Raw genomic sequence first — 70,672 nt, 5'->3', positions numbered from 1 at the left:
AATGTAATTGTTTTAGTCACATTAAATAGCCATATTAAACTCCTTTTCTTCCCTTCTCAGGCCCATGGGACCCCCTGTGTTGTATCTACAGCTGCATAATAGTCTAGCTTGCAGTACTTGGTTGTCCATTAGATGTCCCTCCTAGGACAGGTCTATAGATGTCCCTCCCAGGACAGGTCTGTAGTAGGTCGGCAAACTTTTTGACTCGCGGGCCACACTGGGTTGTAAAATGTGACGGAGGAGCCGGGCCAAGAACAAATGGTTGAAGTGTTTGTGTGAGCTGATATAAATGACGTGAAAAATCATTACATGAAAGGATTTGGATTTTAACAAATATCAAAGCATTTATTTGCAAGGCAATTTAACAAATTGGCAAAGGTGTAACAACTTCATGAGGACCAGGGATCTAGACGCAACACTTTGTTGTCTTTGTCTGTGTACTTGCAATGCTTTTGACAGGGCCACCTGTCACGTGTGTGGCGCCTCTATGTTGCTTAGTAACGAACGTACGGTGGCCGAGACGGTTTAACACCATCTTCTCATGATGTCCATCCATCCATCTTCAACCGCTTATCCGGGGTCGGGTCTCATGATGTCGCGAGACAGCTGAGCTAAACTAACGAAGCCACATTCAAACTCACCGAAGCGTAAAATAGTCGTGCTGGATCCTTCTCATCAACCGAATCGGGGGGATTGGAGATCCTGACACTCACCACTCAAGTCTAAAACCTTTTATTTCCCTTTTCCCTAGGTGGTGCTATAATTTTTTGAAAATCACTGTATAGAAATACTTTAAGGCCTACAATAAGATTATGAATAACAAATTTCGGAATTTCCAGAAATAAAAATGTACCTTGGAGTTATAACATTTTACTTTTTAAGCAGATAAACCAAAATGGATGCCAGGCAATGCCCAGGTAGTTTCACAAAAACTCTTCATTTTGATACATTTTGACCATACAGGTGTCAGGATCAATTTGCCCGAATATGAAATTGATTGGGTTAAAACTCTTATTAACTCATATTCTAGAGATTTGGTAAAGGCAGGCACAATATTTTTTAAGTTATAGGTATTTTACTTAGTTAGCAAAAAGGTGTTTTCACAAAATTCAAAATGGCGGAAAATCTATTTAGGCGCATTTGCATACCATGATTGACTTTTTTGTAGAGCATATGCATTGGCACCTATATGTACATTTTCAGGTCCATCGGTGATCAGGTGAAAAAAGTAGGTGATTTCCAAATTTCAAGGGGGCGCTAGAGAGCGATTTTTTCAAACCTAAAAATATCAATTTTTAATACTGCGTGGAGAAACACAATAGAGTTGATTCCAGGCAGACTCATCCCCACCGGAGATCAGTCCAATGAGAGCTGTGTCATCCGCAAACTTCAGGAGCTTGACGGACTGGTGCAGCTGTTTGTGTACAGGGTGCTGATGGTCCGGGAGGCTGAGACATGTTTTCCCAGCTTCACGTGCTGCTTCCTATCGGACAGGAAGTCTGTGATCCACTTGCAGGTGGAGTCGGGCACGTGCAGCTGGGAGAGTTTGTCCTGCAGCAGAGACCGGATGATCGTGTTGAAAGCAGAGCTGAAGTCCACAAACTGGATCCTGGCATAGGTTCCTGGGGAGTCCAGATGCTGGAGGATGTTGTGGAGGGCCGTGTTGACAGCATCATCTACAGACCTGTTGGCTCTGTAGGTGAACTGCAGGGGGTCCAGGAGGGGGTCAGTGAGGGTCTGCAGATGGGACTGGACTAGCCGTTCAAAAGACTTCATGACTACTCAGGTCAGGGCGACGGGCCTGTAGTCATTAAGTCCTGTGATCCTGGGCATCTTGGGAACACGGATGATGGTGGGGGCCTTGAAGCAAGCTGGTATGTGGCATGTCTTCAAGGAGGTGTTGAAGAGGACAGTGAACACCGTAGACAGCTGGTCAGCCCAATGCTTCAGGGTGCGGGGAGAGACGGAGTCCGGGCCGCCTTCTTTAGAATAAAAAGGGTCGTTGATGGTGAGGGCAAGGGGAAGGTGATACAGAGGCGTGAGCCCCTGATGGGGGGGATAGGGGATGGGGGACTGGGGCAGGTTGGTGGAGCTGTGGGGGATGGAGTCAGGACATTGTCTATCAAATCTGCAGTAGAACTTATTCAGCCCGTCTGCCAGGCGGAGGTCATTCATGGAGTGTGGGGGGGGGTAGCTTGTAGTTTGTGAGGTGTTTAAGGCTTCTCCAAACCGAAGCAGAGTCACTTGCTAAGAACTGTTGTGAGTACAGTCGTTTAGCATCTCTCACCGCCTTGCTAAACTTGTATTTTGACTCTGTGTACAAGTCTTTGTCCCCACTCCTAAATGCCTGATCTTTCTGCAGACGTAGATTTCTGAGTTCCGATGTACAGCCGAAGATGAACTCATCCAGACTGGATGCATCCAGACTGGAGCAGTCCTGAAAGCATCCCAGTCTGTGCAGTCCAAGCACGCCCGAAGATCCTCCAGCGTCTCACTGGTCCACTTCTTGAATTCCCTCACCACAGGTTAAGTGGACCATGACGTGGTCGGAGTGTCCCAGCGCAGCACGATGGACGGCGTGATAAGCCCTGCTTACTGTCGTGTACCAGTGATCCAGCATGTGCTCCCTTCTGGTGGGGCATTTAATAAACATTGTGCGAGAACCACACAATTCCGTTCTCTTCCCCAGCAGACGGTGGAAACAGACTGCCAGCACTTAAGTAAGACTGCCAAAGCTGATGTCTTTCAGCAAGATCGACAAAGATTTTTACAGTTATGTAGCTTTCTTGCACACTGCTTGAAGTAAGTATACTATACTTATACTTGGATGGATATCCATCCATCTTCGAAACCACTTATTCTGCACACAGGGGGGCTGGAGTCTATCCCAGCCAACTTTGGGCGATAGTCAGGGTACACCCTGGACCGGTCGCCAGCCAATCACACCCACATCCACACAACCATTCACACCCACATCCACACACCTACAGAAAATATAGAGTCAACCATTGATCAAATCCCCAACACATGTCTTTGGACTGTGGGAGGAAGCCAGAATACCCAAGCAGAGAACCCATGCAGACACGGGGAGAAGATGCAGACTCCACACAGAAAGGCCACTGGGCGGAATCAAACCCAGGACCTTTATGCTTTGAGGCAACAGTGATAACCACGGTGCCACCCTAAGTATGCTTACTTTCAAATCTTAATGTCCAATCCCAGCTGTAAGATAAGGCCGTCCTGGCCTAGCCTCCCTTTTATTGACCACAAACTCTTCGCCTGCCCCTTTTTTGGATTTGTTCACCTGTTGGATTGCCATCCTGGTTCAGGGATTCCCTGCCTGCCCCTCTGGATTTGTTTGCCCATTGGACTACTATTCCGGTTTTGACCCTGCCTGTATGAGTAAACAACTTTGATTGTATTTCTGTCTCAGAGTTGTGCTTTTGGGTTCCAATACCTGTAACCTTGCATCCTAAATAATGTTTTATATGAAACAACATTTGCCCCTCTGTAACAGAGTACAACCCTTTCACATAAGCCTACTTAGATTTCACAACATGAATAAAGGATCATATCTTAAGCGGGACCTTTTGAATTAACAAAATTATTCTAGCATAACGTTAACAAGCGCTGTAGAGCGAAGCTAATTTAGCATCAATGGTATCTGAATACTTATCGCTTCAATTGCTGGGAAATTAAATCTGGTGCCAGTAAAAAGAAAATAACTCGCTGGTAATGAGGTTCAACAGAAAGATAACGTTACAGATATTAAATGTTGTCACTGAAGAGTAACCTTAGCTTAAGTTAGCGGGACGCGTCATGCACGGTGGACACATCTGGTTAACGACAAGTCACGTTATTGCTAAAAATCAATACTAAGTTCTTTACTTACGTAGGTCATATAGAGTCATCAGAAAATTCAAAATATATTTGCCGTTAGAAGTTAAAAATCCAAAGTTCCTGAGCAAAATGTACACGTGTTTCCGTGTGTCAGTGTGAACATGATCATATATGTGGGTGTTGGCAATTTAAGAGAGCTAATAAAGTATTTTCTCTTTCATTAGGGTGTATCAAAAGGCCCAGGCCAAATTAGCTTGTGTGTTTAAGTGTAGCTGAGTTTAACGGTGTCTGTGTTTACTGTGTAATATTTTATGTTGAGACAGTTGAGTGCCTGCATATGTTTGTGCGAGTGTGTGTTCATTAAGCATGTGTTATGTTGTTAATAGCACACCTCGTTGGCCGGGCAAATGAGGTCGTAAAAATGGTGTACAGCTATGTTTGTGTACTATGACTTCACAAAGACTGGTCTATATTTGTGATCCAAAGAGCAGTGTGTGTGTGTGTGTTTTGCTTCAACTTAGCTGTGTTGGAACATGTGAGATGCTGCATGATTCATTGAAAACATTACTCTCTGTTCCTTTTGCCCTCCTCTACGATTCCAGTGCATTGATGATAGTCAGAGGTGAAAGAAGACGTTCGATCTAAATGTTTTTCTCTCATGTCAAAATATGCCGTAGTCCAGAGATCGACTTTCCCTTCATGTTACAAGGTGAAGGAACGATGGTAGGGAGATTTCATAAGGAGTTAAGAAAAGACACGGAATGGTTCATGGAACCTTACTGCACTTTTACTAATCTACGTAGTTTTGGTGTGATGGGAGACGCTTGTTTGTGATGTCACCCTGCAGCTGCTAAATTGAAATATTGTAAACACAAGGAATTGTGGGACGGAATTATCTCCTTTACTTTCATACACGAAGGTCCAGTGGTTCCTTTTCTAAATAAAGAAGCATTGAAGCTCATTTAATTAGCCTTTAAAGAATTTGAACAGCTCATATCATGGCGGCCACTTACAATACTTACGGGTCATTTCATATCCACACAATTTTACGAAGTTGGACTACAAAGAAGCGCATCCTAGATGAGTTGTTACAGTGCTGAGTCATGCAGACGACATAAACCACCAGGTTCAAAGTATTATTTTATTAACAAGGTTGCTATATAAACGAAAGAATTAGTATAAAAGTGAAACCAAAGAAAGTCACAGAGTGCAAAGGTACTAAACTGTCATGCCGGCACCACAGTGTCCCATGCAACAAGGTCGCACTCCTCTCTCCAGAGAGGAGCGCCAACCAGTCTTTATTGATCCAGGAGCAGATGAGAGCTCCATCACTTGACATTTGGTGGAGCAACTCGAACTACCGTTGAGGTCCCTCGAAGCTCCCGTTTTGCTAACGCTTTCAACGGCGGCCTGCTCTTGCGTGACTCATTGCACTCCACCCATAGGCTTCCTCATGTCGGGTGACCACTCCAAACATCACATATTCCATGTTATTGACTCACCTTAGGAACCTCATGTAACCCAGCATTCATCAAGCAGGTCTCTCTAGTAGGGCAATATGGTATTATAAGCTCCTGAAGATCAAACGGTGCCTGACCAGCTGGCTCATTGTAGGTGAGGAGAAGTACATTCAATTTTATCCTTGATTTGCCAGGGAGCCAGTGTCTCTGTGCTATGATGCACTCTAAACAGAAAATCCTCAAATTAACTAGTATTCTGTAGAAAATAGCACAAATAATTAGTCACTGCGTTCTCAAGGATGCTAGAGAGGAAGTGAAGCTTTAGAGATTTATAGTTGGTTGGTTTATAGTTTGCCAACTCCTCTGGATGCAGAGTGGGTTTCACATAATTAGGATTAATGACCCGCTTCCTTCCTCCTGCCCTGGCCCTGATGACAACTGCTGCTGCTATCATCATTGTTATATAAATTAATTTACTATTACTGTCATCACAAACCAACATTAGCGGCTTTGCTTCTTTCATGAAGTCTTTGTGCTTTCCCTCCCCACAGGCTTCTGTGGATGGTGGTTCTATCCGTACACCTGGCTTACTACTTTGTAAGTATTTTAAATCATTTCTGTCATAGGAATTCAATGTATTGTACATCTTTTACGATGTTCATTCTGTCCACATGACATCCATTTTAGTCTGTCCATCCCGGGAGAGGAATCCCTCCTCTGACGTTCTCCCAAGATCTGGATTAGTGAGTGAAAGGACCGAACCAAACATTGCTTCCCATCCTGGACTCTGGATTTTTTTTCCTCAAATATATATATATTTTTTTTTTCCGGCCTGCAAGGGGAGGCAAAGGCCCGTTCATCGCTGCTCATGGCTTTAATTAGCATTATAAGGTTTTTTACCTTTTTAGGGTGCTTTGTCATATAACAAACGTTTGCCATGCATATCAGTAGTGGTGAAAAATGTTACATCTGTGGGGTCAAGCTTTTTGGTATAAAGTAATGTCTCTATAGCGTCCCCCAGAGGTGAACTCTCTGCTCTTCCACCCTGATTACAGACTGACTTAAATTTGGCACAGATGTGCTCTTGCAGCAAGTGGTTGTATGTTATCTCTTTAAAAGAAATACCGTTTATGGCTTATGCTTTTACAACTTGAAAACTAACTATCATTATTGCCTTATAGCACTCAAAAATCAAATATCAGTGAACTGACTTTGGCAGAACCTGCACCCTGTAATATTGCCTCCTACGGTTCTTTCTCAAAAAGCTTTGTTTAACTGGGGAAGGATTGAGAGAACAGGATCTGATGGCATTTCTAATCTAATTCTAATGACAGTTATAATCCGTGAATCATGCGAAAATGGGAACCGAAGGGTTGGAAATATTAAGACATCAGACATATGGTGCTGAATATTTTCTTTGTTATTCTAGGCGCCATAGCTTGCTCCTGGAGGAAGTGGTGGGTATTGTGGTGAGAAGCTGAGTAGAGTATGGAATAGTCCGTGTGTGTGTGTGTGTGTGTGTGTGTGTCCTGAGTTTTGGCCATATGACTTTTCAGGCTATTTTCTCTCTACTGTCTTGCTCCTGTTCTCATTCCTTCTCTTTCTGCAGCACTGCAGTTTGAAAATCTCCAAATGAAGTAATGAACCACACGTCTCATCCAGCATCCAAACACACACCCTCTCTTTTACACACACACACACATTTCCCCAGACAACACAATCATTTAACACACACACGTGTGTGCTCACAGGTTAGCACCCATACACAAAAACCTCACACACCCGGGTCAGTTCCACCCCCCCCTGTCTTCCTGCCTTTGCTGGTTAAATCTCCTGGTTATTAAACAGAAATGTGCTGCAGCTTTCTGAGGCTCTGTGTGCGACACATCTGGCCTGGGCCTTCAGGAAACGACTGGTTCACTTCACTCTTGTCAACACCTTCCAACACATTTCTTTCACATTTCAATTTGGGAGCGGCGCAGCGGGGCGGCTCCAGCACACACAAACAAACTCCCATCTGCACGCACACACGCATAGACTCACGCGCACGTGCACAAGCACACACGGACACACAGCTGAGGCACTTGCACACACGGTCCACATTAATGCAGGGGGAGTGCACTTTTTGGTGTCACAAAGCTGTTTTTAACCTCTCAGCTTGAAGGACTGGGCTCTTATTTTGTATTTCTCTCTCTCTCTCTCTCTCTCTCTCTCTCTCTCTCTCTCTCTCTCTCTCTCTCTCTCTCTCTTTCTCTCTCATATCAGTGTTTTGTTGACAGTAGAAAACCTCTAAACCAGCCGTGACACAAACTCTCATTTCAGATTTGGCCGGGATTGTGTGGGATTAGCGGAGTGTGATGGACTGAAGCTCTGGGAAAGACATTTTCATCGTTATGTGTGTGTGTGTGTCTGTGTGTGTGAGTCTGTGTGTGTATTTAATCCACTATATTCTGCACACTCTCTGAAAGCACCAAATGACTTTACAGTTTATGAAATTTAAAACCAAACTTTTAGACACAAACCATGTTAGACAAAACTGATTTAGTAGTCATTTGAGATGGACTTTATGAGCTGCTTTTATTAAAAGAAACATTTAAATGAAATGAAGGATTCAGTATTCTACTCCAAAGATCTCTGACGCCCTGCAGGGGACGAAGCAAACTACGTGGTACATAAACTATAGCGGGGAAAAATATACTGTTTGAAATACAGTGTTTTGCTGTATAGTCAAAGACATGTTTTAACTAAGTTGCATGACCGGCGTTGAGTGTGTTATGTGGATCTAGTCTTTTATAGCCGTGTTTTGCAAAACATGTTTTGCATTTGAAAAGTAATGCTGAGTTCAACTGATCAGTCAACACATATTTATCTGCACACTAAATGTGAGCGAGGAATTCACAATAGTTGCGAATCAAAGCATACTACTAGTGTTTTTGTGTTTCATTTGACCCTTTATTTTTTTCACTTGTCCTCGGCACATGATGCTTCCCCTAACAGTTATAAGACGGGATTAAGCACAATTTCTTGAATTTGAATGAATTCTGTGCTGAAGCAACTTGATCTCATTGAAGTGTTTTTGCGGGCAGCAACGGTTTGGTGCAGCTCAAAGTGTTTGAGTGTCGTGAGTTGTTTGTCTGTTTAGAAACCGGAGAGAATAATTTCCAATCAGCATCTGTGAGGCAGAAACCACAGAGCATGAGAGGTTTAAGCCACGGCCGACTGATGACGCGTTAAGCCTCCTGCGCCTGGCTGACTAATGATGACACGGTGATGGCGGGTGTCACTGATATATACAACATGTCAAGGTTGCGGCCACAGATGAAGTCATCGGGGACTGACAACCAGCTACCCTCCTTCCTCATGTCCAAACTGGGTTGAATCCTAGAAAGGAAATGTCAGTTAATTAAAAACATGAACTAAGCTCTGGCACTTTTCCTTCTGTGACGTTTGTCAGCATGCGTTCTCATATCAGCTTATTTATCAGATTTGTAATTCTCTCGTAGTCCATCACGCAGCTCGTTTGTTACACAACATCAATCTATGCTGTTTACGAGTCATTTCCTGATGAAGTGACTCACGTTCCTTCAAGCTGCATCGGTGACTTCAGTTAATTATTTCCTATATTTAACACTTAACACATGACGCTTAAGACCCTTTTCAAGCACTGTGTTCATGCTCTGTTGTGTGATTGCTGTTGATGAGTCTGGACGGAAGCCTCTATGATTGCGGACTGACCCAAAACCTTTTTGATGAAGTTCAGGAGAAACAGAAAAAGAGAGAAAATGAAGAGAAGTAGACAGAGAAATACCCACGCATACTCATCTACTGATACAACATTCCTTTTAGTTGAGAGGTTGGGTTCGGGAGTGGAGCCCTTGCACGAGTCTCATATGTGACAATTCAACAGGGAAGAAACCTTCAGGAGGACGTCAGAGGACGATCCCTCTCCCGGGATGGACAGACTACAATGGACGCCATGTGTACAGAATGAACAATGTAAAAGATGCACAATTCAATACCTATACCAGAAATGATTCAAATATTGCGGGTAGTAAGCAGGTGTACGGCAGGACCACTGCAGGGACCACCACCATCAAAGACACAGACACCAGTGGGTTGGTGGAGCGTGCGGCCGTCCTCCAATCAGACGGTTGGCGGTTGGATTCCGGCGCCTTGTTAACCTGTATTTCCATGTGTCCATCAAGACACGTATAACCCTAATTCCTCCCCGAGCATAGTGGAAAAACCGTGGGTTAAAATAAAATGTGAGTCGCTTTGGATAAAAGCGTCAGCTAAAATGACTTGTAATGTAAGAAGTTGTCCTTGGGCAAGACACTTACCCCCAACATTGCCCTTTGTAGCTGTGACTACAGTATGTGGCTGTTAGTTACAGGTGGACAGGTGTCACTGTGTATGGGATCTCCCGTCATCACTGAGTGGATTTGAGTGGAAGGAAGACAAGATACGAGAAAGTCCATTTCAAATGTACCATTTGTCTCCACTGGAGGGCAGAAAGGGACAGGAGCTCTGATCAGCTGGACACAGGAGAGAGAAACACACACTGACAGGCTGTATAATATCATGTTGCAACGGGTATAATGGAAATACAATTGTGTCATGAGCCTTCAAATAGGTTTCCATGTTGGACATTGATTCATCAAGAAGTGTAACAAACGTTATGTTGCTCCATTATAAATCATGTTTTGCAACACATGCTTTGCCCAGGTACAAATTTTAATTGGATAGATTCTCCAAAATGCTTGTTTGTATTCTCGGCTTTTCATTGAATGGACTGTACTTGTTTTATCTTCTTTCTAGTGTTCCTTTTACTCAAAGCTCTTCAACTCTACATGATTCACCCGTTCACATTCGTTCCCACTCTGATAACAGGAGCCACCGTACACATGGACACACGGCCCACCAGTATCTAACATTCACACACCTTATTCACAGCTATAGGGAGCAACAAGTGTCTTCCCAAGGACACACCGGTGGAGCCGGGGATCAAACTTCCATTCAAAGGGGACACCGAGACACAGTCAATGGCCCGCAAAGAAAAGAGTCACTGCAGCTCATTCACCGAGACTGTGAAAAGATGAACTCTCACGAAACACTACGAAGTCATGACATCATACTGTGGCTTTGGAAATACCAAACTTTAACACATAGCAAAGGGCAATATAGAGAAATGAAAAAAGCAGAGCAGAGCGTGAGAGAAATGGCAAAGGGATGGAGCCGGCTGTGTCTGCTGTGGTTTTGGGGAGTTATTTGGTGTCAAAATATGCCTTAATGGTTGCTGGGGATCCATTCATTACAGGCAGGAAGCAGAGGGGGGTTTTCTTCTCATTTAATGTGACCGCTGAGCAGGCGGCCAAGCCAGCATCCTCCGCCCCGACGCGACACATATACTTGACTATGTATACGTGCATAATTACACTGCCGCGTATGTAAATGACGTGAACAACAGCAGCTTACAAATATGTGTGTTCAGAAACACCAAACGCACACAAAATGTGGTGATTGGTAGTAAGAAGGATATTTTTCTGGACGCAAACGCACACCAAAGTATTTAGGCTCGATAAAGCAGAGTTTTAAAGGTTTGGTTTGTCACTTTTTAAGTCACTCGCTTCCTTTTCCTCCATCGGTCCCTTTTTCTGGCACAAAGCCGAGCGCCCCCTTCCCTCCGTCACACTTCATACTTTAACTCCTTCCTTCCTCCTTTTCTTTCTTTCCGTCTGATACAGAGCCAGAAATACAGCTTGACAGCCGTACCTTTAGGGAGGGCGTGTTAACACCTCCTCCCACACACACGCCAGGGCCTTCGGACCTGTTTATGAAGTGTGCGCCTCGTGGCATTTAGGCACCGATAAATACGCGACGCGAAGGAGGAAGACATTTTGAATTGAATATTAAAGATTTTCCCTTTGAAGAAGGATTCTACTGACGCTCTTTTGTTTTGCGGCTCAATGCAGAAGGTTCTGGAATCGCTGTTGAGTTGTGTTTTATATTCATGTGTCTTTTTCACACGCCTCGGACCCGACAATGGTGACATTCCCTTGTACGTAATTGGTTTAAAGCCACCCAAGTGCACATAAAAGAGAAGAAAACGTTCATGGCTTATGAATGGCGACGTATTTAAAACAAAATAAGGTAACTAGGAGCTTCACACGGCGAGCAAAGTGTGCATGCTCGCCCGTGTGTGAGCATATGGGGTTACATGTTGGATATAAAGGCTCCGTCCTCCCTCGCGCTGCAACCTGAGTCCATGCGTGTGCACTCACACACGCATGCGAATCAGCAGACATACTTTAACGCCGCCAATCACTCGTCACCACAAACCCTCGTGACAGCTTTCTATCTATTAGCACTCTCCTACCACGTGGCCCTGAGGCTCGGATCCCTCTCAGTGCTGCGTCATATCGCATTGATATCACCTGAAACCTCACTTCAGGTATTTTATATGTATATATGTTATATCACATGACGTAAGGAGCAGACAGATATTTTGACATTGGCATGAAAAGGGGGGAACAAAGGGAAATGTAACTAAACCTTCCAGCCAGCGCCTCGTACATTTATTAATTAGCAATAAAATATTGTTGTTTGACAGAATGGCAGGTTGTGTTTGCAAAAAGCTTTTGTTATGTTCGGAAGGCTTTTGGCTGTAGTATCTAGTGGCTGCTATTTAAATAAGATTTACATCAACAGTAATCATTTACTCCCCAGGAAGTAAAGTAAGAGAATTTGAAGAGTTACTGTTTAACTGCAAACAGTGAGGTACTGTGTGCAAAGCATGGGGGGGGGTGAGGAGTGGGAGGGAGGGAATTACGGTGTAGAATGTCCTCCTCGGCGTTGGAGTTGACCTGAGAGCAAAGTTAATCCTCCACTAACTTAGCGAGGGAGAGAGAGAACGGGAGAGAAGCCAGAGTTGCATTCTGCACAGTTTGACTCAAACAAAGACACTTGCATTTGATAAAAAGTCCGAATAACAGACAAAGAAAAGAGAGGTTCTCCAACACTGGACTAACGGATAAAGATCCACTTAACTGAGAATGGGAGGTTAACAAATCTATATCCGAGGGCATGCACTTGCTCCTGAAGAAGGATTTTTAAGCTATCATCAGTGTGTGTGTGTGTGTACGGTCTATGTGGACTGTCCAGTTCTGGGGTCTGATTGTATGTCGGTGTGAGAGGCAGACACATGCCAGGTGCTGGTCCCGTCCGGGATGCCAGCTGCAGCACTGAAGCCTGCTCCGAAGGACGTCGGGACAGAGGGAGGGGCCGGACGAGAGGACCGCGGGTCCTCGGGACGGGAGCGACCGGCCCTGCCTTCCCTGAAGGTCCCCAGGGAGCTTCTGCGGAGCTTCCCCCACTCCAAACGGGTGGGATCCTATCTAGTAGGGAAAATGATCAACAAGGGATCTTTCGCCAAAGTGATGGAGGGGCTGCACATCGGCACGGGGGAAAAGGTCAGTGCTTTCTGCAGGGGGGGAGAAGAGACAGGACGAGGCGTGAAGAGACTCCGACTGTCTCACATTCATGCAAGATTACGATGACATGGTTGTGACTTTAACTGATTGTTATCTGGCTATTATCATTGTCATGTGTACAAAAAAACACCCTCAGACCCATATCTATCACAAGGATGAATATTTGAGGGTTCTTACAGGAACAGAGCTTTGTACCAAAGATCTTAAGAGGTCTGCAGTGGGTCTGTTCCTGATGAATATAATCAATTCAATTCAATTTATTTGCTGTAGCCCAAAATTACAAATTTGCCTCAGTGCCTCACAGTCCACTACTGTCTATGATTCTGCTCGAGAACCCTGAATCCATCAGGTTATGTATATATTTCCATCATACGAGTGTAGTCGCCTCTTATTGGGTAAAACACGCTGGTGTCGGATTTATTCTAAGTACATTAAACAGGGACGAATCTGGGTTGGTTAAAAGTTGTTGCAGAGGCGTATTCCACGGCAACAGCACTTAACGCCATTTCTATGTTCTCTTAACGTAAAACAGCAGTTTCAAGTTACAAAAAAATCTCGTCGTATCTCGAGGCCTCCATTTTGATTTACTGGAGGGGCCTCTTCCTGAAACTCGCTTCATTCCATGTGAGTGAACGTGACTTTTATAATGTTACGGAAACACAAAGTCACTAGACATTCTTTTTATGAACACACAGAATCCAAAACACAGCAACACACTTCACCACTTCTGTTCAGTGGAGGAAGGTGCATATCTTTCTTTTCCTGGTCGCCGGGTCCCTGAAGGCAGCTCCGATACACCTGACCTCGTTGCCGTGGTGATGACCAAACCACGCTCGTGGTGTTTGCTCCTGTTGACCCTGGTTACCTGTGCAGGGACGGGATCTGCGGAGGTGAAGAATGCAAGTGTGCAATCATAGCACAGCTTTTCATTTCAAATCAAATACTAACTTTACACACAAGATGGAAATAAACTGTTAGTTAGTTATACAAACTACTCTTATCTGGACAAACTAATTATGAATAAACTCTATATCAACTTAAGGAATTGCATTATCAGGCCTTGTCCGTTTTTTATCATCGTTGACACAAAATTAGTTAAGAATTCAAATAGCTGCCAAGTTACGGACTTCAAACTCACATTACTGAGAGAATAGTACAAGTGGACATCTTTGTTACATTTATTATGTAAAGAAAATATTTATATACCTGAGTTTCCCAATGCTATTCAATTCATAAAATAGTCTAGAACTAACAAATGAATTAACTCATTTTCTTTGCATTACTTTGAGACCGGTGTGCCTGATTTTCAATATTCCTTACGAAGATAAAAGTTAGTCCTTTGTGTTTAGTAATATTGTTTTGTATTGATTTTCAAAAAGTAGTAAGGATGGGTCATAGTGACTCAAATAAACGCAATATACCACATCATTTACTGTTTCAAGATGTTACATTATTTACAATAGTACTGTATGTTGCAGCCTGTCCTCCCTTCCAAAGCATCAGTACCACCGTTTGGTCTCTGCTCCTCGTTGTCTCATGGCCTCATGCTTGCATCTTACTCCTGTGTAAACTCACCTGAATCTCTGCAGAGTGGAGGAGGGCAAGAACAGATGTAAACCTTTTGTCCAGAAGACGCAGTTCTTTTCTTGTCCGGAACTAAAATCAAAATTCAAAAATGTATTTTCCTCCAGCTGGGTTCGCTCTGGCTCTACTCAAACTGTGCGCTTGCCTTGCAGATATATTGTTGCTCGCTCCAGCTTTATTGCCCCTGACCACTCTCAGGCTGTGTGTGTGCTCTCGAATCACCAAAACATTCTACTCCCCAAACAATTATTCTTTGAGTTCCATTGAGATCCACAACTTCTACCAGATAGTGAGTGATTTAACGCAGAATCATTTTTTCACTTTGGATAAAAATAAGAAAAACCTTTAAAACACAACTTTATCCCTTGTGAACGTGTGTGTGTGTGTGTGTGTGTGTGTGTGTATTAGTTGGCCATTAAGGTGATTGACAAGAAGAAAGCGCGGCAAGACCCATATGTGCTGAAGAACATGAAAAGAGAACCTCGAATTCATCAGATGGTCCGACATCCACACATCGTTGTTCTGCTGGAGGTAGAAATTAAAAACACACATTAACATTATTATGTGATATGTCAATGGCATACACAGTCCAAATAATAATATGATGAGGTCTTACAACGCTGCACCTGTAAATACCATTGTATTACATACTGCATATACTGTTCTGTCCATGCACCTGATGACCGTGTCTCAGACGTTGGAGACAGAGAACAGCTACTACATGGCCATGGAGCTCTGTGCTGGGGGAGACCTGATGGACAGGATCTGTGACAGAAAGAGGCTGGAGGAGAAGGAGGTGCGGCGCTACACCCGTCAGATTCTCTCTGCAGTGGAACACCTGCATCAACATGGCATCGTGCACAGGTGACATGACACACACACAATGTGCAATTCTTTTACATTTATTAAAGACTGTTAGCACTCTAAATTGTTGGATAGGAGTCTCAGGAGTTGTCTAAGCTGATCTAAACTAATCTAACTAATGAAATATTAATAGAAAAGTACTGCACCGCACCCTTTATGAAGAGACGTATTGGCCTTTGGATGACGTGCTGTGGCGTGTGTATAATGTTTGTTTGTTCATAATCATCCAGGCCATGGAGTAGCACTTCTGAATTAATTAATACGTTGATTGATCAGTTGACAAGAAATGGATGGTAATTGTAATTATTAATCAATAATCCAAACCATTCATCATTTACAAGTCGTCATTTAACATTTGCATATGTGTTTCTTTTGAACATCATTATTAGATCTTTTTTGTATTTTTCACTATTAATTGGAAGTGTGCTGTTGAAACAAATTGGTACAAATCCTCAAAGTTTTAAACTAAGATCTGGAAGATTTGGCCTGCAAGGGCCAAAGTCAGTGTTTCTAGAGACTACCAGGAGCATGCGATGTAGAAAGTGAAACGAGTCTTGAGCTACTTGGCCCTATTCAAGATTTAATCAAATAAAGCAAAATTAAGAAAGTGACTCAAATGTGTTTTTGCTCCCAACACATACGGCATACAAGCTTATGAGCACATATGTGCAAACACAAACAGAGTCGTTTGCAGGGGATTAACAATCAACAGACGAGAAAATGCAGTGCATGCATTGCATCGTGGGAGCTGTGAGTGTTACTTTACTGGCATTTTATTATGTGTAGGTGTAAGAGACCCAATACTCACTGCTAGGCTGCAATCACACACAATACGCGCTGGGCTTTGGTTTAAGACTTTGGCTCCTCCGAAGGTGGGAATGTGATTACCAGGCAATGACCTCATCATTCTGTGCCGGCGCCATGATTCACACATCATCACAACATCATGGACTTCCTCTCTAATGAACTCCCTCAACGATGGCGCTCTCAACCCTTCAACAGCACCTCCCTCCGGTCACACGCACACACACACACACACACACACACATACTCATTCAATGGCACACACTGCATTGCACTCGCTCTCTACCGCAGTCTCACACAGAGATGATTAAATTGGAAATAAATGGAAAATTTGCACTTAAACGCGCCTCCTACCACCCACATCCAGTAGGTTTACCACGTACAATTTCTCCTTAACGACAACGTCTGCTCTCGCTCTTTCTCTGTATGTCTTTTAACTTTATTCAGGTTGGGTGAGCTGTGTTTTCTGGAGTTTCTGTTGGTTAGATGAAGGCAGATGAAAGGAAGACGGCTGATTCCCAGGATATAGTTTATGGGGTGGGGGTGGGGGGGGTCGCTCTCTCTTCAGACCCCAGATATTAATTTAGCTCGGTAGTTTCAGAGCAGGGCAGGGTGGTGGTTGTAGAGAACTGGGTAGGTTACAGTTTTTCTCGAATGCTTAAGCACGATTTTGATGGTTTCGTTTTTCAAAACAGTTCACACACGATTGGCACACCCACAAACTCAATTCGCTAAACACCTCAGATTCTTTGCAAAATAAAACAAAATTATACACCATATACAAAAAAACATATTTTTTTACCATATGACACACACACACACACACGTTGCATTAGATTGTATTCTGTTTGTACCAGTTACACACTGCTGTTGAAAACCTTGAACACTTTTAGCCATTGTACTTCTCAGCGATTAGAGTAGTGTAAGTGAAGTACACAGAGAGTGCAAAACATCGCCCACATTTTCACCGCTATAAGCACAACGGCCTCCTCCTCCTCTGGAAATTCCCCTCTCACCCTCACTATTCTCATTCCTTCCGTTTTGGTTGCAACAGGTGAACTCACCTGCTGCATTTTATAGTGCTAAAACCTGATTGGTGTGTTTACAATGAACCAATCTTGTGTCAGAGCAGCTGTGTTTAACCAATTGGCACATGGGTGTCTTAATTTGACATCTTGATATACTAAAAGTGTGTTTAGTAAGCAAATCTCTGTGTGTATTATTTTGCATTAACAGTGTGAGGCTGACATCGTGCTCATAGTGGTGCAAATCTGGGCCGTGGTTTTGCTCCTTCATTGTATGTTTTGGATAATTGTATGATACATATGTATGTATATATATATATATATATATACATATATACATATACATATATATATATATATATATATATATATATATATACATATATATATATATATAATTTTAGGGTATATTCAAGATTTAAAAAATGTAAAAAGTAGAGTGAGAAAAGAGCAGGGCAGTAGGTACGTGACCTATTACCGTAGTTACCGGTGCCCCCAAAAAATACCAAGATGTAGAAGGTACCAGTAACAGCCCGTGACTGCCGTTTCACAATACACAGAGTTATATGACATGAATCCCAAAAGATGATAAAACATAAAAGGGTTCATCTGGGAACAGATCAAAATATCTTTCATACACCCATCAGCCAAGGGGCTGTTCCCGAACACCCTCCTCCTAAATAATTGCATTTTATTCGCCATAGTAGCTAGCTAACAATAAGTAATTGATAACCAACAGATAATAATGTATTTCTTAAATGTCTAATAACCATTACCGTTAAGGGGCGTTACAACATTCTCGCCGTGAAGCGCTCAGAAAAGCGCTGAAGGTAGTAATTTTTTCTAAAAGAAGAAGTGTGAACACGCCCTGTCATGAATAGCTTCACTTCGGCCTGGTTTGTTTTTAACCTGAGCCTGAACCCTATGATGACTCGAGTCTAAAATAATGTATCCTCCAAATGACCACATGCTGTTCACGCTGAGCTCTGCCCTACAAATATTTAGCTCAGGTTTTCATATGGTTCTGATTCTGTGGGTCTAGTGTGGTCTCATATACGGTAAATATAAACACACTCAATTTAACTACCAGCATAATGTAGTAAGGAAGGAAGGAAAAATCTCTTAGAAATTCCCATAGTTTGAGAACAAAGCTCATGAAAATACTAGTAACCAAACAGCTCTCTCCCTTTCTCTCTCCCTTCCTTTCTTCTGCAGAGACTTAAAGATTGAAAACTTTCTGCTGGACGAGCATAACAACATAAAGATCGTGGGTATGTTTATTTTCTTTATTTCTTCTTGTTGATGGACAGCTCCCCCTAGCCATGTAGTACATCTGTGCATGGGCTCCTGTGGTAAAATGCTGATGTTTCAAACAGACTTTGGCCTGAGTAACACTCTGAAGGCCGAATCTTTGTCTCTGGAGCTACTGAACACCCAGTGTGGAAGTCCTGCCTATGCGGCCCCTGAGTTGCTAGCTCACCGGAAGTATGGACCCAAAGTGGACGTCTGGTCCATGTAAGTGAAAACAAATGTATGTTAGTTGAGGAAGCTTGCTCCTTCATAGTGTATAAGAGTGTGCATCTCTGTAACACGGTTTGGAACAGCAGACACACGATTCATTTCATGCATCTTGAGAAAGTGTTTGTTTCTTCACGTTTCGCTTGTGTGAGCAGAGGCGTGAGCATGTTTGCCATGCTGACAGGAACTTTGCCCTTCATTGTTGAGCCATTCAACATCAAGCAGCTGCACCAGAAGATGGTCAACAGAGAGATGAACAGCATTCCCAGTGACATCAGCAAAGGTAATGTGAGATTTCACCTGAACATTTTTTTTATATATAAATATTAACTTATTTCTGTTATGATTGAATCCTCGGTCAACAACTTAACTGAGACTTGCATGAGATTAAAATGAAACGAAATACAGAAAAGAAACAAGTCGTACTGCCAAATTGTTATAGGATAAATTAGCAAAAGCATGTTCAGCAGATATAAAAGTCCAAGTTTGGTCTTGCATTTAAAAGGTGTCACTTAGTTACACAGTCAGCATTTGGGTATTACTGTCTCCTAAATGTGGCTCAACGTTAACTGTGGGTAATGTTTGTCAAGCTTTTTGGAAATGAGTCTCTGCAAACAAAAACTGTGAGTCTTCACAGCTACTTTGATCCGGCCTCTGAATGGGATTGTTGTCCTTCAAACTCTGCTGTTATAAACTCTTAAGTTATCTTCCGCCAGGATTTCATTAGCTCACTTTTTGTGTCAACTGTTTTTGTCGTATCTTGTTTGTTCCACCATAAGGAGATGTCATTTTTAAACTATCATTTAAAATCAATGAACACACTCAGTTGACCGTGACTGAATTGAATGGAGCAATCTTGGCTTATCTCGCAATTATTACGTCACTCATTGGGTTGTGGAGATGCGCACCCAGCAAAAATAAAAAATAAAAGAGCCGAGTCGACGAAGAAGAAAGAGCAGCCAGCAGTTGTTGTGAGTCACTTGGCGCAGGCAGCGAAGTCTGTTCGAGCACAAGGTGTGCAAGCATTTCACACTAAATAAATATATTATATATATATATATATATATATATGCACAGTCAACGTAACATAGCCCTTCTGTTGCTGCTGTTTACTTGTCATCCAGCGGATCAAGCTAGCGTTAGCTCGCTAATAACAGCAGTAAAGCTGCTAAAGACACGTTTTTACGCTCCTTTTTTGGACCATTCATTTCCAATCTGTTGTCTTGTATACAGTGATTTTCTTTTTATTATTATTATGTTCAAGGAGCAACCTGTACTTTCTGAAGTATTTTTGCAATGTGAATTTGCCGTTCTGTTTTAGAATAAAGATTTTTAATGCTGTTTTTTGTCCGATTCATCGATTAATCGAAAGAATAATCGACCGATTAATTAATCAAAAATAATTACTTCTATCCATAGTGTCCTCTCTGATGTAATTTCAGTGATGTACTAATGAACCGCACATCAGTCTGTCAGTCTTGAGGAGTCCTGCACCATTCACGGTCTTAATTCGGTCTTAATTGGCAACAGAGAAAACTACATGAATGAATCCCAATAGTGCCTGTTAATCTCAGACTAACAAGTCTGACCAAAAACTGCTCCCAATGATCATTTTAAATTCTGAAAATGAAGGAAACAAATGTTGCACTGATTTACTTATGCTCTTCTATGCTTCAGGTGCGGTTGCGTTTGTGTTGTCTCTGCTGGAGCCCGACCCAGCTAAGAGACCTAGTGTCAAAGCTGCAATAGAAGAGAGATGGATCAACGAGGGACATGCCAAGAAACCACCACAAACACCCTCTCTTAAAAACAGGTCAAATGATTTACCCTCTATACTACGAAGATAACAATCTGACATACTTTTAATGCTGCATTTAGTAGAATTTACTAATGTATTTAAATAAGTGATGCATGCTGGTTATATCTTGATCTTGATCTTGATCTTTGATCACAAAGCTCTTTGTGCTCCCAGTTGATAATCATGAAAGTAAAATTGTTCAGTTACTGGTACTGCTATTCAACAAATCTTTAATGACATTACGTTCTTTGCTTCACTATTCAAACGTCATATTTGTAACTATCTCCACCTCCCACACCCTTGTTATTTCCCAGGCTGTGTCCAGAGGATCTCAACTCTTCTGTGCTGACATATATGACCGAGACACTGGGCTTCCCCCTGTCTGAAATCATACACACACTTACCATCAACCGACCCTCTGCAATCATGGCTTCCTATCACCTGCTGCTCAACAAGCTCAGTAGGAGCCAGAAGGGGGCCAAGCCCAGCAAGGTTCCTTTTTTTTAAGCACATACAGACACAAGTGAGTCCAAAATATTCTACGATGGAATTCTAACATCTGATCGATCTGGCAGAAACTAGATGGCAACTACCTCAGTCTTCCAAGCAAGAATACGTGGAGAGAGAAGCATAATTCTGACTCAAAGACTCCGAAACTGGTAATTTTTTTCAATTCCATAATCAAAAATATTGGGATGATTTAAATATATGAAAATGCCATGATCCCATTTAGGGGATATGCCTTTTTATCGTCAGGAAATCCCAAAGTAGACTAAAAAACCCCAATACTTCAGTCCATCACTCCACACTTTCTGACATCCCGTCTATCCGTGTCAATACACTAGTAGCCATTTGATCCTATGGATCAGGGGTGCAGTCAACGCCTGCATTGAAAAGTAAATCACGTCGTGTCACCACGCATGCAATCATGTAGCGTACTAAACATCCAAGTGAAATAATATCAAAACTAGCAACAAATCAAACTGTGTAAAAGGAGTGTTGGGCTGTATTAAAGAGTTGATATGACATGACATGTCTCTGTTACACTAGCCCGAATGACTAATCACTGCCTGTTTTTAGAATGAACCAACCAATGAAAAAAGATCAAAGCAGTCCAGCAAGCCTTTGAGATCCCAACAGACAACTGCATGTCCGATCAACAGGAAGAGGAGTGAGGACCGCCTGTGCAGACAGGACCAACGAGATATGGAGAATCGCACCCCCTCCCCATCTCTACCCCAGCTTCTTCATTCTACCTCCCCAGTAATACCGCCTCGTTTTACCTCTCCCTTCCCCATCCCTCAGTCTACGGAGGATGGAGCCACCGATGAAGAGATCGACATCAAGTTGGAAACCAAAGAGGCGCTCTTTCCCAGAGGTAAGGATTTACAACCAAAGCTGCATATTTTCACAGTGAAGTGTGTGACATACCTGAGTGTCTTTGTGTTTATGTTTTCCAGTGTCTGTTTTCGGAGAAAGAGAATTCGTCCATCTCTCTCCTCCTAAAAACTCTGCATCTCAACTATGTGACTCTACCCCTTGCCAAGTCCCCTTACTTGCTCAGCCAATCCGAGACAGCAGCGCGTTGACGCCAATTCGACAGACGCATCTGCTAAGGACAACCCAATCCGACGGGGCAGCAGACCCTGGGTCACAGTGCTTCCATGGAAACTGCCGCAAAGACGACCACTCTCATCACTTGAGCATCAACGAGCGTCTGGAGAAGCTGCAGACGTTCTATTCCTCCGAGAAGAACGGCATTTCTCCGAGGATGTTCCTGGAGGCTACACACATCACACACTCCTCAGACAGAGACCACCTTGGTGTCACGGAGACGGCCAAGACACGCTCCACCCCGCTTCCCCGCCTGCGCAACCTGGGGCTAAAAGATGGACGAGGCAGAAAGATGACATTGGTAGGTTTAAGCCAACCCAGGCCCCCAGGACTGCTGGTAAATGGGTCTAAACCTCCCGCCTTTCCCTCACACAGACAACATACTATGGTCATTAAAAGTCTAAGGCAGCAGAAGGAGAAGAGGAGAGATCTGTCTGCATCAGGAGGAGGAGAGAGAAGCACAGCAGGAGGAGGGCTAAATGGAGCTACAAGCAACTCAATTCAGTTACGTTCATCTCACCAGCGTCAGGTGGCAGACCTGAATCTGCCACTGCTTCCTACAACTCTGCAGAGGATGACAAATAGCAAGAACCAGCTACAAAACATGGATTATTGTGTCCTTCCATAGATGGGAGGACAAAATAGAAAGACGTTGATAATGGCCATAAAAAGGTTCGACAAAGAAGATGAAGTACCTGAATTTAGTGTCACATTTAGAAAGCAGGAATTTTGAAATACTGCCTTGTTTTGAATTAGGGGCGACATCAAGGGGGATAAAAGAGGAGAAAGATTAGGGGTGGATGCTATGAAATACTGAGTAAGCTAAAAGCGGTGTTGAGAAGTTTTGTGGAACAGGTGTAATGGCAGCTACAAAAAGATGCTAACGCTACTAGTATTGCCTGGTTAGTATGATTGTATTAGGCCATGCTCAGCAATTCGTCTCAAAAAACAGATGCAACCTTCATATGCTGCAGTGCCAAAATGGCCAACTCAAAGCTCATCGATTTTAATTCAGCCTTTAGTTGCAACACTTGATTCGTCTGGAATTCCGTTTTCATCTCCAGCAGAATGCTCATGGATAGTAGCTGTTGTCCATGAATACATTTTTGTACCAACACAAAGTCAAAGTAAAAAAATTTTGTATACATACATGAAATGTGTCTTCTGTATTTTATCCCTCCAACGCAATTTATGGGTAGTGGGATGCAGTGAGGGGCCCCGGGGAGCAACTTTGGGTTTGGCATTTTGAGGTAGGACAACTACCCCAAGCATCAATGCTACTTACCGCGTCGATATATGGCGGCCCGGCATTGTTTTTAGCTCAATGACATATTTTTTAAGTGCAAAAGTTGAGTTTGGTTGTCTTTCAACATCATGCTCAGCTATGACATCTCCACTCCAGCCAAATGGGCTTTCCTTTTTCTTACTTTATTTAACCAGACCAGGTCAATTAACAAACTGGTTCTTAATCGGAGTAATGAGCCGGATCAAAAAGGAATCAACAGGATACAAGTATGTTACAATGGAACACAAAATTAGAAACATCTCAATCATTTCAAGTGGACTTTAAGACCCATTAAAGGCCAAGTTTTACTACGTTATACGTTCCAGTCCATACATCATACATCACAACATTTGGTGGAATGTAAGTTTGTTTTATTTTATTTCATTCTCTTTTTTTCGTATGGACGGGGACCAAATATTGATACAATGAGGTCTGCTAACATTTGGAAACACTTTTGGATAACATTTAAACATATTATATATATGATAAATATTGATTGAATATTGATAAAGCAACTTACCTTTACATTTTCACCACACAACAAATATTTAATACTCTAAGTATATCAGTCGTGCTTACTCAATAATTTGTCATGGTATTGCAAAGCTGATTCAAACCACAAAATTGAAACTTAAAAAAAATGCAAATCACTGACACGCATTTCCTCCACTATTCGCCCATTTTGCTTATTTCATTGTGTCACTGTCTCCAGATCATTAATATGTAAGGATGTAGTGAAATCTCATTGCTGCTTTGTGCCGCTCTGCTAAATAATTGAGGCGCTGTTACCTGATGCTCAAACCTCTTTGTGTGCGTGTGTTGGGGTATTGTGCATGTTGCGTAAGCCCAATGACGATAGTTTAAACCCACTGAGATAAAGACAACCGAAACTCCAGTTACCTCTCCGGTTACTCAACAATACAAACCACGATGCAAACACAATTATATTGCACAAAGGCAATGCTAATCGTGGAACCAGTTACGGACATCTTAATGACATCGCTTCTTTTTTCAATCAGGAGAGTGAATGATTGTGTGAAGTGAACGATTAGTAGTTAAAACCTGTGTCACTTAAGAATCCCCGTCAAAGGTACAAATCGAGAACCAACACGGCGGTGCTAATGCACATTTCCTCAGCGAAGCAAGAAGATAATAAAGAAAAGCTAAACTACTCATGCAATCGTAAGTGCAAACTAGTCTAGGTATAGTTGGTAGAGGTGTGTTTTAGCTGTAGAGGCTTTATGCTGTCCTGATGTCATTTGGGAGCTCATTACACCGTCTGGGAGCAAAGACAGCAGTCAGAGGTTTTTGAGTTTAAGTCTCTTTGAAGGAGCAAAAAGCAGATTGGCAGATGCAGAGAGGAGTAGAGGCAGTGAATTTAGGAGACCAGAAGACCAGATGAACAGCTGCATGCTGGATGAGCTGCAGAGGTCAAAAGGTGCTGATAAGACTGGCAATCACTAAAACAACAACAGCTAAGACCATCTTCTTTGAAAACAACAATGGGAGCGACAGAGTCACAGCACAGTGAGAAGTGGGGTTTTTGTGACGAGGGCAGTGGAATCTGGGGACGTGTGTGAGCGTTAGTAGATAGAAAAAAGTATGATTTCTCTTCTCTTGAAGTTACTTAATTGAAAAGCCTTTACACCAGGGGTCTCAAACTCAAGTCAGGTACGGGCCAGATGCAGCCCACCTCGACCGAACGCGGGCCAGTCCATTATGGCCGACGGGGGGGACGACACTGACGGTCCGACCGGCGAACGGAACGGTCGGCGCTGGGGTGGAGGTTGTAAGTGGCTGCTAACAGCGAGGTTGCTACAATACAGAACTCGCGGGCCGCACTAACATTACACTTTCATATGAAGGCGGGGGCCACAAAATATCGTCCCGAGGGCCGCAATTGGCCCGCGGGCCGCGAGTTTGAGACCCCTGCTTTACACTATTAGCGGATTGTAGAAACTGTGAGATACTGAGAGGTGACCTTAAGGTAATTAGTAACACCTAAGACTCTAAAGGGAGATGCGACTATTTTGAGACATACAGTACGTTAAATTAACACATCCCTGAACGGGAGCGATGCAGATGCATTGACAGCGCATTGCTAAATAAATTACTGATACAATTTTTTTTCAACAGTGGCAAAAGGTCCAAATAAAAGAAATTACACCAACATTTTACAAACCAGAGGAAGTGTATTGTGATAACGGTATACCTTTATTATACATAGTCAGCAGGACTGATGGCACGAACAAATGGTACAATTGGATCAAAATCAAGAAGATTATAGCTATAATGAAAAAATATTTGGGGAACTATTATATGGTAGATCTTATTATTTTGTTCAATTTTAATCATTTACTAAACAAGATGAAAACAGAATAAATGAACATTTAAAAAAATATTTATATTGTTGCTGTTTGACGTTCTTCCCGTCTGAAGGTGCCAAGGAAACTGGATCGTCATTGGGCATAGAATCTCACGCACTGTAAATGTCACTGGGTGGACGATTGGGGACCCTTGATTGCATGCACAATTGATTGCATATTTTATTGATTGCATGTTTTATTGATTTGTTGTTGCATGTTTTTACAGTTTGTTATTTTATGATTGCATGTTTCTATGACTTGTTGTTTTGTGATGTGCATGCTGGACAATTTATAATCTGCTTTGAGTTTTGTTTGAGTTGTGTCCTCAATTGACAATCGTCCCCAACTCATTAGCAATTAGTGTCATATGGCAAATGGACCAATGGGGAAAGGCCAGGGGCAGAACTTTCTCTTTTTAAGCAGGAAGACAGAACACTGGCGGAAGGAGAAACGGGAGAGAAACAGGGCGAAACTGGAAAGGGGAGCTGGGGAGCAACAAGGAGAGCTGGGGAGCAACAAGGAGAGCTGGGGAGCAACAAGGAGAACCGGGAAGAAACGAGACACGAGAGAAGGGAGAAGGAGCAAGGAAAGAAAGGCAGAAGCAGAGGTACCAGCAGCAGCAGCAGCAGCAGACGCACCACCAGAAGCAGCAGCAGCAGCGCAGGGCAGGAGCAGACTCACCACCACCACCAGCAGCAGAAGCAGCAGCAGCAGAGGACGACTGGCAGTCAGACGTCCACACCAGTGGACTAGGGACGCGCAGGACTTCGCTCCTGCTGTGGTGATGACCCTGGACGGACTGTTTTAGCTCCCTTTTATATATTTTAACCTTTTGTATTAAAATAAATATTTTTAGTCGTATTTCCGCCGCTGTCTCCTCTTGGGTCATCGTTTTACTGCTCCCCTTCAAACAAACGAACCTTTGTCTTTTTAATTATTTAGAGTTCCTAGGGCTTTTACCTAGGTGGCGTTGTTGGCAACACTTTTAGTTTTTAAGAAGAAACCTCGGCCGCTGACATAAAAGTGGACCAATTGTCTGCAGAGGCTTGTGCCACTGATGATTCTCAGTATGTAGATGCCAGACTCCTCTGTGCTACGTAACAAGGTGTCTTTAAAACAGAGCTTGGTGGTTTGTCTGCACCACAGAAATGGGTAAGCAATCCGTTTTAGCCAGGCAGAATTACGCAGCATCAGAGAGACCAAAAGGATTTGTTATTGTACTTAGTGGTAACAGGTCCTATGTTGACAGAAGCTGAATTCCTAGGTACAAAAAATAAAAGCATTGACTCATTTGGAGAGTCAGCAGAGCAGGTTTAAAGAGACTATGATAGGCAGACTATCTTTGGTCAGCACAAACTCAAGGAGTCACAGCTGGCGAGGTAACTGGTCCTGATGAGAGCAGCAGAGCAACAGGGCAGAAAAAGTAAAAGAAGAAACCTTGTACAGCATTTGAAAGACTCATATATTCTGAACACTTTCTCTGCGATCACTATGAAAACGAGGTCATCGGAGCTGAGGTGGGAGGAGAGAGGGGAGGAGAAGCTGGGGGGATTGACTTTAGATTATCATTTACAAAATTGTGCAAATGGTATGCACACATATTCAATTCATTTTATTTTATATCGCCCAAAATCACAAATTACTAATTTGCCTCACAGGGCTTTACAGTCTGCACACATGCAACATCCTTTGTCCCTTAACCCTCACATCAGCACAGAAAAAACTCCCCAACAAATGGGGAAAAAAAGGAAAGAAACCTTAGGGAGAACGTCCGAGGAGGATCCCTCTACGGGGATGGACAGACTACAATGGATGTCATGTTGTCGTGCCACATTGTATAAGTAGAATGCTGGAATCATGGTTCAGCAGTTTTTGTGTCAGTATTCCTTTTCGCTGTTTGTGGGTGTTGCCTTATATCAGGTATGAGAGGACTACTGCAGCAATGGGTAGATGCTACCATGACTAAACAACTTCTAGTGTACCTACGGAATTCTCAACAGGACGATGGGAATCCGGGTATGCTGGGGGAATCCTCTTGATTCCACACGTGATTATATCGAGGCCTAATTGGCCTTCTCAGTAAAATGTTGACACTGAGGTAGTAGTGATGACTAACACGGGAAAAATCACGATAAATGATGAATAAAGAATTATCTGTATTGGGGAAAACAGTATATTTAAAAAAACATTTAATTTGGCTTTATCTACTTTAGATGAAGGGTGTAAAACTTAATCACGGACAAAGAACATTTTAAACTCTACGTCGGGGGCCAAATAGGCCCTACTATTACCTTTTTTGTGTGTTGGGTCGTTGGTTTTAAGATAGTTGACAGGGTGGATAGAAATGATTTGGGGCGGGGCTTATTTGAGTGAGGGGGTAGATAAGGTGGGGTCGGGGGATTAGATAGCATGGTTAGAAAGGGGGGCAGGGCGGAAGGAATCAAGGGAGGGGAGGACATCTGTGTGGGGGAACGTCGTGGCGCAGGGGTAGAGAGGGAGCGCTGGGAACTGTTGGTGGTTTGAGCCCCGGCTGCCCCATGTCCCATTGTTGAAGTGTCCCTGAGCAAGACACCTAACGCCTAATTGCTCGCTTTGGAGCAGCTAAATGACCTGTAATTGAACAAGATAGTGTTAGAAAGGGGGTTTAAAGGGGGGGGGGGGCAAAAAGGGGGGCTCATGTAAGGGAGGGGGTGCAAAGGGGGTTCTGAAATGTCCTCTGTAAGACCTGAAGGTAGACTGCACTAATAACAGCTGTGAGGCTCAGACAGAGAGAGACTGCAGCGCGTGTTTGAGTAACCTTGGTAACGGTGCACAAAGGGCAGAGACAGACAGCAGCTGTGTCTCAGTCGCCACGCTGCATCCATAAGGACGTGTTCATCGACCGCATACGTCACTTCCGCTGCGATTCGGCTGCCCCAATCCGTCGGCTCCTCTCTGCCAGATTGGATTTGATGGATTTGAAGAAGTTTAGGAGGATTTGAGAATAAGCTCCATTGGAAAACCATGTTAAAAAAAGTTTAGGAATTTGTTGAAGCAGCATTCCAACAATAAAGATTCGAAGAAAAAGGCTGCGTTCCATCAATTAAACAACAGCATCTAAAATACACGCTTTCTAAAGCAATTAATCATTATTTTTAAGATTTTGTCTTTGTAAGAAAAAGAAAAACAAACATTTATTAAAAACAACATTGCAACAACAACATTCATTGATCACCATTAATCAAGTTTAATCAATTTCATAGTGTGCAATTAATTAATTATTTAATTATTGTACATATCTATTGAGAGCTCTACAACTTACTCAAACTGAATTAGTGGAATTCTTCAAATAGACGGACGACTGATCAAAGACCAGCTGTGCAAGTTACTCTGTGCTTTCTCTGCATAGATCACATTCCTATTCTTACATGTAAGTTCCTTTCTGACATTTTTATTTGTAAATCAAATAAAGTTTCTTAAGTTTCTCTTAAGTACTAACCTATATTCCCCCACATTCAGCAGCAGGTTCTCTCAAACAAGGAAACAATATATGCAGCTAGGATGGATGTGGATTTACTTTCTTCTGATTGAACAATTAATTGGATTAATAAAAGCTTTTTGTGACGTACAAGAGTGATTTGTTTTTGTTCATGTTACGTAAGTTCCACTTGATATATATTTCTTTGATTTTTATTTCCACCATCTGATATAGTGCCCTATCTTTACCACTTGTACGCTTAATCGCTGTGCTTTTAATAACTGAGATGTGTTTTCTTTTTCATGGACAAGATGCAGGACAACAAGCAGAGAAAAAAGAACAGATATGCTCTCCAACCTTATTCCAGATACAATGGATATGAATGTCAGATTGTTATTGTATAGACCATGACTTGATTTCCATGATCTAATTAGTTTGGGGTTAGTTTGACACTGTATGGAATATTCATACTAGGGGTCATGGAGGCTGCAGGGGTTACAAGTTCAGAGGTTACGGAATGAAATGGATGGTGTTACTCGATTGGCACTTCAATGGTCTTGTGTGTCTTTTAGAATAACTGCCATGCCAATAACATTGTGTGGGTGTGTGTGTTCCGGCGTGTCTGATTCCTAATGATGGTCATCCATAATTGAGTGTCAGGTATCGGGGGGGAGCGGTCCAGGGTGCCGTGGTGTTAAGTAGGCTCCGTGTGGCTGAGTCACAGGGGTCAGCAGCACACAAAACGTCCAGCAGCAACCCGAGCTGAACGCTGTTTAATTAATGCCCCCTCCGATGAACTGTCAGTCCAGGATCAACACCAGCTAATTCACTGAAAGACAGCGGGACCAGAGGGACACCGGGTCACGTAAAAAAAAAAGCGTCCCTAAACGCCCCCTCCATGTTTATCTCAGGAGTTAACGCTACTTTTCTCATTAACCTTGCTACTGGATGACGTTTATTTTAATGGAATTCTAATGGGGCAAATTAAAATCTTGGGAATTAACTCAACCGTACAGAGTGGAAGAATTGTTATTAGCAATGGTATGCATTGTTTTATCATCGGGGGCACCAGATTCCAATTCTAATGATTTGGCTGGAATTCCAATTCTTCCAAAACACGAAAATAAACAAATACATTTTATTGATACATTATCAAGAAACGTCATTTCTGAAAATATCATGTCAATTACTATGTTTACTAATCCAAACTTGAAAATGACCCAGAAGAAAAATACTCATTAGTTTCTCTCTTATGGTTTATAATTATAAAAAAAGTCATTTTTTTAAGAATACACCAACTCCAAACGTATCAAACACCCCACACCAAAAATATGCCTTTAAAGTCTCAAACCTTAATTCAGCAGTTTCTCATTTTATAAGCTAAAGTTATCGACCCCTCTGCAATTATCATTTGATAATACGCCATCGATACGTTTTAGCCTTTGGAAAAATCCGCTAGAGAAGATCTGCTGAGCTGAGTCGGTGTCCTCTTTTAAATTGTGTCTTATATCCCACTTTCTTTGTATAGATTACCCTGATTTGAGTTCATTTGTCTCCCTCTTATTTTATCTTCTAACAATCAACAATAACAATATTAACCATCATATTGTTTGTAGCCTCTCCAGTTCGATTTTGTTTTTCATACTATTATGGTTTTTAATATTTATCTTAAGATACTTTGCATTTTGTTTTTTGCTTTTATGTTCCAAAGCACTAAATGTTTTAGTTTTGTGATGATGTGAAGTCAAACACACATTGTCGGATCAACTGATGCACAAGTGAACCTCCTGGCCTCCATTGTTTGGAGGAATCATTGCTGCACTGGAGCCGTATTTGTGGCTGTGACAGATTCTGTCAAGATCCAGTGGATATAAAAAGTCTACACAGCCCCATTAAAATCCCAGGTTTCTGTGATGTAAAAAAATATGAGACAAAGCCAAATCGTGTCCAAACTTTTTCCACTTTTAATGTGACCTATAATGTAAACAATTCAATTGAAAAAGGAAATATTTTAGGGGTTAAAATAAAAAAAATGTGCAATGACCTATTTGCATAATCTGCAAAACCTTAAACTAATACTTGAAGCACCTTTTGGTTTTATTACAGGACTCACGTTCTTTTGCCAAAGAACCCCCCACCTTAACTAAGGCCCCCCGGTTCCAGCTGCAGAAAAACATCCCCAAAGCAAGATGCTGCCCCCCGCTTCACTGTGGGTATGATGCTGCCAAGGTGGGTTTAAGAGTTGCTGTGAGCAGAAAATCCAATCCAATACGAGATGAGTTGGTGTCCGACTCCCCCTGCTGACGGCTTCGTGCAGCGCAGGTCCACTTGCTATGATTCTCGAACGCTTACGTCGTAACATTCATGAAATGTTGTGGACCTACATTTACAGTTTGTCAATCATTTTGAATTCTTGATTGCCGTGTTCAGAGCCTCCTAAACTCAGCGAAAAAAGAAACCCTTTTTCAGGACTGTGTATTTCAACAATAATGTTGTAATAATCCAAATAACTTTACAGATCTTTGTAAAGGGTTTAAACAATGTTTTCCATGCATGTTCAATTAACCATAATCAATCAATTAACATGCACCCGTGGAATGGTCGTTAAGACCTTAACAGCTTACAGAGAGTAGGCATTTAAGGTCACAGTTCTAAAAACGCAGGACTCTAAAGAGACTTGTCTACCGACAAAACCGGGTGTGAAAAACACCCAAGGAAAGATGCCCAGGGTCCCTGCTCATCTGCGTGAACGTGCATTAGGCATGCTGCAGGGAGGCATGAGGACTGCTGATGTGGCCAGGGCAATAAATTGCCATGTCCGCACTGTGAGACGCCTAAGACAGCGCTACAGGGAGACAGGAAAGACAGCTGATCATCCTCACAGTGGAAGACCACGTGTAACAACACCTGCACAGGATCGGTACATCCGAATATCACACCTGCGTGACAGGTACAGGATGGCCACAACAACTGCCCGAGTCACACCAGGAACACACAATCCCTCCATCAGTGCTCAGACTGTCCGCAATAGGCTGAGAGAGGCTGGACTGAGGGCTTGTAGGCCTGTTGTAAGGCAGGTCCTTACCAGACATCACCAGCAACAACGCCGCCTATGGGCACAAACCCACCTTCGCTGGACCAGACAGGAGTGGCAAAAAGTGCTCTTCACTGATGAGTCACGGTTTTGTCTCACCAGGGGTGATGGACGGATTCGTGTTTATCGTCGAAGGAATGAGCGTTACACCGAGGCCTGTCCCCTGGAGCGGGACCGATTTGGAGGTGTGGGGGTCCGTCATGGTCTGGGGCAGTATATCACATCACCTTCAGACTGAGCTTGTTGTCATTGCAGGCAATCTCAATGCTTTGCGGCACAGGGAAGACATCCTCCTCCCTCATGTGGTACCCTTTATGCATGCTCATCCGGACATGATCCTCCAGCAGGACAATGCCATCGACCATGCTGCTCGTTCTGTGCGCGAGGCCAGCGAAGAGCCCGGATCTCAATCCCATTGAGCACGTCTGGGACCTGTTGGATCGCAGCATGAGGGCTAGGGCCATTCCCCCCAGAAATGTCCTGGAACTTGCCAGTGCCTTGGTGGAAGAGTGGGGTAACATCTCACTGCAAGAACTGACAAATCTGGTCCAGTCCATGAGGAGGAGATGCACTGCAGTACTTCAAGCAGCTGGTGGCCATACTGGTACTTTTGATTTTGAGCCCCCCTTCATTCAGGGACACATTATTCAATTTCTGTTAGTCACATGTCTGTGAAACATTTTTAGTTCATGGTGTCTTATGGTGTTGACTCTTGTAGTGTTCATACAAATATTTACACACAGTCACAGGACGTTTCTTTTTTTGCTGAGTTTATATGTGCTTCAAATTGGAGTGGAAGGTGTGTTAGGTTGTAGCGTGCGGGAAAGGTTTGTTGCTTTTGAAGTTGATAGATACGTGTTTTGATTGAGTTCTTCAGTTGAAAATATTAATATTTGGCGAAGCAACAACTCATCTGTAAACTTAGTGTAATACATGTGAGAAACGTGAAATGACGGAACAGTCTTTGGCAACAGAAGGACTCAGAATGACGCAGGGAATGTTTATATGGAGGAATAGAAGAATTGAGTCGTAAATGCTCTCCTTGTCAAAGCAAGGCTTCTCTCTGCTGCTCCCTAGTGGATTTAAAGTCCTTAAAATGAAATATTTGGCTACGACAGAAACCTTTGCGTCGCCTCAAATGCGCCGTGGATTTTCCGGGGTTCGTTTCTGGTCAACTTGCATGAATGGCCTCCTTAGTGGTCGACGTGGCTTATCACCCTGAAAAACGTTCAACTTTGTTCGCGCCATTTTTTTCCCCTCCACATTAACCATGTAAGACATAACGACTTCGTAGCCGTTGTGGAAGTCCTTCTAACGTCGTAGTGTTACGGTACAAAGTAGCATTTGTCAGCTCGGTGAATTTCATGCGCCTGGATGACTGTCGCTTGCGGCGACACATGATGCTAACCGTTAGCCCGTTTGATAGCTTGTTGGGGCCTGTCCCGTGGCAAGACAGCGTGTGCTCAGGCACATCCTATTAGGAGCAAACTTCCTGCAATATTACTGACTATAGAGTATGTCACAAACAATGCAATTACCCTGCACCATAATGTACTTTATCAAGTGCAGTGATGGAATGTTGTAAAACAGGCAGATACGGTTGTATCGTGCAAAGTCTTTCCTGGACTGGTCGCAAGGTAACGTTTGCATCGTGTTTGGTGTCAATGCAATACTAAAGTGGTTAAAGGAAATTTCACGTTTGACTTGTTTCTGGACCGGCCTTCACATGTTAAATACAACATCACAAGTAGCCACACCAATGGCAACAACAACTTAGTCTAAATTAGAACACCTTGTTTGCAGCGGGACGCACAGCAGAAAAGGGAACAGGAAATTGACTGACCTTTTCCATTTCATCCAAAATAATCCAGCTGTCAGCCAGCTAGGAATGTTCGTGGTTATGGTTCCGTCTTTTTCATTGCTTTGTTCATTTTCCTATCTAGCTGACATTTGTCTATTAGAGGTGTTTGCAGCCTGGGAGGAAGGTCCTCCCAACCAGAGCTTATCCACCCGACAAAGTATTCCTGAGAAAAGACCAGATCCAAATGACAACTACAAGAGAATCTAGTAATCGCCATTGACGTTTCTTTTCTTTTTTTAGCTTTGGAGGGTGAGGACCTGACACTGCCCCATGTTTTAAAAAAATCCATTCACCATATAATAATTGGAAAGAAAAAAATTAAAGAAGTAAATTATAACTGTATATCCACAGATATCTTGAGAGACGGTGCATGCATCTTCTTCTTGCTGGAGAATTCTCAGTCAATTTCTTATGTCACTAAGTCACAGTGATTGGGCACATATACAATTGTCCATATAACTGCACTGTTCCTGGCATTATGGCAGTGGAGTTGGATCTCCCGATGACGACTCTTTGAAAACAAAAGGAAAGAACAAGAACTAGAAAAGACGTAAGTGAAATCAAGCTCCAAGTGCACGTGTACATTTTTCATTCCCAGTGTATTCTCATGTTTCCATGTACCTTTTAATCAGAGTATGGTCACACTCACTGTATACGGGAGAATCACATTCAGACAGACGTGGACTTGGCCGTACAAAGGCTTTCCCAACAGTATGCATCGTTGTTGGTTGGAACTGGAACCACGTCTTCGACAGTGAACAACGGAAACCAGTTAAAAAAAATCTTGCAAACACTATTGAGCGTTGCTGGGTCTGTACTATCCAATGTCAACAGATACTGGAGGTCTGGGAAAGTCCTTGTAGATAGACAAGACGGGTCACTTTTCAAACAAAGAGTCAGGTTACACACAAAAAAAAGTTATATTTCCTCTGAACTATAGACAAACACTCGTATGTTGTTATGTGAAAAATGACAGCTGACACGGATGATCCGTAAGCCCCTCGACTCGTACTTGGCCTGCCAGCGAAGACCAGTTATATTAGAAACAAGGTCCAGTCCACCGGAACGTCATTTGAATCACAGATAAACAGTGCTTCGCAGATCAAAAAAAAACAAAAACCGCAACAATCCATGAAGGATCTGACAGACAGTATAAAAAGTGATGATGTCAGTGTGTGTGTGTGTGTGTGTGTGCGTGTGTGTGCGTATGGGGGGGGTGTACAGTTGTATCTGCGTCCTGTGCGACGTCTCGTTCCCTCAGAGTGAGTCCGCTCCATTAACGGCTTTTGAACGCACTCTTCATTCAAGCGCTGCGCAACTAAACCACAAACCGTTGCCATGGCAACAGATTAACAAAATACTCCCAAATCAGTATGTATATAAAAATGTTAAAAATTGAAATGACAGAATTAACAAATTAGCACTAAGACACGACACCTCTGAAGGCAGGGGAAAAAAAAAAAAAAAAAAAAAAAGGTTACGGGTTAGTAGAATTAAAGAAAGGTCAGAGGTCACCTTGATCATAATCAAACTACGTTCACCCTTAAACTTCAGTCATCAGAGAGAAATGTATACAATTTTTTACAGAAATCAATTAATTCTTCTCAGTCTGGAAATAAAATGCCCCAACTCCCTCAACACAGTGTATGTAATATATATATATATATATATCTATATATATATATAGATATATATATATTATACACATACATACATACACGTGCACACACACGCGCGCACACACACAGATAAATACATATATAGCTATTTAACATAATATAATCACTGGGATTTCTTAATAAAAATCATCCCATGGTAAAAAGGTAATTAACCTTTAAACTCTAGCTGTGAATGGACACAATCTAGAGGTTTGGTTGGGTTTGAAAAAAAAAAACACAGAGGCATTCCTGTTAATATAATAAAACCTAAGTTGTTTCCCCAAGGCATATTTTACATTCATAATACTATGTGAGTGCTGTTTGTGTGTGTGCGTATTTGAAATACCTGCCACAAAAGAAAGAAATTATCCGCACTATAGCAGAACAATGTATATACATGTATGTTTGTGTATGTGGGGCTCCTGTACGCATGACTGAAGCATATTTCCTTAGGAAACAATTGCACCTCATTGGATCAACAAGTTGGCCAATCACCAATGACGGAAGCCAGAGCCCCATCGCAGACCCAGAGTGTGGTTGGTAATGTGGGATTGATTGTGTGTCTCTGAGGGAGTGTGTGCATGTGTGTGTGTGTGTGTGTGTAGGCGTGCGTTTGAGAACAGCGGAAAGACAGTTCCTTCCACTTGCAGTGTCCTCATGGATGTGGGCTCGGGGATGCGGTTTCCCTGGTGAAGACAGTGAAGTGTCGATAAGCCGAAGAGAGGCGGAGCTTAGACCTCAGCTGATTTCAAGCCAATTTGATCCTCCTCCTGTCAGTCACTGTTGGGCTTCTTCAGGGAGAAGGCCAAGATACTGAAGTGATTGCTGAGCTGTTGTACCTACGAATGAAAAATACAATTATTGGATATGTTTTCATGACTAGATTCAATAAAAACAACTCTCATCATTTTCAACATTTAATGCCAATCAGGGCAAATTATGTTATGCAGGGCAAGCTAAAAAAGAAAATCCATCTCAGTGTCTCATTATAAGTAGCGAGCAGCGCTATTGTAGCCGCACTATTTTACGTTTATAATCATTATGATTGGTGTAGCTGACGGTCGGCCGGCCGGATGTGGCCTCAGCATATTTGGCCTTAGCTCTGAAATTGGCACACCGATGATAAAAAGTGTAAGAACTCTTTGCCTATATGGACAATTTTCTTTTTCCTACGGAATAAAGGAGAACCCATGTGAGCATTCTAATCTGTAAAAGTCTGTTTATAAGTTACTGGTGAATAAATAAATCAATATAACAAAGAAATCGTGAATCGCCTGAAATAAAATCACTAACAGTTCTCTAAATCCTATGAATCATGAAGCTACCAGGCTCATCATATGTACATGAAAGCCCAGTATGTGGACAGCACACATGTAAAGTGACCACGTTGATAGTCAGGATTACTACTCTAGAGAAGCAGAGTTCATTTTGGCAGCTATTTTTGATTTAGTCTTTTGACGAAAACGCTTATTAGTTTTAGTCCCATTTAGTCATTTTAATCCTTCTTAGTTTTAGTTGTCGTCGACAAAATCTAATTACACTTTAGTCTAGTTTTAGTCACATTTAATAGCCACATTGTAGCAGTTCTATCAAAAGCCTCCACCTGTCACGTGTGTCCAGTATTAATGCTTTCTTTCCTCACAGGTTTCATAAATTGTGGTTCTATCTGGACCTTGGTACAGCCTCCCAGCTGCTGCCATCACCATTATTATAGTTAGTTTCATTACTATTACTGTCGTCATAAACATTACACCAACATTACGGACTTTGCTCCTTTCCTGAAGCCTCTGTGCTTTCCCTCATCACATGATTCTGTGGATGTCGGTGGTTTCATCTGAGGGGCGACTGTGGGTGAGTGGGGAGCACGCTCCCTCCAAGCGGTGCAGAGACGCCCCGTTTATGAGAATGGGACGGACAATCCGAAAACATGCTGCCGCTTATTACGGCATTTAGGCACAAAGGTTCATTCATTCACAAGCAAAGAGCGGTTTGTGTAACACCCACATTTGTGCTGTTATGAAGTAAATGAAGTAAAGTCAGCTTAAAATGCTAATGAGTGAGCGACGCTTAAGGCGCATGTTTCTGTCGTGTCGACGCACTCGTTTCAATTCATGGTTCTAAAAGTCTCGCGTGTGTTGCAGAGCGATTCACCTCCAGAACAACAGGTGGAGTAACGTGTTTTGTTTGAGACGACCTAGAGAGTGACGTCTTTGTGTGTGGAAGTCGTTGGTTGGTTAATTTATTTATCATAGACTTTATTGTCCCGTGCATCGCTGCTAATGCTTTTCATCGCGGACAGATTTGTCCCGTATTTTCCTCCACAACTTTGTTCCCCTTGACCGGCGTTTGTTGAGATCTCCCTACATGAATCCGAGGCCATCCGCGCGTCCTTGTAGTCCGCCAATGACGGCTTGTGTAAGTGCTCATATTCACGCATTTCTTCCGACAAAAGCTCTTCAATCACATTCATTCTCTCGTAAAAAAAAAATGTTTTAATAATGACGGTATTGTGCTATGAAACCGGAAATGTGAGACTCCGGAAAGGATGCAGTTAGCGGACCAATCGCAGCCTTGCGGGCTGCGAGAGGCTTGCGTAGCCTTTGACGCACGCAACTACGCAAGGAGGTGTGAGAAGACACGCAAGGGACACATTAGGGCCTCTTGCGTCTCTCTGAAAACGCAGAAGCATAAACTAGGCTTTAGTCAACCAGCTGCCATCTGCAGCCTCGTATTCAGAGGAGTGACGTTAGTTTGGACTGCGTGCGTTTGCTCTTACCACTGAAACGCCGTAGTGGATGTGTGCTAGTATGACCACCGTTGTCCACAGATGAAGCAGTGCGACCTCGTCGGCGACCACCCCGGTCACCGCCAACACCACCACCGGCGCCATGGGCAGCAGCAGCCAGCTCACCGCCTGGCAACGCGTGTTACTCATCTGACACACAATCAGTTTACACTGCAAGAGAAATACGCCCACGCATGAACGAAGACACGTAGGCATCGCGTGAGGAGTTAAACGCGCAAAAACAAGAGTAGCGGCGCGTGCGGGAAAATGCGAACACACCCACCGTAACGTTAGCGAAGGCTGTCCCCACCATGAGGTAGAAGACCCTGGGCTGCAGCTCGAGTATGTCGGATGGAGAGAAGACCACCCAGACGGTAGACAGGAGGAAGAGGAGGACGGGCGACAGGAAGGGCAGGAAGGCTTCGTACAAGCTGCTGTGCTTCAGAGTGTTTGCGCGGTAACCTCTGCAAGACGACAGATGACCAAGAGCTCAGATCGCCGTCAACTCGTAGTTCTTTCATTTAATTAAACAGTTAAAGGTAACTGGACTTACTTCAGGACATTGTAGAGGCTCATGGGTACGGTGACCGTAAAGGAGCAGGCTGCCAATCAAATTGTATGGATTATTGTCAAGCTTTGGTGCTACATTAGTATTTTGCATATTAAAATATCCCTGAAATGTGTCTGCCAATCAAACCAAATGGAAAGCATCCCACAGCTACATTAAACAGTGCTTTTAATTCCTGAATGAATGGACTTGACCGCTCATAGCTCACCGATGATCATAAAGGTGAAGAGGTCTCTGTACAGGAAGCTCCACAGGATTGGCTGGTACCAGGTTTCCACGCCGACCACAGCAGTGACCATGTAAACGAGCGAGATCGTCTGGAGGGGAGATGACACGGCAGACATTAACGCACTGGAAGGCTCGTAGGGCCTGAAGTGCACCGGTGGTTGTGCGTCCTCACCACTTGGCTGATGTCGTACCCCCACGGCAGAAACAGGATGCCGGTGTTGTATTTCTCCCAGTGCGACAGAATAAATGAGAACAGCACCACCCACAGGATGTAGTACAGGGTGGCCACGGCCACGCCACTGTCCCCGCGCCCGAATATGGAGTAAACCGTCGCCACGAAGAAGATGCAGGCCCAACTGTCCAGGCCGTGGTCAAACAGCTCCCCTAGCGGCGTGGAGGAGTTGGTGCGACGCGCCTGTTTACCGTCAACGCCGTCTACATGTAACAAAGGAATGAAGACCGGGATCATTAGTAAAGTACAAAGCGTTTTTTGGACTTCACTCATTTTATCCACACATTGAAATGATCAGCAGACAAAACTGATGCCATATTGATAGTGGTTTTATTTTAAGAATACAGAATGTATGCCAGGGAGAAGAATGTGACCCATGTCCTCACTAAAGTCAGAGCAGAACAACACACATGTTGAGGACTCACCGAGTGTGTAGGCCAAAAAGTTGAAGATCCCTGCAGCAACCCAGACCAAACTAGGCACGTGTTTATGTCCTGCAGCTGAGATCAGAAGACTTTAAATATACAGTTCAAGACACACATGCACAGGTACATAGGTATCCAAGGAAAATGCATGTTCCCTTTTCTCATCTAACTCCTCAGGGTTGGTTGAAACTTAAATGGAAGAAGGAGCGTCCCTGACTAAGAATTAAAATTGTGTTGAATGATATTGTTCCGGTCTTGCCTGTAGTTGGATGAATAGCAAATTGCGTCCTTAATCTTCCCCTATTTAAGCATTAGATATCTATAGTGTCAGATAATAATAAAGTCTGTGAGTGTGTGCAGCTCAGAGACAGACACGTGGCTTCTCGTCCTTCTTGCTTTGCGTGGTTGTGAATGAAACTTTGAGTCCAAATTATAATTTGTAGTAGTTTCTATGGGCCTCCCCTGCTGATTTGAAAGAATCATTCATAAAATCTGAATATATTTAGCGCTCTACAATGTTATGAGAGTTCCATGTATAGAGTTATTTAATTTTTAAATGGAAGAGTAGCCATGTTCCTTTGTATCCGCACCAACTAGCAGTTGAATCAGACTATGTAGATCAAATCTACTCTTTGTGGTCACACCTAAATTAAAAGGAGAAACACAGACTACTTCGTACAAAGAGAATCTCTGAGGGGCGTATTTGTTGGTGAATGGCCGACATGTGTGCATGACTTGGACTGATTCCTGAGCGCAGACATTCTTGAGAGGATATTTCTGACTTGAAGTCAGTGAGAGTCATGTCAGCGCAAAAATATGCAGCAGGATAAAGCAAAGTATGTTTAGAGTTGTGTGTGAGTTGATGTTCTAGAGATCTAGTTTTACATTTTAGTAGTAGCTCTTGTGTGTTTAATAGGTTAGTGATTACTCCGAGCACCTACACACACATACACACAGTATATATACACACTAGAACACTTCATCACGGGCAGGACCAAAATACAAAGGGAAAAGATATCACTTGAGGACCTACCAGAGGCAGTGAAGTCAAAGTCGTAGAAGGCCAACATAAGGAAATTCAACACAAGGAACATAAACCCTGTGAACGTAATGAGGTTTGGAGCCAACCATGTCGGGAGAAACTGTTGAAGAAAAGATAACAGTTGATTAGAAAGTCAGTTAGCTCATAAATCTAATCTCTTCTAATTGACACAATTCTAATAATATTAACCACCTTCCGCCCTAAACTGATTTACCCTCAAAGTTTAAAACCTGATATACGAGATAGTCACCTCATTTCATTATTAGGCCTAAAGTTAGGGCTGGCTCAGGTCGAGAGTCGGGGCTAACTCAGGTCGAGAGTCGGGGCTGGCTCAGGTCGAGAGTCGGGGCTGGCTCAGGTCGAGAGTCGGCGCTAACTCAGGTTGAGAGTCGGGGCTGGCTCAGGTTGAGAGTCGGGGCTAACTCAGGTCGAGAGTCGGGGCTAACTCAGGTCGAGAGTCGGGGCTGGCTCAGGTCGAGAGTCGGGGCTGGCTCAGGTCGAGAGTCGGGGCTGGCTCAGGTCGAGAGTCGGGGCTAACTCAGGTCGAGAGTCGGGGCTAACTCAGGTCGAGAGTCGGGGCTAACTCAGGTCGAGAGTCGGGGCTAACTCAGGTCGAGAGTCGGGGCTGGCTCAGGTCGAGAGTCGGGGCTGGCTCAGGTCGAGAGTCGGGGCTAACTCAGGTCGAGAGTCGGGGCTAACTCAGGTCGAGAGTCGGGGCTAACTCAGGTCGAGAGTCGGGGCTAACTCAGGTCGAGAGTCGGGGCTAACTCAGGTCGAGAGTCGGGGCTAACTCAGGTCGAGAGTCGGGGCTAACTCAGGTCGAGAGTCGGGGCTAACTCAGGTCGAGAGTCGGGGCTAACTCAGGTCGAGAGTCGGGGCTAACTCAGGTCGAGAGTCGGGGCTAACTCAGGTCGAGAGTCGGGGCTAACTCAGGTCGAGAGTCGGGGCTAACTCAGGTCGAGAGTCGGGGCTAACTCAGGTCGAGAGTCGGGGCTAACTCAGGTCGAGAGTCGGGGCTAACTCAGGTCGAGAGTCGGGGCTAACTCAGGTCGAGAGTCGGGGCTAACTCAGGTCGAGAGTCGGGGCTAACTCAGGTCGAGAGTCGGGGCTAACTCAGGTCGAGAGTCGGGGCTAACTCAGGTCGAGAGTCGGGGCTAACTCAGGTTGAGAGTCGGGGCTAACTCAGGTCGAGAGTCGGGGCTAACTCAGGTCGAGAGTCGGGGCTAACTCAGGTCGAGAGTCGGGGCTAACTCAGGTCGAGAGTCGGGGCTAACTCAGGTCGAGAGTCGGGGCTAACTCAGGTTGAGAGTCGGGGCTGGCTCAGGTCAGCCTGGACCAGCCCTTAGATAAGCTGCTGTAAGTGTTGCCTGCCGTAGGATTTCCCTTCTCTTCTTTGTCAAGCATATATTAAATGTAGGTAGCAAACTTTGTTTCTTCCTTTGAGTTTGTAGGTTCCCTCACAGGTCTCCGTGGGTTATGGGAACATCTGGACTGTTTCTCTCTTGCTGACACACACTGCTACTTTTTTTTCCTCATACGTATAATTTGTTTTGAATAGATAGTAATGATGTTGTAGTTATAATATGCTGCTCATTCTGTACACATGACATACATAGTACTTGTAGGACAACCGTGTGTGAGTGGAGAGCACGGTTGTTGTCCTCCAGTCAGAGAACTGGCAGAATTGGCCCTGCTAGCTGTCCACTGTCCAGACGTCCTTTTAAAAGACACCTAACCACAACATTGCTCCTGCAGCTGTGACTACAGTGTGTGTGTGTATGATTTGAATGTTAGTTGTTGATGGACAGGTGTCACTATGTATGGTCCATCCTGATAGATGGAACCCTCATCTATCAGTCTCTAGAGGTTTTCCCCTTTATTTCTTGTAGTTATTTTGGGAGAGCTCTTGCTCTAAGAGGTCATATGTTGTCCAAATTATAAAGCTTTGTTAATTTGTTTAATTGGGCTATACAAATACAACTGAATTGAACTATGGGGGTCACAGTGGCTTCATCACCCACTCAAAAAAAGGAAAATACAACAACAACAACAGCAAAAACATGATGAGGTCTTTACATACGTTGTGCCCAAACTCACTAACACGCGTTTTATCAGATGTAGAACTGTGCTGCAAAGAACTGTGTCCAAAGAACACAAAAATCAATTACAATCCAAGACCGGAATGTGTTTTCACAGAAAAATAAGAAAATGAATGAGGCTCGTGTTGGTAAGCTATATTTATACTTGCGTAGCAAAACTTGTGGTCCGGCAATGAGCACACAAAGACGTTTGTGCTCAGAATACTCTTTGTTTTTCCCAAACACCAGAGCGCATTTGATAACGGATTGTGAAGGACGATTGTGTTGAACCATTAACTCAAATATCCTATCCATAAACTTTACTATCTGTAAAGACACACATCATGTAGTAGATGCAATATAATGAAAAAAAGGTTGATTATCCTTTTTGTTTTTGGCAAAAGAAGATTTCATTAATGATCCACATAAATTTAGACCTTTAAGATTTTGTGTAAAGCCTCTAAAAGGAACTTCCCGTAGGTATAAACTCTTCCAACATGTAAATTGTGCTATTATCAGTCAACTATTTGTGAGCGATTACGTAATTATTGTTCTGTGATGCGTCACTACAGAGACTATAAAAGCTTGCTCTACGGAATCACGGCAGAAGGTACGAAAACCTCATTGATGATGTAATTCCCACACAAACGCACACATCCACAGCTAAAACGGGTCTTTCTCACCTTCACCACAAAGTTCCAGAAAGGGTGCATGACGTAGACTGAAAGGGGATTGGAGTCCACTGCGCTGTACTGCAGAGAGACAAAAGAAGAAAATAAACTCATACTGTAACCATGTAAAAGCAGATCGATGCATTGCACAGTTGCACACACACAGACATACAAGTTCCTTCCCCTTCAGGCAGCGGTCTCTTGTTAAGTGTGAATGAAGAGGATGATGGATGACAGCGTGAGTGAAACTGTGGTTTGTTTTGTGCACCTGCAGGATTCCGAACACTGTACACAGTCCTTTCATGCTCTGACATTGGTTGTATCCAACACTCCCCCAGCCATGTAGCCAACGCATAGAGTATGAACCGCTGGCAAGTGGTATCGGAAAACGCTATCTCCTGGTACTTGATGTTTTGCAGAAGTGATAAAAGGAGGCAGATAGTTGTGTTGTTGAAGGACAAAGACGATGACCAGGAGAATACAAGAATAAAGAAACGTCAGTGTCAAAATACTACGAGGAATCTGCACGCAGAAAATGCTTCTCATTATGAGAAGTAACTAACACTTCAGTCTCGACACATGACAGAAATACGTCTGTGTCACACAAGTAAACACTGAATCGGCTTCTGTTGTCAGATCGCGTAATCGCTTCCGTCCCGGCTGTCTGCTGTCACAGGACACGAAAGGCTCCCTGTCACTGCTGCAACATTGATGCTCTTCTTTTTGGGAAATAACTCAACAACACAGTTTCTATGTTCTCTGGAATTGCATTGACTCGTCAGACTCGTTTTCTCAGTGTAGTACACTGGTTCAGGTCGAGTGGTTCCCCCTTAATTGAGTCACCACTACAACAGCTACTAGTACTAGTAGTACTACTAGTACTACTAGTACTACTAGTACTACTAGTCCTACTACGTGGGTTACTGTGGCTGCACTCAGAGCTCCCGTCAACGTGCTGGCCTTCACCACCGCGAGGACACCTCTGAAATGTGACAGGAAACGAATTAAAGATGTTTAAGCACAGCCGAAGAGAAAGAGTCGCTAATCGGCTAAGACCCGGCACAGGCCGACACTTCCGGCAGTCACCTTTCAAAATAAATTGTTACGTGACTATTTCGTCAACAATACGGGAGGTCCTTATTTGTTATGTTTTACTTGACAATCTTATAACAGCACGCAGGACCATAAGTATGGTTATAAGTATAAAACGGGTTAAAGTCCACCCCGTAGTGACAAATGAGTGTGCAAGCACCACGTCAAACATGGAGGACACAACGTTGCTTCCCATCTCCGAGCGTGTCGTCTACTTTCCGGCTGCAAGCTTGACGTCTAATCGATGGGTGGCGAGGACCACGCCATGTATTATTCGCAAATCAGCATACGAGCTGCAATAAAAAAAATGCAACAAAATCACGTCATATTGCGTTTATTTTCACCGGGGTGATTTGATCAGCATCTGGATTGGTTACAGCTATTTTTATTCATTTAGCCAGAGGATGCAGATCGTGAGAGCTGTCTGTTTGACACACCCGCCTCCACCCACCTCTCACTCTCTCACACACACACGCGCACACACACGCACGCACACAATGGCGCGTCGCTAGCATGCTATTACGACGTATGAATCATACCTTGTATTTGTCGAAGCCCGCGAGCTGGTCCTGGGTGACATATTCGTAGAGAGCCATGGCGGTACAGGCTGGCTCCAAAAGGACATAAATGAGCGACTGTTCCTTTGGAAAAGCTAATCCCGACGTTAGCTTCCGAGTCCAAGCACCATGTAGTCAGATCGGCCGCTATCGTTTACGCCGGGCGAGCTGATGTCGAAACATTTGAGCCACTCCTGCGGAGCGCAAACATGTAGCTAGCTTAGCTGCCCGGAGCTCACTGCCGCCCCCTCTGGGCCGGATGTCCGCCGCCAACACGAAATGGAAATAAACCCGATGAAATATTTTCTCATTATTCAAAATGACACGGTATAATCGTTCGTGGTGTCACTTGGGGAAGTGAACAGGGACAACGGTTGTTGATGTGACTAAAGTACTTTTCTTTGCGTTAATTGGTCGGCGCGGTGTTGCGGTGGTCTGACAAGTGACGTGGCTTTGCGCTGCTGCCGGAAGACAGGGACACGTTTGCTCCTTTCCTGCTGACCAGTTGGGGTATTCTTTGGATCTAGAATAGAAATCCCAACCTAACTTATAAAGTAAGTAATGACAATACTTGAGTTGTATTCGAATTAGTTTTCACTGTATAAATCCCTCGATTCTTCATATATAGCGTGTGCTTTTTTGGTTGACGTTAGGTCAGTGCTCGTTGAAATTTACCTACCTAGCTAACGCTGGCTAACGCTAGCTAATGCTAGCTAGGTAGATAGCGAGCAACATCCAAATGGACCACGATCTGGCAGATTTATTCACAACCACGATGGTATCCCGGGTTGTTAAAATAAATCCTGTACAATATATTCATGTGCAGGATACAGCGCCTAGAATTGCTAAGCGTTGTCTCTGCACGAGAGGTAAAAGCGTATCGTGTTAGCTAACGTTAGCATCTAACGTTAGAGTTACCACGATTCGGTATTAAAATATACACGATTATGCCACCGGAATGGGATGCTTTACCTTAACTGTACACTTAAAACTATCTAGAGGCATATTTAGCCTTTTTCAATAATCAAGACAAACAAAACGTCACATCCTTACTGTTATTGTGAATATCAAATAATGTGTATACCTTGATTCAACCAATGAGTTAATTGTACAATCCATTGTGAGATACATAAAGGTGCCTTTAACTTGCGAAGTATATATATATATATATATATATATATATATATACACACGTCTAAAGTGAGCTTGTCCTGCTCTGCAGAATGGTGACGGACGTGCAGCTGGCCATCTTTGCCAACATGCTTGGCGTGTCGTTGTTCCTGCTGGTCGTGTTGTATCACTATGTTGCTGTGAACAACCCCAAGAAGCAGGAGTAGAGGCCCCGGCGTGACCGACAGGTGAGTGCAGGTCAAACATCTCTGTGGGTCACGCTGTCAATGTGCGAAGTCATCAAGACGATGCTGCTACGCTGTGATTTGTTCACTCACGCCCTTTATTTGAAAGTGATTTGTAGACCGAGTGAATTCTGCAGTGTTTAGTTGGTACGACGCGGCGGATGGAAGGTCAGAGTGGTGCCTTGCGTGTTTCCATGTCTTGGTCAAATTTGTGTGCACAAATCTGATGCACTGAATGTAGATGTAGTTGTCTTTCCAAGTCCGTACGTGGATGACGAGATGCACTTTTGATTTAAGAGTATCGGTAAATATGCGGAGGAAGCCTAAATGCTGTCTGAGGACCCGCAGTCTTATTTGATGCTTAAAGCACATTAAGCAAAAAGAGGACTATTCTTTTGAACACCTGTGAAGCTACCGAAACTCTTCTTCTCCCCACAGGTGAGATGAGACTCAATGCCACCTCCAAGGAGACAACATTCCCCACTTCCAAGCCCAAGACATGAATTTCTTTCTACGGTCGCAGTCGTGTTTTTTCTAATTAAAGATGTGTGAATTCGATTTGCATTAATGTTGCATTCATTCCTTTTATTCATGCATTCACACTGAGGGGACGGTCACTCCGTTTAATTCCCAGCTCCACCAGTGTCCATGTGTCCTTAGGCAAGATACTTAAGTTCCAATTGCTCCCGCTGTTATTAGCCCCGAGTGGTCCGATGGAAGGGGTGTCGCTGGGTATGGTAGCTCCTGTTATCAATGTATTAATAGGTGAGTGATGACAAGTAGTGACAAAGAGCTTAGGAGGAGTAGAAAAGAGATAAAAGTACATTCTAGGAATACACACATTTGTAAAAAAAACAAAACAAATGGGAAAGGTTTTCAAGTGCCTGTGTTTATACTGCGAAGTTTAATTAAAGATTCAACAAAGTATCTTATTAGTCACAGTGAGTGGTAATCAGTTGGATGTGAATACATAAATACAACTGTAACCATTTACCTTACACAAACTATTGATATGGTAGTGGATAGATTTATCAATATATATATCTGTATATCCAATCCGTTTTATTTATAAAGCACAGTTTAAATGAACACAAAGGTTCCCAATGTGCTGTACAATAAAATAAACATAATAAATAAATCGACTGTCCTCCCCAGATAAAATATCTGCACATAAAATCAACAACCTACGTAGTGTTGAAAGCCAAAGAAAAGAGGTGCGTTTTAAAATGAGACCGTGCTCCTCACTGTCTAATGTGCAGCGGCGGTTCGTTCCATAGTTCTGGAGCTGCGACAGAAAACGCTCGGTCGCCTCTGAGCGTCAGCCTCGTTTCTGGAAACCTCAGAGATGGGCTGCGTGTGTAGGGGAATATATCTGTATACACGGTGTCGCTAAAAAGTATTTATGGTGCCTGGTTTCAATTTACAAACATACAAGTAAATGAAATCCTTTTAAAAACTGCATTTTTTTTAGTTAAACATTTCATCTAATATAATGAGTTGGATGTATATATTGCATGTACACTCACCAGCCACTATATTGGGTACACCTTGCTAGTGTATTATATGTTTGTTATATACACCTAATATATGGTCCTAAAAAGAGAAAATATCAACTGTGACAGCAAGTATATACACCTATTATGTAGTGTGTACAAAAATATGACCCCGCCCGTTGGACCGTATCATGTTGTATTATTTTAAACCCACTTCTGGAAATGTAAATTGTCAAGATCCATTTAAAAGTCTTATATTTCCATTGCTGGAGGAAGAGACACAGTGGAGATGAATGACGTATTTGCAGTGTCAGGAACTGGTTGTTCTAATTGGAACAATACAAAACATTGTGAACAGGGGTGTGTATTTGGGACACAGAGCCCAGGACCGTAATCTGCTAAACCCAAAGTTCAACTTTATTGTTTCCACTCAAATAGAAACTGAATGAACCAGGACTCGTCCTGTGGCCGCGTGCAGGAGAAGCCTCCCAAGGCTTCATGGGATTTGGTGTCCACTCGCTACGGCTTCTTTCACAGACATTCCAACTAGAGGCTGACCAGCTGGATAAGAAACCACTCTTCTTCTGTAGCAATACTTGGATTACTTGCTACTACATTACTACACGGCTGGTTGGTTCTTTTTCGGTCACCCAACTGTTGTTCCGGTATTTTCAGAACACCGTTCAAGCCCACGCAGAATGCATCGTCACACAGCTGATCTTAATTCAAAAGGACATCCGTAAATTCTTATTTTTTCATATTCGCACTGCTGTTTTACAGTTTCACATTTCAGTCTCTTCATGGGAGCAAATTGCCTTAAATCCGTGTAAAACAAGGTATGGAGAATGAAACACTGCCAACCCCTGAATAATGACATTGTTCATGACATTGGCCGACTATGTTGCAACAGCATGTGTGCAACAACCATACATGCTGTTGACATCTGAGGAAATACTTTTAAACATTACGTACCGAGACGCCCGAGTGATGTCGCTTTCTGTATCCTAGTTTCAATGGAACTGGTCACATTATTGTAATTTAGGCTCCCAACCAGCACGCGGCTGGTTCCTCTTCTGTGTAGCTGCTAGGCTTCTCCGCACAAGCTCACAGTCTCAGGTAGGAGCATTGCTGGAGTTCCCTCAAGCTTCAAAGACAACAAGGTGTACACATTGCTGTTCATTCATGTTCAGCATCCGTCTGCGAATTAGCGCTACTTGACAAGCGATGTGTGTGTTTGTTGTCACCTGTTGCACTGCTCCCTCCTCTTCGTGGGCCCTTTCTGTAATAGCGTCTCCTCCGTGGTGGAGACTCCTTCCTGGGCCTTCCTTCATCAGTGCTTCAGAAGGCTTGGCCCCCTCCTCCCCTGATACACGCGCGGTGTTAACCGGTGACACGGGCGGTGCACATACTGGGAAGAGGAATTGCAAAAGCAGTGTCATGCAGCACCTAAAACTTAATCAATATCTTCTGTGATGATCGGACGATTGCGTGGGAATATACAGCAGCGCCTATCAGAACAAAACGGAGTGGTAAACGCATGGAAACGGTGAGCAGAAGTTCAAAATGCCGTCAAATGGCCGTTCTGAAGAGGAGTGTATCCGGTCGCTGCTGTTTTCTCTCAGCTGCAACCTTCAAGCGGGACCTTCATGCTAATGTCTGCATCCTTCAAAGCTCCCGAAGTCAATGGTTACATGCCGATAGTTAACGTGTGTAATGTTTACCGTGTTCGCCATCGGGGCCTAACACGCCACCGTGCTTACCCCTCAACACAAAGTACAGCGGTGGCTGATGGGAATCAGGAAACAAAGTGTAGTAAAAAATAATGTTATGCCATCAACAGCTTATGTGCATTGGGGCACCGACACGTTAGTCATATGTATAACTCAGTTGGACTGGTGGGATCATTAGACACGGAACTGTGTGTGTGTACACATGCCTGACAGGTGTCGATGGAGGCCCGGTCTGAGCAGCTTCCACAGCCTCATGGTGGCTGAATCCTCCTTTTCTCCAGGTGAAAGTGGGTCAATGCAGGTCGGGGGGTTTTTACTGCCATGTGCAGGATGGGCGGCTTCGGTGGAAGCCGCCCTCCGAACGGGGATGCGGCTCACGTGAGGTTGCAGCTCATACCTGGACGGCCATCAAAAAGGTGAACATGGTTCAACGCTCGTTTATTACCTTATTTTGAATCATTATTCCCTTTATCGGCATGTACTGTTTCTCAGATGGATCTTTTCCCACTAACAACCCAACGTTTGACCTCTTGGCTCTAAATATGTTCCGTGTGAGATACAAGATTGGACTCACTTGCTCATTTTGATGGAGGACAGGATATGTTCCGGCCCCCAGTGGTTAGCAGTCTGTGACAGATGGAGACATCACAGCGAGACCCAATGAACCAAATCAATGTTGCTTGAAGGGTGCGTTGCAGTAAAACACGCCGGTACATCATGCGATGTGAAGAATACGCAGTGCGAGTGAGCATCAAAAGGTCAGCTGACCTCTGTGCGGGCTTCTGCTTGGTGACGAGCGACCGTACGGGTCCGGCAGCCGCCGCCGCCTTCACGCCGCCCGGGAAAAGGCATCCCGGACCGGCCCGCTGAACTGGGGTTTCCGGCCTGAAAATCTGGACAGCTGAGGCCTGTTAAGCAGACAGCAGGACATGAACACAAGAAAAGCAGAGAGAGCAGCAGAGGAGAAACAGCGTTGGATTCTTAAACCCCAAAAAATGTTGCCTGTGTTTTGACTTGACACTCTGGTTCAATCTAACAGGAGAGCGACGTCGACTTCCGAGCCGTTCCGACCGACGAGCCAACAAACATCACACACACAGATAGACGTTGCTTCACAAAGGGATGTCTTTAATTCCAATGGTGGCAACACAGAGACGGTGAAAGACAGCAGCACATTTAAGAAGGTGGCGTTCCATTGCACGGAGCAGCGCTCAACTACCAACCCTACTCTGGTGTAGGCGGCGAGCGCCACGTTGAAGGAAACGGCGCCGTTGTCGCAGGGAGCACGAAGCACAAAGACCGGGGGGAGAATGGGACAATTAGTGGGCTTAAAGCTAAAGCACATTTTGTCATTCTTCACGAGGAGACATATGAACTGAAACAACTATGTAACAGGACATTAATGTTCACAGCAAGAAAGCAGAATGAGAAATCCGTGTTCTCTATCAGTTTTCACGGCGCTAGAAGCAACGGGCCGAGACTACGTGGGCCGCGTCGTCCTCTTCGTCACAGAACACATTGTGTCCCCGGAGCACAAAACTCTCTCAGCGACATCGTCATCTAGTACAGTAAGAGAACCACTGGCAGCATATTGGGCGTTTGGGCGACAATTGACCTAAGCTGCATGTCTTTTGAGTGACATCTAGGATCAAACACACGGGCCTTTTGATGATAAGGCCAGGGACCCCCCCCAAGCCCCCCCCCGTTGCCTTTCATGAAAAGGTCCCACGCAACCCACCATCTGCTCAAAACCTTTGTGTTGGTACGGAACGGTAAAAAAAAAATATAGACCCGTCCTCCTAGTGTTGGTTTAGGCGTGCGTACTAATAAAGCCACTTATAGTGGGCTGTGAGGGGGGAGATTCTTCACATGGGTGGTGAAGAAGACGAGCTGCGGGTTTGGAAGGAATGAGAAAAAGCCTCCACAACGCGCTGCTCAGTATGCGTCAGCGGATGAAGGCCCACCGTGGCTACGGCGCGGGAACAGGACGACGCAGCTGCTGGGAGTCAAGGCCAGATGTTCCAGAAGGTCACCTCTCCTGGTCTCGCTAGACACGCTAAATACTCCAAACACAGGGCCTCAGCAAGTACTCCGAGTGCAGCCCACTAACCCCAGACAAACACTCAAATCGATCCACCGCGACAAGACGTTCTCACAACATGTGAACTTTGACCTCTAACAGCCTGCTAATGTTCATGTTGAGCCAGAACAACACACACATGCGCTTGAATAAATAATAATCAGCGTTTTCTTCACCAGTTTGATGAAACATGTAATGCAATTTGATCTCAAAACTTTTATTTACATCCAAATCAAAACTGGAATGGTATTTGAAATAACAACCGTGACTTTGACCAAGCAAAGTGTTTCTATATAAGATTGCCGGTTGGCAATCGGCTCCAGTGAGAAACCTTTTTCCTCTCAGCGGAATCCTGTGAGGAGGTTTCTGGGATCCTCGTGTAAATAACTACACACTTGGATGATGCAGGTGTCAAAAGCTCAGAACTCATTGGCTGACTTACATACTAAAAGTAAACCGCACTCCCAATCAATTCAATTCACTCTGCAGAACGCTGCTTCCCACTGAAGATGATTTAACGCCGTGATCCGCTTGCACCTCGTTTCACATCAAAACATTACAGAGCAAAATGCATAAACAATGAAAAAAGAAACAGAAGAAGAAGGTTCTTAAAATATCATACAGACAAAAGTCACATTCTCTTCAGTCGAATTCTGAAAATCATATTTCTCAAAAATAAAATCAGACTCAATAAATAATTGGAATACACAAGTGCAAAATGGCAAAATTAAATCTGTATAATTGGTACGGTAGCTGATCGTGAACAGCTCCCATCGAAAACAGAACAAAAGAATCATTCTTTATAGATGATCTGTTAGTAGAATATTTCCAATATTCACGTAGACTGCAAATATCTTCTGCAACAATCACAATTACGTTGCCAAGCAACTCAATGTCTTTGCTAAACACATTAAACAGTGTGCAGGTCACCATGTGACAGAAGCAACACAGCGACACACACGATACAATACATGTCATTACGCAGGGACTCGCAGGACAAAAACAATATTCCAGGGAACATTTAGAAGTGCTAGCACCAAGCGCCGGTGAAATCCCCAAAACACACACACACACACACACACACACACACACACTAGATCAAATAGTGATTTGCACGTGTTTTGGCTCTCTGGCAGAACTAAAAACACACCACCTACATTCACCCCGTCCAGCCACACACACCCACGGCGAGCTCTCATAGGTCCGGTTGGATTGCGTGCTGGGGGGCCCCGGCTGGAGCGGCGGTGCTTGACGTTAGGCCGTGAAGGAGCAAGGGGCTCAGTTTGGAGACCAGCCCGGGACGGGGCACAGCCTGCAGGGAGGGGAGCAGGGCGGAGAGGCTCGGGGACCGGACGGAGTACAGACCTGTCACGGTGACGGAGGCCGGGAGGGGACGGGGGTCCGCTGCGCACACGGAGGACGAGGAGGAGGAGGAGGAGGAGGAAGGGGGAGAGAGCGGGGGGAGGGAGGGCGCGTGGCTGTTGCTGGGAGAACGCGGGACGGAGCGGAGGTGGGGTGGGCGTCTCCTCTCCTGGGGCTTAGGGTCTACAGAGAGGAAGACACACACACATGCGCCCGCTCAGAGACATGCGGGGGACGGGGGGAGGACACGTCCACACGTATCCGAAGGCCGCGACGCGAGAGACAGACGCCCATTGTTGTGACAATCACATCCCCCAAAAGGGACTGGGCTCATGTGGGAGACAGCTGCAGCGTGGGACGTCATGCTGGGTCATACTGACATTCCAGAACACAGTAATGCATTAGTCCACATGTTCAAATCTCAGACCAATTGGACGTCCCCCAAGGCATTAAAGCTGTAGCTAACCGTCCCGTGCCAAAGTGTCCCTGAGCCAAAGTGACCCCCTAATTGCTCCCCGGGCGCCTTTCCGGCAGAATATGGGACATCCAGAGCGAGAGAGAGTGGGGGTAGACCCAGGGAGAGGGGAGGATAGGACATGCCAGCCAGTAACACAAGAGGTTGACGGAGGGGGTGGGGGGGGCGGGGGAGGGTTTAGACAAAACAACACCGCCTCATTCCTCCAACGATGGACTTACCCCTGACCGGCCCGAGCGTCTTGTTCCCTCCCCGTCCGCCGGCGTGCGTGCCATTGTGCTGTGTGTGCGTCCGGGGTGGGGCGCAGCCGAAGGTGAAGCTCGGGGAGGTGTGCATCTTGGGGGAGGGCGTCTGGCCGCTGCCGCTGTGGCTGTTGCAGCGAACGCTGCGGCTGAGCGTGTTCTCCGACGCCGAGGCGGACAAGCAGCTGGAAGAAAGAGGGCGCAGACAGAAACGCATGAGCCCAACGTCGCCGCGGCAACTACAGCGGCTTGCCTCTGGCGTTCCGACGCGTGCAGACTGACTGGTTGAAGGTCTTTGGCGGGGACGCCTTGCTGCCGTTGTGGTGTGTCCTCGGCGGAGGATGAGCGTGGGCGTGCGTCGCGTTCAGGCCTTTGGTGTTGCGGACGTGCTTGAGGATCCAAGCGCGAAGGTTCATGAGGCAGCTGTGCTCGGACAGCACCAGCCGGGGCCAGGGGTTACACTCGGCCATGTCCAGGGCGGAGATGGCCACGGCGCGGCCCACCTGGTGCACAACATCCGTTAGTCTGTCAGCAACGTCCCAGTTCAACCTTCTTACACCTCCGTCTATTGAAAACACAACTTTGCACTTTGTGTTGTATCTCTTGAGGTCAAGTTGGTAGGTAACTTTTGCAGTTATCAAAATAAAAAAAATCATCAACGTGCAACAACCGTGGAAATATGAGCTGATGACCGATGAGTAGCTTCGGATTCCTGGGATGAAAATTGAATCATTCACATACCAAAAACCTGCAATCCGTACACATGTGCGTGCTAAACACTGTGAATTGATCGTCTACTACGATGAAAAAATGTCTACTGTTTGAAGTCAGCCATTAAAATCATAGAAACGCCCAATAATATGAAAATAACTGGACATTAGTGCATTTAACTAAGGACTCTTATGACGTTATCACTCACATTTCTCTATTTCTTTTAGGTTGATATAAGATCGGTGAATGTTAAATAGGAGAAGACCTGCATATGTCTCTTTTTTTTTTATAGTCTTTCCAGTCAAAGTACTTCAACGCTTTATGCCATTATTCACACACTGATGACAGGAGCCACCATCCGCCATCTGAAGGCTTCACTTTTTAGACCTGCAGGTGGCAGCCTTGCCCAACGGTACCATGTGACCAAACTTCTAGGTTTGGCTCTACGGCTTCAAAGCCCAGCACTCTCCCCGAGGGCCTCCTCTGAGCCCCGTGTCAATATTATTTGCATTTTGTCAAAACGATACTGGGTGCGAAGTTTAATTGTGAACATAGACTGAAAAACCCACCTACCTGCTCAAATATCTCCGGAGTGTATTTCGGAGGAAAGGATGGGGGCGGAGGTGGGGTTGCTCGTCCGTTGTCGTGGCAAGCCGGTGGGATGGTGTTCATGGTTTTTCCTGTGTTGTAGTTGCACTCTAAAGTGTAGCTAAGGGGGAAATGTACATTTACAACTTGCAAACCGAGTTGAGAACGCAGGAGCTGACATAAGGCGATGAGTGAGAGCGCTTTTTGTTCGAACGAATGCTCTGCGCACCCATCGGTCTGACCTGTGAAGCAGCCCCAGGGCCTTGTGAACGGCCACCCGCCCGCTGCCTTCCTTGGACTGCCCATCCCTCTTGTCTCGCGCATACATGTTTTTCTCGGAGAAGTTGCAGCCCAGAAAGTCAAAGTGGGCCGAGTTCACAGCGATCAGCCTGGGATACAGCATGTTCTCTACCTGCACAGAGGAGAAGCGGATCAGATGACAATGTTATCAACACAAATCGAAACAACTGAAATGAAAGAAACTAATATGAGACTCGTGTTTTCCAATATTCACCTGCTGGCTCTCATCCGGGAGGTTATTTCCATACATGAAGCAGCCCCGTTTAGAAGCGTGGCCATGTAGATCCACATAATATGCCACCCCCCCCCCATGGGGCGGAATAGACTGCTGTACCTCCGCCTCTGGGGCCGTTACCTCCTCAGCAACAGGAGCTACAGTCTCAGAGGAGCTCGATGAGCTGTTTTGGTCCCCCCTCCCCGTCCCCGAGGAGGCCCAGACGTTTTCCTCCATCGCCATGGAAATGTCCGGTGGGCTCTTGTCATTCTCTGCATTCCGTTGGTTCAGGCTGACTTCGAGCGAGGTGAAGGGAGGAGACTGATGCTGATTGGCGAGTTTGATGCCGAGGGGCGGGGTCTCCGTGCGCGGGGGGCTATTGCAGTGAGCGATGGACTGCGCGTTGTGCAGGCGGTTGTTTGTGTGGTGGTAGAGTAAAAGTGTTTTGGCTGCATAGATGGAGGGATGCAGCTCAGGGCTGGGGTTCAGGTACTGTCTGTTCAAGTTCACACCTCTGGAATCAGTCCTGCAAAAAAGCATTACGTTGATTATACACATACTTACGTACTTGCAGCAGATGCCCTACCAAACATGTCTCACTATTACCGGTTTCAATAAATGACAGGTGTGTAGGGAAAACAGTCCATTATGATGAAACCTGATTCATCCAAGCTGACGCTGTATAAAAGGTAACCAGGTTTCTGATCAGGATTTAACATCTAATATTAAAAATAACTTCTGGTATCCCTGTTTTATTCTCTATTAGCTACGTGTTATAAATGGTAGATCAGTGTAGCCTGAAAGGACATGACATCGTATTCCCAAGAACTCTTCAAAAACACATTGGAAATGGGAAAAACGGCCCTCTTTCGACAAGAAGTCCATTAACCAATACAAACCATGCCATCCAGAGTCCAACATGCTTCTCACCTGTAGTGCCCACGAATGACCCCGTCCGGGTTGAGCATGGGGATGAGCTTGAAAACAAACGTGTTCCGGAGCGCGTGAGCCCGAGGGTCGTCTTTTCTCAGGATGAAGCTGAGGAAGCCGTTGAACACGAAGGATGAGGGAGTCTCCCCGGGGTGCACCCGACTGCTCAGGAAAAAAACCTGCAGACAACACGCGGACACAGCAGCTTCAGCCTAAGCTGTTGCCATTTGCAAGCCCTCACAGTTACGCTGGGACCGTTGGTGCAGATTCGGCGATACCCGTTTGCCGGGGAAGCGGTGAGGTCTTGGCGTGTTGCCGTCGGGGAACAGCTTGGGCAGACGGGTTTCTCTCTCCTCATGCATTCTGTTGCAGTTGGTCACAGTGATCAGATCCACCCTATTGCCATCCAGCGAGTGGCATAACAACTCCCTATGATAATACACACTGTCCGGGGCACTGAGGGAGAGGATGGACATGGTTTGGGAGAAAATCAATGAGAAATGCTTTGATTAGGGTCATTTAAAAAGTACTACCAGTCTCAAACATATATATTGCGCGTGTGTTTTAGGCCTTTTCTTGTGCGTTGCGTTGTACCTGCTGGGACTGAGTTGGGCAGCATTAGGGTGGCTTTTGTCAAACCGCTGCATCATCTCCTGGCACTCGCTGTAGGAGAAGGGGAAGCAGAAGGAGAAGTAGGTGGTCGCTCCTCGCACTTCCGACAGCCGGTGGGAGAAGGAGAGGATGAACTGGCCCTCCACAATCTGCGAGGGGCCCCAAAAGAACAAGGCGCATATTATTTGGACGCGGAGAACGGCTGCCTGCACCAGTGGCGCCGGATCCTCTTGCTGACCGCCTCCGATCGCGGGACGCACCTCAGCCGTGGGTCTGTCCCGGACCCTTTCCCAGCGGCTCTTCCCGGGTAAAGTGCGCACGAGGGGAGCCATTCCCTGGCTGTAGAGCTTCCTCTGGTTGTTCATGTTCATCACATTGATCTTCAGTGTCTTTCCAGCCGCGGCACCCCGCACGCTAAAGTGAAACCACGACCTCAAGGGAAAAACAAAGAAAAAATACATCATTGGGGATTATAAATGGAACGGAATCAATAGAGTCGTGTGCGGCAGGTAGCACAACATAAACAAGAGGGACATGTTGTGGTTTTCTTGGTTGATACCGGTTTCCATTCTCGTGTTCTGTGCCCCCGCAGTCTGGCTGCGTCCACACGTTGAACTCATAGTCGGGGGTAAAGTTTGACCCGCAGAGGACACTCCCGCCGGGAGCTACATCGCCGGGGGGGCTCGAGCTGCCCTTCTCCACCTTCTCCACGCGCGCCAAGTTGCCCGAGTCGAACTTGGAGCTGAACAGAATATTCCCAAAACGGGCCTCCATGGTTCTGAACGCTCAATTTCACTTGAAGCCTGCAAGGAAATCAGAGAAACGCCATCAAATTTACAATGAGAAAAAAAAAACGTGAACTGCTGTTGGAAACACACTAAAATATGAGTGATTTAAACACAATGTTACATTTAGTCACTGTTTTGTGCCCATCACTGGATGCAGGACAGGCGACTGCATGAATATAGTATTTGATCTGGATTCTGAGTTATGATCACAGTTCTTGATATCTGCATGTGGTGTGTTGACTTTGGTAAGTAAGAGTCATTTGTGTCTTAGATATCCAAAATAGACAGCTGAGGCAAGGCAGAGCATTTTATTGGTATAGCACAGTTAGAATACAATACTGAGGTTCCAAAATGCTGCAGTCTTTAATCTAGATTCAAAGGAGGCGAAGGAGCAGCTTTGTGGGACTTTGCTCCAGATAAGTGGAGCAGAAAAACTGAACTTTGCTTCTCCATGTTTAGTTTGGATTCTGGGAACAGCGTAACTCTTTGCACCAATTATGAAATTAAAGATTTAAAGAAGAAGGCCATCTGTAGTTGCAAACTAAGATAACAGAAAGGGGAGGTAGCTACTTGTAATCTACGGTGCAGAATGCAATTGAATTGTATTTATTTATTTATTTCCCCTCATGAATCAAATGGGGAGAAACATGGCGTTAGATAAAGATACAGTTAAATAAGTTAACGTGAGGTCAAGTTGTTTAAATGCATAACAGCGACAGCGTGAGGCCAGTGAAGAGAATACAACCATGGCCCAACAAAACCAAACACGCAGGATCTCTGGATTCACGGTGTTCAGGGCGCAGATCAACGTGCACGGCTGCTTTTATTCATTCATTCATTCATTCATTCATCCATTCATTCATTGATGACCCCGACGCTCAGCGCTGGAACATCATGGCTGCTGTTTGATTTCTCCACCGGAGCAACAACAACAACAGCTGACCGAGATCTGCGCGGAGCAAAGCGGGCGAACGAGCGACTGCAAGCGCTGCCGTCGGTGAACAAAGACGCGTTCTTTTAACACTAACCGCGCTAAATGTCGCCTGACATTTCACTATAACGCTATGTTATAACAAGGCCAATGGCGCTAGCATCCTTTTCTTAGCTACGGAGGCTAACGCAGCTAACGTTACATTACCGAACTAACGGTCGCTGTTTGAGATGAGGTGGGCTTTTTTTAACAAGATACGCAGCTCGCTTTCATTACATGTTTAATGCGTGTAATCATGACAATGCTTCTAGAAACAATAGACGATGCGTTTTCAGTCTTACTAAGCTATTTTGGCTGGATGTCCGTCTTTGTTTTCATCGTCCTTCTCAGCCCTCAAGTCGTATCTGAATGCTGCTTTCAGGTTTCTCTGTAGAAATGAATGCTGCTTTCAGGGTTCTCTGTAGAAATGAATGCTGCTTTCAGGGTTCTCTGTAGAAATGAATGCTGCTTTCAAGTTTCTCTGTAGAAATGAATGATGCATTCAGGTTTCTCTGTAGAAATGAATGCTGCTTTCAAGTTTCTCTGTAGAAATGAATGATGCATTCAGGTTTCTCTGTAGAAATGAATGCTGCTTTCAAGTTTCTCTGTAGAAACGAATGCTGCTTTCAGGTTTCTCTGTGGAAATGGATGCTGCTTTCAGGTTTCTCTGTAGAAATGAATGCTGCTTTCAGGTTTCTCTGTAGAAATTAATGCTGCTTTCAAGTTTCTCCGTAGAAATGAATGATGCATTCAGGTTTCTCCGTGGAAATGAATGCTGCTTCCAGGGTTCTCTGTAGAAATGAATGCTGCTTTCAAGTTTCTCTGTAGAATTGAATGATGCATTCAGGTTCCTCTGTAGAAATGAATGCTGCTTTGAAACGTTGTCCCTAATGGTTATAGTAACAAAGTGGGATGTTAAAACAAGCTGTTCAAACAATTTGTCAATATTAAAGGCAAAATTAAAAATAATTAAAAATAATAATTAATGAATTCATATTATTAACAGATAGTTATAGCTATACATGCCAATGTGCACATAGAGATAAACAATACTGGTACGACTCAGTCTTACACGGCCACCACGGCCCTGTAATTCAAACCGCCCGATTTGATAGAAAATGAATTAAATCTATATGTTTTTTGACAAAACTTGACCAGTCTTATGCCATGTATATTCTGTATATTCCACTTCATTTTCATCCTGTAGTAATTTATATCAGAGTTTATAAAACTGAAGCGTGTGCCACTGGATTCTATTCAAATCAGATGAAACAGACGTAGATTGGGCTTTACTTTTACCTTCAGTCGCAAAACCCGACATGTGACGGGATGGAGTATTGGAGGATGGAGACTTGGACTTCGTTCATGATACCAACTGCCGACGGGAAGAAACTGTTCCAGACGGTGACAGAGGAGCAAAGGATGGACTCAACGTCCGTGCAGAAGTGCACCATCATTGCCTATGGCAGGGTGTACATCTTCTGCTGAGCCTTCTTGGTGATCGGAGAAGGTGGGGCTGCGTTCCTTCGAAAATCTGCTACCATCTCCACTGAGAAGCTCTGAGCTCTAAAACATTTTAACTGCACAACGTCACCAGTTGGTCAATCTTCGACCTGTAGGGGGATTCTTTGGAGGGAGCTGAAAGTCTGTCATGGCCCGGCGACAGCCCCAAAACCTGAAGGATCTGGAGAAGGTCTGTATGGAGGAGTGGGCCAAAATCCCTGCTGCAGTGTGTGCAAATCTGGTCAAAACCTACAGGAGACGTATGATGTTGGTAATTGCAAATAAAGCTTTCTGTACCAAATATTAAGCATGACTTTTTGTCATGCAATGAACCGCATTTATTCATTTTATACAATACAATGTGATTTTCTTGATTTTTGTTTTAGATTCCGTCACTCAGAGTTGAAGAGTAAATGATGGACAGGTGACACCTTGCAGGTAGCTCCTATCTTCAGTATATGAATAGGTGTGAATAATGACAAAGAAAGAGTAACACAAGTACAATCCATTTAACATCATATATACAGTATATGATATATGCTATTGTAAATGATTTACAACCTGAACTATTGAATGTCTATAATGTAATAAATTACTTAAAGTGGATACTTGGACATTTGTGTTTGTGTTGAAAAAAATGTTATTTTTCAGGTTTCAGGTTGTTCTGTTTCCTGTTATTTATTCAAAATATGGTCTAGTGCTTGTAGTGCACATAAATAGCCAGTATTGTATCTGTTATTATGCACCATCTATATGAACTGGCCTTATGTTCTAGTCTCTTTTTCTATTGTTTTTTCAACTTTGGGCTAAATCTCTTCATGATGTCTTTTGTCTCTGATTGCACGTGTCTTTAGCAATGGGAGGCCTGCGACACGGCAGAATCCTTGATTTTGCTAATGATATAGTACCAAGCAAACGAAGTGAGCGTTACAGCATTTACTCATTACAGCGGCATCTTTCCTTCAAAAGACTAAATTAGATGTTATTATACCATAGATATCTTTTGTTTCCTGATATCGCACATTGTGCTGCAGCTTGGCCCGCTCTGAATTCTGATCAGAGATTCCTTCTACGCTGACTGTTGGTAACAGGAAATATGATTAATGCAATAAGATACCAACCAGTGTACGAAGGCGCCCTGCTGTGACGTCTGCTGCCATCCTTCTGTCTCCTGAGTGTGAGGGCATTACTTCCTGTTGCAAGCCTCATCAGCTACAGAGAAGCAGCACGTTGAAACGTTTAGGACTAAATGAGAGTCAAACTGGAACCCAAGGAGGCCTTTTTGTTGTTTTTGTCCCCAATCTGTGGTGAGAGAATGCAGCTTTTTACTTCCCGGGTTTCTCACTTTGTGTTTTTTTTCAATTTTCCACCCATGAAGTGCTATCTGGGAATGATGTTTCCCACACGCTGTCGGGTTTGGTCTAAAACACACCCGCGTTCCCCAATTCATCCGTCCGTCTCGTCAGCTACGCCGCAGATATCAGAATAGAAACGTCTCCTCATTCCCTCTCCGCACAACTTTTCTTTCCCCCTGTCTTGTCATGCGCCCCATTGTGCGCTTGACAAAAGGGCTTTTGTGCGGTCTACTGATGGAGCGTGATGCATGTCGTGCGCTTTCACCGCAAGAGGGCAATAAAGCCTTTCCGCTGGCCTCCGCCTCCCTCGTAGCTCACACACGGTTCAGAGACTCGCCACCTGCCGACGACAAAACCCGGTGCACATTAGAGTGAAGGGAGCACTTTTTTATTCACTCAGAAAGGAAAATAAAGATTTATTTGCAGCATTTTTCAGCTGAATGCCCTGATTCGCAGAGCAATTAATAGCAGTTAGGTACTGATTATTAATTTTGTAATGCATAAAGATGCATCGTGGTATAAAACACAATATTTCTTTTCATGCTGTTGTTTGATTGTTTTCCTTGAACAGCTGGATCATCGCTGGAGCGATGTTTCGCCCCTTGACCTCTGGGAGCTCTTTGTAGCATGGCTGATCTGCTGTCTTTGATTTACTGTAATTATTAAACTGTAATTGTTTCAGGCCTTTCCACAAGATGAGAATAAAAGCAAATGTACAACAGGTCTAGATCTTAGTTGTACATCATTCAATCACCCATGAGTAAATAACTACCTCAGAAGAAAATGCAGAATATATAGGAATATAGAATATTTATACATAATATTTTCACACGGTTTTGACAAAATCCTTTGTGTTAGATATAAAACATCTTTAGGGTTTTTGTCTTCATCTAATGGAGCACTGACACTAGTAGTAATTTCATTACGTAGAAATGGTCTTAGGCTGCCGGGCCGGACCTTCGCCCATGATGGATCGATGAATATTTTATGACTTTTCATCATTTAAATTTTAAACTGATCAACAACAATTGAGATATGGTTCGGGATGAAACTACTGAATTGCTTCTATTGTCTTTATTGTTCATTTAAATGAATTAGGTATAATTATTTGGGGGGGATTTGTGCGAGACATCCAGTTACCATCGGGGAACAGACACATAACATGTGGCCTAGTTGAGGGTTTTCTGTTGTTTGCATAACAATCCAGTCCAAACGTCCCAAAAATAAGCTTGTAAGAGCGTGCATGTTGTTGCCTAGGAACAGTTTTCCCTCTTCCCAGCAGGTGGTCCCTTTATGAATATCATTACATATGCCCATTCAGGGGAGGCAAGACATCTTTATTGCTTGCACACCATTTATCACGAGTCCTAGATGTGCAGCTCTCTGTGGTTCTGGACCTTTTTGAGTTAATTTACACGTGCAGTTGTGATGCACAGTGACTGCTGCTGTAAAGTAGAAACTGAATAAAGGAGACACTTTTGAGTAGTAAAAGGTTATCAGAAGCGAGCCCATTTTGTACACAGCAGTGACGGCGTACTGCCATTAATCTCTAATTAATCACGGACAACATTAGGCCTTCATCCAGAGGTGTATCCACAGGAGGTCCAGTCCTGGGTACGAGGCTCCCCTAGAGTTGAGGCCCTTTTTTCCACTGCCGTGGCTCAAGGCACGGCCCTATGTCGTCCTGCTGGGCCTCCATCTGCCGTGGAGGCGGTTAGGTCCCTGGATTGATTGCAAGACAATGGCTTTATGACATGCGTCGTCGTGAGTGACAGAGGGTTTCGTCCCTACTGGGCCTCCCCGCGACCACGGATCTCACATTCGCTACCAGCACTATGCCAGACCTAATGGGGGGGGGGGGGGGGGGGGGGGGGGGTGATCCTCCTGCTGCGGAATGGGACTTGTAGTTTACAGCTGGCTGGTAATTCAGGACACAGAGCAAATCTCTCCCTGCTTCTGTCTGGTGACTCTTTGGTGACATGTGGCTCAATCTGAGAAAACCATGAATGGTAAAAGTAAGTGCAGGCACCCATCGGAAAACTAGCCTTCACTCCTTAGTTCTGATTTTTTTTTTAAAATTTTGTGTTGATACTCGCTCGGCTGCGAGTGAACCACATTACTTAAGTTCTGTCAAGTTCTGCAGTCGACTTCGTTCACACATCTGTCAACATGCGGTTTCTCTTCGCTTTGGTGGGTCCGAGTTAAAAAGACGTCGCTTCCTTCAGCTTCCACTCCTCTCCTCCGGCCCAACACAGGATAATAAAAGCAATACTTTGTGGTCTGAGAAACTAAACAAAGGTCCCGTTCCTTAAAGGGCAAGATGCTACATTGTGAGATGACAGGGTTTTGATATGAAAGTGCCGTCTCCTTCCTGACCAGCGTGGTGAAGTGGCAATGTCGTGGCGGACATTCTTTGTGTGAGCTTTTCCTCACAGGAATTTGGTATTCTGCATTTACCAGCAGTGTAGAATGCTGCTAATGTGCAGCTTGCAGCTTACTGTATCAAAGTCACAGTAAAATACCGGGCACAGCACAGTCAACACCAATGACGAAGATTTTGTTTATTTTCATGTAAATGCATAAGGCAGAAAAAGACATTGTGGTAACTAATCTCCACTAATGTATCATTTTTATCGACCCTGAGGGTGAACCTTCGAGAGAAAGGTTGTTACCTGCTACTTGGTGAACATCTCCAACCATCGCTTTAGTTTTATGTTTTTCATTTTCTTTGACTATATGTTTATTGTCTTTTACCTTTCATTGTTTTTTCGAATGGAATCGTCAGGCGTCTGCCACCTTTATTATCTAAACAGCCATCTTATCCTATTTTTCACCAAATAGATTTCAGATGCAAAAGCTATTTGGAAACACAGCATATGATGTTTATAGTTATTGATTAGATCATTATATATACAATAAAACTGTAGTTGGTATTTATTAAATTACGGAACAAGGACAATTCTTGACATTCTATTGCTATTTTACTTGTTATGATACTATAACTCTTATAAAGAGTAGACAAACATAAACTGCCATGTGTGAGCTTTCATTGAGGCCCATTAAACAGAGAACTATGCAGGCCTTCAGTCATGCCCATATTTTAGGAAAATTAATAAAATAACATATAGCTGCAGCCTTATATCTTGGAAAGAGTAAACATAAACAATAGACCAGTTTGTATTTTGTATTTGTATTTGTAAAATGATTCCCCCCCTAAAAAGTTTTGGGGATTTATTTGCAAATATATTAAAATTAAAGTACTAAAACATAAAATGCACGTAAGTATTCACAGCCTTTGCCATGATACTCAAAATAAAGCTCAGGTGCATCTTGTTTTCCACTGTCCATCCTTGAGATGTTTCTACAACTTGAGTTGTGCAGTCTACCCTGATATATTCACCTGATGGCCCCTCATTTAGAAGGATACACACACCTGTTTATATCAGGTCCCACATTCGAGACTGCCTTTCAGAGCACGTACCGAGCCATACAGCCTAAGGAATTGTCTTTAGACCTCTGAGACAGAATTGTATCGAGGCACAGATCTGGCACAGAAACATTTCTGCAGCATTAGAGTTCCCAATGAGCCACAGTGGCCTTGTAACCACCAGGACTCTTCCTAGACTGTGTGATTGGGGTGAAAGGGCCGTAGTCTGGGAGGTGACCAAGAACCCGATGGTCACTCTGAGAAAGCTCCAGCGTTGCTCTATGAAGAGAGAAGAAACTTCCAAAAGGACAGCCATCTCTGCAGCACTCCCTAAATCAGGCCCGAATGGTAGTGTGGCCAGACGGAAGGTCACTCCTTGGTAAAAAGCACACGACAGGCCGCCTGGAGTTTGCCGAAAGGCACCTCAAGGACTCAAACCATGATGCAATTGCCATGCCACTTCCCAGGAGACACAAACCACTGTGCCATCTTCATGAGACCTAGCGATGAAGAAAATCGTTTGTGAGTCTGCACCAATTTGAAAAGATGTTATGCCAAATGGTGGTAGGATTTTCATTTGTATCATGCCTTAGTCTTGCGACTTATCAAAGCTTTTTACACTGCATGTTATCTAGCACACAAAATAATGCATTTTTCATGTTGGCCAACTGTTACCGTATATTCAGATTTTTTCTTACAAATGTCTGTGTGAAAGTTTCCACTGTGGTAGGGGCCTTCCCATTTGCTAACACATTTTCTCCTTCCTTGACATGCAGGTCACATCTTAACTGAGCACTTCTATAGAAGTCACACGCTGAGGCCACAGTGGGCAGTGAGTCACACTCAAAATACAGTTCAAACTGTCGGTAGCAAAAGCTGCTTGGTTTTACTTCTTTGAATAGTTTAACACAGCACTTTGGCAGAAAACATTTTGGCCTGTAATAGCAGTAAGCAGTAAGAGCTGTGTAACTATAAACATTACGATTAGGGCTGTCAATAGATTAAAAAACTAATTAATCTCTTGAATTTATTAATCTAGATCAATCGCGATTAAACGTTTTTTTTTCTTCTAAAGACTAAATCTTATAAATTAATGAGTAATCATTTTTAAAAGCGTGTATTTTAGACACTGCTGTTTAATTTTTTTAAAGCACAAAACTACACAAATTCCACTGTTGAACTAGTGACTCTTCCTTCTGTCCTCATGCAGTTTGCTGCGCTCTCAACTCTCCATCATTTGACGGCTGTGTTTGAAATGCCAACAATCTCCCGACATTTAGCCAGGACGTTTTCCAAACCACTGTCTTCTCGGGACACAGTGGTGGTCCTCGGCAGACTGTGCAGGGTAGAGGTAGATCTTGAGATGGAAGTAGCCTGGCCAAGCAGCTAGCTTAGCCTGGCAGCATCTAAAGTGGTCCGTTTGCAAATAGTCCCCCTTCTGTTTGAAAGAAGGAGGAATTCCTCTGCACAGTTCTCCGATGTGTGTCGCGCCTCTGTTTGTTTTACTTCCAATCCCAAAAAACATTTTAACCTCCTACGACAAAGCAAATGCCTGAAAAATATAGATTGCATCCGTGAGATTTTGTCACAGCCAGAGCGACTGCTGCCGTTGACCCTCTTGGGTTGTTAATGAGCCAGAAACATCATCGAGCAAAACTAACGTTTCTTACTTCCCATTGTTTCCCAAATACCAGCATGCAGTTGTTTCTTTCGCCTCACACAGTATCTTTCCCCTACTTTCCCTTACTTTCAACTCAGAGTTAGACATCAATAGGACATGCCTCTATTGGGTCGCTTGGAAAATGTACTGATTCCCTGGTGCCGTCTGTCTTGTGCACACTGGTTACATGATCCCTGTGCAAGTGCTTTGGTACCCAATAAAAGGCCTCAAATTAAGTTGCGATTGAGGTTTTTCAGTTAGGGTTAGGGTTAGGGTTAAGCAGACAGTGCAAACTCTAGAGACTCAACTGAAGGGCAACGAGGCCCAGTGACGAGTGACGACATCTCATGTGGCTGAAGATTAATTAATAGCTGAAGATTTTTGCTGGGAATGGAGAAAGAAAACTAGCTGTGGTGTTAGATAAGATATGGTAATGTTGGAAATGGCCTTACGTGGGGCACCATTTTGTTGGGAACGACGTTGGGGTAAAGGGTTGGTTAATAGCTAATGTGAAATTAAATCATTGACATAGAATTATTAATAATCGCTAAGATAATTCACAAAATAAATAAAGGACGGGGCACCACCCTAAAAAGGGACTAATAACCAAACTATAAATCAATTCTCATAATTAATGTTCACTCATAAAGAGCAAGGAATCGAAGTTTGAGACACTGACTATGTTTCCAGCCAGCAGTACAGTACACATATGCACAGAGAAATCACAGAAAAGAATTAGAAAAAAAATAAGGAGGGTAGAGCTCAGGAAGGGAGCTAGCTGGACGCTAAGCTACCGACCACGTGGCCGAGGTGTTGCTAGCATGCTGTGTTTGTACACCACGTGTGTTCCTCACACCTCTGTCTGTAGGTAACTACATGTATGTGTGGAGGGACAGGACTCAAAGCAAAGCATATCTTATTCAGAACAGTGAGGCACGATATTGGTTCATAAACATACACAATCTCTTTCGTCAAACAATACAGTAAACATCAAACAAAAATATCGACACATGCTAATCTAATTTAGCCTTACTGTGTGCTGAGTTTCGTTTATCGATCGATTGATAAATCGGTTGGGTTTCTTGGTGGCACAAAAGCTGTTGGTGCTCTTGTGTGCTCTTCACGCAAGATCTAAGGTAGGTAGAAGACGTTTTCCGTCCTCGGTGAGCTGCTTGGGTCAGAAGTGGGGACTGGGGGAGCTAGAAAACGGTCGGAGAGGCCTAAATCCTTAATCCTGAGGCCAGTCCGGAAAGTTGATTTGAAGAGGCTGTGTGGTCTCATCCTTACGCTGACCAGCGTCAGTTCAGGAAAGATTCAGGAAAGCCTCTCTTCAACCTCACACCGACCTGAAGTTAGTCCGAAAAGGAAGTTTGAGAGGGGGAACTCACAGTAGATACAAGGGGGATCCCTGTGGTGTCTGTGGCTTGGCCAATCAGATCTCAGGGCTGAGCGAGACATCACACGTAGGTGTGAAGGCACAATCCTTTTGAGGGTTTTATGCAGAACACTGCATTTAAAAGTCAGTCTTGGTCTTACGCTATAGTGGAGGAGCCCAACAGTAAGCTGTTACGAGTTCTAGTCTTTGTAAAAACTTAAAATGTCGTACACTAAAAGAGCTTTGTTGGAAGTTGCATTCACTGTAGGCTTCTATGAAGTGTCTACACGCCCCAGCAAAGTGTCCTCACACTTGGCCATTCTTCAATTATGCAGCACCTTAGGAAAAAACCCAAGATTGGTTTGACTCTATGCTCTTCATCTTAAATCAGAAGCTGGTCTTTACTATTGAAAATGCACATATAATTAACATTTAGGAGGTTTTTTTTCAATTTAACTCGTCCAGTGGATCATCTCCATTTAAAGCTGCACTTATAGCTATGTTCATATCATCAATCAATCAAAAGATAATGTGTAATGACAAAGAGCTTGATTGTAACAAGCCCACAGATAATTATCACCTAAAGCCAAACTCCTCTACACATGCCGCTTTAAAGCCGGCGCTTTAGACCTCATTGCCTGGGCGGTAGATCAGAGGTAGTTTCTGTGATTCATATGAACAACATGCGCAGTAACTTAAGCAGACTGTCTGATCACTACGTGTCTGTTTCACTGTGGCCCTCAAATACATCATGTGCATTGAGGTGCAATTGGGGCCGCATTGCTTGAGAGGTGAAGGCATTTGGGAATCTGACAGAAACCATGAACATGGCTATAACTCCTATCTTTTACTAAATTCCGCCGCCATAATGCATTGTACTTTGAGAGTTACCCCAAGGCTCACTAGCCGCCTGAGTCATTGACACACTAGTGACATGACTGCACAGTCAATTACCCATCTACCTTTTATGGGCCAGGAGTAGAAGACAGGGGAACGAGTTCATCCACGCATTCAACCTACGCCAGCTATGCCTCCGCCGGAGGTGAAGCCCATACGTAGATGGGAGAGACAAGAGGATACTGGGTTAGTTTCTTGTTCGATGTGGAGAATAAAGGTTAATAACAGTTCTTTCCTGTGTCATATTTGACATGACCAGTCATCGCAGTAATTACAATCATTACACTCCAAAGGATGTCTAGTTATCCCTCTTAAACACAGGCCGCACAAAGGAAATCAATTATTCAATCAGAGCTTTCCCATTCATTCCTGCCTGAGTTCACTTAATTTTGGGCCTGGGTGAATCTGCCGCAAATAAACCCCACGACCGGAGAAGAAAAGACGAACAGGCCCCTAATTTGTACCCTTTCAGACGGTCAATCACTTTTCAAAGGAATGCAAGCTTATTCTGACAATCAGGCCGACGTGAACGGGAATGGGTTTCATCTGCTGCTTTACATAAGTTATGTAGTGATAAAGAGGGCAGAAGAGGAGAGACAGACAGAGGGGGCCTTTCTTTCGACAAGTGCAGCCAGTGGGCCCCCTCCGCCTGCAACTCTCGTCCCCCTTTCACCCCATCTCTCACCCATCCGCCGTGCCTCATCTTGCCTGTGCCCACTAGGATTGGCAGCATGTAATTTAAGAGCATGGGCACAAAGACCAAATGCCAAGCCCATAATGGAAGCTGGATGGGTTCTGATTTAAATGGGCTTCTCTGCTCGGGGGCCCAGGGCCTGTAATTAAGATCACTGGGACAAAGGCAAGGAGACAGTCTCACAATACAGTCGGGACCTGGTACAAGAAGAGGGAGAGAAAATATCCTGCACCCAAAAATGAAGTCTTTTTTTTTTTTTTAATGGACACTTAGTAGTAGTTCCATGAGGTTAAAGTAAGGAACCTATGGCGACATACACAGTTTTATGTTGTTTCTGTGTCAGGGGTGTCTATGCATTCAAATGGACGTATGGTAGAAATGAGTGTCGGCTAACTTTCGAGGATACACTCCAGCACATGCATCTCTTTGATCGCTTATGGAGTGCGACACATTGCAAAGAGCAGATTAACTTCAGAGAGAATTACTGTTACCAAGCACCGACTCATCAGCATTCC

General features: G+C 44.1%; 4 protein-coding genes across 9 annotated transcripts; 2 read left to right on the top strand and 2 right to left on the bottom strand.

Annotated features, from left to right (window-relative positions):
- The first annotated feature begins 12,190 nt into the window (after positions 1-12,190).
- Positions 12,191-23,153, top strand: LOC120807628 (hormonally up-regulated neu tumor-associated kinase). 4 transcript variants are annotated; one of them, XM_078094069.1, is made up of 13 exons: positions 12,369-12,769; positions 14,527-14,663; positions 14,783-14,905; positions 15,069-15,238; positions 18,283-18,338; positions 18,444-18,582; positions 18,741-18,868; positions 20,263-20,398; positions 20,698-20,875; positions 20,959-21,042; positions 21,464-21,554; positions 21,689-21,761; positions 21,844-21,976. In XM_078094069.1, exons 1-12 carry the CDS (start codon positions 12,502-12,504, stop codon positions 21,712-21,714), a joined length of 1,536 nt encoding a protein of 511 aa, XP_077950195.1. In that variant the 5' UTR covers positions 12,369-12,501; the 3' UTR covers positions 21,715-21,761; positions 21,844-21,976. The 4 variants fall into 4 exon arrangements, with proteins under 4 accessions (XP_077950193.1, XP_077950195.1, XP_077950192.1 ...); XM_078094066.1 differs by having other exon boundaries at positions 21,464-21,761; positions 21,844-23,153; XM_078094067.1 differs by lacking the exon at positions 14,527-14,663 and having other exon boundaries at positions 12,191-12,769; positions 21,464-21,761; positions 21,844-23,153.
- An 11,489-nt stretch (positions 23,154-34,642) lies between these two features.
- On the bottom strand, positions 34,643-46,536 carry selenoi (selenoprotein I). 2 transcript variants are annotated; one of them, XM_040160266.2, is made up of 10 exons: positions 45,379-46,536; positions 43,760-43,828; positions 40,990-41,098; positions 39,957-40,031; positions 39,472-39,734; positions 39,280-39,388; positions 39,057-39,105; positions 38,787-38,967; positions 38,495-38,674; positions 34,643-36,557 (listed from the first exon to the last, which is right to left on the bottom strand). In XM_040160266.2, exons 1-10 carry the CDS (start codon positions 45,433-45,435, stop codon positions 36,450-36,452), a joined length of 1,200 nt encoding a protein of 399 aa, XP_040016200.2. In that variant the 5' UTR covers positions 45,436-46,536; the 3' UTR covers positions 34,643-36,449. The 2 variants fall into 2 exon arrangements, with proteins under 2 accessions (XP_040016200.2, XP_077950196.1); XM_078094070.1 differs by lacking the exon at positions 45,379-46,536 and adding an exon at positions 43,920-44,066 and having other exon boundaries at positions 36,480-36,557.
- Positions 45,943-47,309, top strand: ost4 (oligosaccharyltransferase complex subunit 4 (non-catalytic)). Its single transcript, XM_040160267.2, has 3 exons — positions 45,943-45,950; positions 46,619-46,754; positions 47,190-47,309. Exon 2 carries the CDS (start codon positions 46,620-46,622, stop codon positions 46,731-46,733), a length of 114 nt encoding a protein of 37 aa, XP_040016201.1. The 5' UTR covers positions 45,943-45,950; position 46,619; the 3' UTR covers positions 46,734-46,754; positions 47,190-47,309.
- A 311-nt stretch (positions 47,310-47,620) lies between these two features.
- agbl5 (AGBL carboxypeptidase 5) lies at positions 47,621-59,670 on the bottom strand. Of its 2 annotated transcripts, XM_078094064.1 has the most exons (17): positions 59,549-59,670; positions 58,048-58,291; positions 57,749-57,920; positions 57,471-57,637; positions 57,155-57,332; positions 56,877-57,055; positions 55,947-56,472; positions 55,675-55,844; positions 55,418-55,553; positions 54,416-54,636; positions 54,113-54,318; positions 53,420-53,599; positions 50,743-50,882; positions 50,549-50,601; positions 50,181-50,371; positions 49,489-49,652; positions 47,621-49,388 (listed from the first exon to the last, which is right to left on the bottom strand). In XM_078094064.1, the coding sequence occupies exons 2-17, from the start codon at positions 58,260-58,262 to the stop codon at positions 49,329-49,331; spliced, it is 2,958 nt and encodes a 985-aa protein (XP_077950190.1). In that variant the 5' UTR covers positions 58,263-58,291; positions 59,549-59,670; the 3' UTR covers positions 47,621-49,328. The 2 variants fall into 2 exon arrangements, with proteins under 2 accessions (XP_077950190.1, XP_077950191.1); XM_078094065.1 differs by lacking the exon at positions 53,420-53,599.
- Positions 59,671-70,672: the final 11,002 nt, after the last annotated feature.

The sequence above is a fragment of the Gasterosteus aculeatus genome, chromosome 18, assembly GCF_964276395.1.
Source record: "Gasterosteus aculeatus chromosome 18, fGasAcu3.hap1.1, whole genome shotgun sequence".
Lineage (NCBI taxonomy): Eukaryota > Metazoa > Chordata > Actinopteri > Perciformes > Gasterosteidae > Gasterosteus > Gasterosteus aculeatus.
Note: the sequence above shows the minus strand (reverse complement) of the source record. Positions and strands in the feature narration are given on the sequence as shown.

What these genes read in the sequence shown, in the direction of transcription:
- selenoi (XM_078094070.1), bottom strand. Translation starts at nt 44,051, where the DNA reads ATGAAAGGACTGTGTACAGTGTTCGGAATCCTGCAGGTGCACAAAACA. An exon ending in GGTACGACATCAGCCAAGTG is followed by an intron (nt 39,389 to 39,471) that starts GTGAGGACGCAC and finishes TCTCCCCTCCAG; the next exon opens with ACGATCTCGCTCGTTTACAT. An exon ending in AGCCTCTACAATGTCCTGAA is followed by an intron (nt 38,968 to 39,056) that starts GTAAGTCCAGTT and finishes GTCGTCTTGCAG; the next exon opens with AGGTTACCGCGCAAACACTC.
- agbl5 (XM_078094064.1), bottom strand. Translation starts at nt 58,262, where the DNA reads ATGGAGGCCCGTTTTGGGAATATTCTGTTCAGCTCCAAGTTCGACTCG. An exon ending in GCCCAACTCAGTCCCAGCAG is followed by an intron (nt 57,333 to 57,470) that starts GTACAACGCAAC and finishes CCTCTCCCTCAG; the next exon opens with TGCCCCGGACAGTGTGTATT. An exon ending in AGGAGGGAGCAGTGCAACAG is followed by an intron (nt 49,389 to 49,488) that starts GTGACAACAAAC and finishes TTGTCTTTGAAG; the next exon opens with CTTGAGGGAACTCCAGCAAT.
- ost4 (XM_040160267.2), top strand. Translation starts at nt 46,620, where the DNA reads ATGGTGACGGACGTGCAGCTGGCCATCTTTGCCAACATGCTTGGCGTG.
- LOC120807628 (XM_078094066.1), top strand. Translation starts at nt 12,502, where the DNA reads ATGCCAGGTGCTGGTCCCGTCCGGGATGCCAGCTGCAGCACTGAAGCC. An exon ending in CAACATGGCATCGTGCACAG is followed by an intron (nt 15,239 to 18,282) that starts GTGACATGACAC and finishes TTTCTTCTGCAG; the next exon opens with AGACTTAAAGATTGAAAACT. An exon ending in AAAGTGGACGTCTGGTCCAT is followed by an intron (nt 18,583 to 18,740) that starts GTAAGTGAAAAC and finishes TTGTGTGAGCAG; the next exon opens with AGGCGTGAGCATGTTTGCCA.